Source organism: Apodemus sylvaticus, chromosome 1 (genome assembly GCF_947179515.1).
Source record: "Apodemus sylvaticus chromosome 1, mApoSyl1.1, whole genome shotgun sequence".
Taxonomy (NCBI): domain Eukaryota; kingdom Metazoa; phylum Chordata; class Mammalia; order Rodentia; family Muridae; genus Apodemus; species Apodemus sylvaticus.
Window position 1 is genome coordinate 129,476,603 of NC_067472.1, and position 70,618 is coordinate 129,547,220.

The 70,618-nt window shown below is 46.0% G+C and overlaps 3 protein-coding genes across 7 annotated transcripts in view; 2 read left to right on the forward strand and 1 right to left on the reverse strand.

Moving 5' to 3' along the window:
* Positions 1-1,353: 1,353 nt before the first annotated feature.
* Positions 1,354-27,955, forward strand: Det1 (DET1 partner of COP1 E3 ubiquitin ligase). Of its 5 annotated transcripts, XR_007973876.1 has the most exons (7): positions 1,370-1,485; positions 1,765-1,909; positions 4,220-5,312; positions 13,308-13,495; positions 18,614-18,805; positions 21,807-22,288; positions 27,749-27,954. XR_007973876.1 is itself a non-coding variant. In XM_052160386.1 (6 exons), exons 1-6 carry the CDS (start codon positions 1,467-1,469, stop codon positions 27,810-27,812), a joined length of 1,701 nt encoding a protein of 566 aa, XP_052016346.1. In that variant the 5' UTR covers positions 1,370-1,466; the 3' UTR covers positions 27,813-27,955. The 5 variants fall into 5 exon arrangements, 4 of the variants coding, with proteins under 4 accessions (XP_052016352.1, XP_052016346.1, XP_052016339.1 ...); XM_052160386.1 differs by lacking the exon at positions 21,807-22,288 and having other exon boundaries at positions 27,749-27,955; XM_052160379.1 differs by lacking the exon at positions 27,749-27,954 and having other exon boundaries at positions 21,807-22,389.
* A 28,962-nt stretch (positions 27,956-56,917) lies between these two features.
* On the reverse strand, positions 56,918-66,408 carry Mrps11 (mitochondrial ribosomal protein S11). Its single transcript, XM_052160397.1, has 6 exons — positions 66,137-66,408; positions 65,902-66,009; positions 60,707-60,805; positions 58,942-59,071; positions 57,857-57,922; positions 56,918-57,262 (listed from the first exon to the last, which is right to left on the reverse strand). The coding sequence occupies exons 1-6, from the start codon at positions 66,199-66,201 to the stop codon at positions 57,155-57,157; spliced, it is 576 nt and encodes a 191-aa protein (XP_052016357.1). The 5' UTR covers positions 66,202-66,408; the 3' UTR covers positions 56,918-57,154.
* Positions 66,409-66,519: 111 nt separating this feature from the next.
* The window catches only part of Mrpl46 (mitochondrial ribosomal protein L46), a 7,720-nt gene continuing 3,621 nt past the window's right edge, over positions 66,520-70,618 (forward strand). Inside the window, exons 1-3 of the mRNA XM_052160404.1 lie at positions 66,520-66,777; positions 67,990-68,176; positions 68,967-69,140. Of these exons, the coding sequence (XP_052016364.1) occupies positions 66,556-66,777; positions 67,990-68,176; positions 68,967-69,140 (583 nt within the window). The 5' untranslated portion in view covers positions 66,520-66,555. The remainder of the gene's footprint in view (positions 66,778-67,989; positions 68,177-68,966; positions 69,141-70,618) is intronic.

Below are 70,618 nucleotides of genomic sequence, written 5' to 3' on the forward strand. Positions count from 1 at the left end.
AGTATTTGGGGAAAATATTTAATACTTTGGATAACCTTAAGAGGTGGGCACAGTCATTTCCCAAAAAAGGACATGGAGTCTCTTGAGCCAGTACCTGAGAATACCGAGCTTGGAAATGTTGGACTGGGCCAGTCCATATCCCTAAGTCACTGTATTTCATTGAGCCTCACTTTCTCCCTTTCCCTGGCAAAAGTCAGCAAATACCCCTTCCTCATGCTGTTGTCTGCAGAGATATTCGTTCTCTGAGTCTTCTGGGTATCAGAGAGTTGGGGGAGAGAGCAAGGCTCAGCCCAGCCACTAATTCTATATCCTATGCCTCAGAAGAGCTGGGGATATAGCTCAGGGATGGAATAGTTAGTGAGCTTCTTCTTCTTCTTCTTCTTCTTCTTCTTCTTCTTCTTCTTCTTCTTCTTCTTCTTCTTCTTCTTCTTCTTCTTCTTCTTCTTTTGGATTTGGCTTTTTCGAGGCAGGGTTTCTCTGTATGGCCCTGGCTGTCCTGGAACTCACTCTGTAGACCAGGCTGGCCTCGAACTCCGAAATCTGCCTGCCTCTGCCTCCCAGAGTGCTGGGATTACAGGCGTGCTCCACCACTGCCCTGCACTGAGCTTCTATAAGATGCCAAACCTAGCTATGGGCTGGGGTTGGGGGGGAGGGCTGGAACAGAAAATAAGACAAAATCCCCGTTCTACGTTTATAATCTACCAAAGGGAAGAGAGACAAACAAAGCAATTCACAGCAACAGAAACAGATTAGACAGTGGCGGTGGCTAACCAGAAGCCTTAGGAGAAGACATTTTGGGTTTGGTTTCCTGCCAAAACATCAAAAATAAACCACACATACAAACACAAGAGCTTGGCCATGCGCGCGTGCGTGCGCACACACACACACACACACAACACACACAAAAGAGATGACATATATGTAAGGACCTGAATGATCCAAAAGAGGCTGCTGTGGGACAATTTGGGGTTAGACAGCCTAGGAGAAGCCACAGGCTCACAGGGAAGAAATAATTTGTAAAGAAAAAAAAAACTGAATGAAGTAACGTGCCAGTGAAAGGCCAGTAATGTTATTGGATTCATTTAGTACAGAAGCGTTTATTGAATCCACATGTGCAACCAATATCATGGAGAATTTAGTGACATGGTGCATATATAATTCATCTTCCTCCATTACGCAAGAAGCAGGTAACAACTTAATCCTTATTTGTGTAGTTATGAATGTGCCCAGGGTTTATTCAGCCTCTGTGGCCTCGATCCCTCCTCCCGACGCCAGGGTGCGCTGCGCCGCTCTTCAGCGGGATCGTGTCTCGCTCTTCCGAACTTCCCTTCTCGCTGCGCAGCACTTCCGGTGGCGGGCGGAAGCAGGGGCTGGTGGCTGCGGACGCCGGGGTCCCGAGGCATGGCGGGGGCGGGGCCGGGGGAGGTGTGCACCGAGCAGGCTAGGGCGACCCTTGCCCTGGCCCCATGAGCCAGGACTCGACAGGTGAGGACTTGCCCTTTTCGGCCGGTGAGAGCTCCGCGGCGGGCTCCTCCCCGCACGATACCCGGAGCCCCGGCGCCAGGCTTTGCCCCGGGAGGCCCCGCCCTGGGCTTTTCTTTCCGGGGGCGACCATGGGCATGTGTGTCTGCCTCTTGGCATCCTTTTCTTGTTTTGGAAGCAATCGCCAAGAGTGAGGGGACATGTGCACTTGCTCTAACGAGGAATAAAACTTGCTTTCACACATCTAGTGACCCGGTTTAGCCAGGCTTTCTTTCGTTGCAGACTGCACCAAAGCGTCTACCATGTGCCAGCCCCAGGGCGAGAGGAGTATTACCGCGGTGACTGAAGTAGACCTGGTTACTTCAGTAGAGAGAATACTGTTCAACGAGGAGACTCAAACATTAAACACAACCATGCAAGCGAACGTGTAAATAAAAATTGTGCCAGATTACTAGAGAACAAGAAAAAGTTGAATCCTTTAGGTAGGGTGGTCAAAAAGACTTCCCAAAACTTGACACTAAAGTTGGAACGAGAGAACTTAAGGCATGGACCAGAGAGAATGTATTACAGAAAAGGAAATTTCCCCTGTGCTGTAGGCCCACTGTTTAAGAAGGAAGCTTGCTACACATCAAGCACTGTGATGGGCGTACAGAAGATAAGTGTATAGTTGACCCAGAGAGATCACCATAAATACACACATTAGTAAAATACAGAGTTGCAAAGGAGTGACTACTGTGTTGGGATATATGTCTCACGAAGTGAAGGAAAGTCTTCAAAGACAGGATGATGAAGTTGATATCGGAGATAGTTCTCAAAGGTGAAGAATTTAGTTTCTTCAGAAGACCAGAGAGTATATATATAGTTCAGTGTGTGATCTGTCACGGTCACTCAGCTCTTTTTTCCTAGGGCTAAAGTACTGTAGGCAATATGCAAATGAGCGGGTGTGGCAGTGTTCCAGGGTAAAGGTTCTTTCCAAAAAGCAACCAGAGGTAATAGTTTAGAGCCCTGACTCCCTCAGGTCTGGCTCTGCAAGCCTTTTAGATCTTTATCCAGTGGATGTAGCTTAGCTTGTACAAGGATAAGCTTGAAACAAAAGGATTGCAAAACAAGACCCTTACTATGTGTTCTAAGGGTTTTGTTTGTTTTGTGGTCCTGGGGAATCTAAAGCAGGCTGCTTGTTATGAAAGCCTTTGCCAGAACACTACTACCTCTCCCTCCCCCACCTCCAAGCTTTTGATTTCTCTCTCTCTCTCTCTCTCTCTCTCTCTCTCTCTCTCTATCTCTGTCTCTCTATCTCTCTGTGATTATTGATGTACAAACTTTCTTTGTTAGCCATTTGTACTTTATCAGGATTTGTGGCTATTTGTTGAGTTCCAAGAATTCATTAAATATGTTAAGTATTAACTCCTTACCAGATATTTGGCCAACAAATGCTTCTATTCACTCTGTAGGTTGCCCTTTCTTGGGGGGTAGGGGGGTAGGAGGTGGGTAGGGGTGTTGAGACATGGTCTAACTATGTAGCTCTGACTGTCCTGGAACTCACTATGTAGACTAGGCTGGCCCCAAACTCACAGAGATCCACCTGCCTGATGTTGATCAAGGCTTTATTGGATACCAAATGGTGTTTGTCCATGTATGTGACCCTTTGGTTAGATATCTGAGAAAAGCCCTCATAATCTACTTGTCTCTGGCACTGATTTATAGATACCTAGACGTATGCTTCACTGATCTCCTAGAGGTTTCTGATCCAGGCGTGTTGACAAGATTAGTTGTGGCGAGTGAAGGCTTATTTTGAGACTCAATTCTCCATTGGCTTGTCTATGCAAGTGTTAGAGGTTGGGTTATCATTATTATTATTGTTATTATTATTATTTTATTTTTTATTGTGGCATTGTAATAGGTTCTGGAATCAGGAAGTATGAGCTCTATCTGTGTTATTGTCCATATCGTCTTAGCTACATTTTACTCTTTGAGATTTCATGTTGCTTTTAGTGTGAAATTTTTATGTTTTCAAAAAAAAAAATGCCATTGGGGTTTCGACAGAGATTGCTTGAATTTACAGATTGCTTTAACATATCAACCCAGTAAATGTACATGTGCACATTCAATGTTTACTTTTTTAAAAAAGCAAAAACAAATATATTGGGGAAAGTAGCAAAGTTGACTCTTTGCCTAGCATGCGCAAGGTCCCAGCTTCAATATCCAGCACCCTGTAAGTCGGGTGTGGGTGTATAAGTCTGTAATCCCAACACTGGGAAGTTGGGGCAGGAGGATCAAAGCTGAAGGTTATCCATGGCTACGAAGCAAATTCAAAGCCTGCCTGAGCCCCTATCTCACAAGTAAAGACAAGGTTTTAACCTGCATTCTAGCCTGACCTTGAACTTAAAGTGTTGTTTCCTCCAGAGTGCTGGTGCTGGTGGTGGCGGCGGCGGTAGCAGCGGCGGCGGCGTTACTGTGCGCCCCTATACCCTGGGAATGGGATTTTTGTGCTGTTCATGTTTGATGTACTTGCTGTCTTATTCTTTGAAAATTTCTGCTAGTTTATACTTGGGAGGTATTCTTTGTGTCTTGTATCCTTCCTTTCAGACCTTCAAATTCAAAATGTCAGGATCACTATGCAACTATAATTTCAGAGAAATCTGGGTCACTGTTGTCCTGAAAGATCTCAGGCTCATTTAGAGGTATTAATATGTTTTGTTCTGTTTTCTTGAGTTCTACTTTTTTTTTTCCCATGTAGAGATGTTATAATGGATCATCATGTTTCCACAATTAAACCTCGAAGAATCCAAAATCAAAATGTTATCCACCGCTTAGAACGTCGCCGCATCAGTTCAGGCAAGGCGGGGACTCACTGGCACCAGGTCCGAGTGCTCCACCAGAACGTCTTCCCCAACTTCACGGTGGTCAACGTTGAAAAGCCTCCTTGTTTCTTGCGTAAATTCTCCCCTGATGGGCGCTACTTTATTGCATTTTCATCTGACCAGACATCTCTTGAAATCTATGAGTACCAGGGCTGTCAGGCAGCAGAGGACCTCTTGCAGGGGTACGAAGGGGAGATCTTGTCCAATGGCAATGACCAGAGGTCAGTCAGCATCCGAGGCCGGCTGTTTGAGCGATTTTTTGTCCTGCTGCACATTACCAATGTAGCGGCCAATGGTGAGCACTTGAACCGGGAGTGTAGCCTCTTCACAGACGACTGCCGCTGTGTCATCGTGGGCTCTGCTGCCTACCTCCCAGACGAACCTCACCCTCCTTTCTATGAGGTGTATCGGAACAGTGAATCAGTGACCCCCAATCCACGGTCCCCTCTTGAGGACTATTCCCTCCACATCATTGACCTTCACACTGGCCGACTGTGTGACACACGCACATTCAAGTGTGACAAAGTGGTCTTGTCACACAATCAAGGGCTATACTTATACAAAAACATCCTGGCCATATTGTCTGTGCAGCAGCAGACCATCCATGTCTTCCAGGTGACTCCTGAAGGCACATTTATTGACGTTCGGACCATTGGCCGCTTCTGCTATGAGGATGACTTGCTCACTGTGTCTGCTGTTTTCCCTGAGGTGCAGCGGGACAGCCAGACGGGCATGGCCAATCCTTTCAGGGACCCTTTTATCAACTCCTTGAAGCACCGGTTGCTGGTTTATCTCTGGAGGAGGGCGGAGCAGGACGGTAGCGCCATGGCGAAGAGGCGCTTCTTCCAGTACTTTGACCAGCTGCGGCAGCTACGCATGTGGAAGATGCAGCTGCTGGACGAGAACCACCTATTCATCAAGTACACCAGCGAAGATGTAGTGACGCTGCGGGTCACAGACCCGTCTCAGGTACGGGGGGAGGTCTCCTGCCTGTGTCCTGTGTGTATCAGGAATACACACCTTAATGTAGTGTCGGTTTTTGCTATGCTTGGGTTCAGATTTAAAGCCGATTCCTTTGTGTCTGGCATCACATATTGAAATTGGCAAATGGAGGGTCAGTGTCAAGGCCCTGCCAGGTGGACAGCCAAGTCTGTGGTTATCTGTTATTCCTCAGGACATTCTCAGTATCTGTCACATAGGAGCTCAAATGCTATAAGGTCAGGGTTTGGACCACACATACATAATCCTACCTAAACTTTATAAGACATTGAACCAAATGGGTTCTGGCAGCGAGAATGAGCACTCCACGCAAAAATGGAAGTCCTTAGGGCTCAGTAGTAGAGAGCTTATTCAGGATGAGGCTCAGCGCCCCGGCACTGAAAACAAAGATCTCCAAATCTGCCACTGCAGCTGGTGTCCTTCCATAATGTTGGCAATCCCAGCCACCTGGAGACAGGTGGAGCTTGGGCTCGAGGGCAGTGAGCTCCAGACCTGTCCATGTTATGAGACCTTGAAAAGATAAGTGGTGACAGAGGAACAGACAGACAGACAGATGCCTTCTGGAAATCCAGGGAGTCTGGATATCTGTCTTTGAAAAGATCTCCACTTCAGTGTGCTCTGAGTAAGAGGCCTAACTCAGTGCTTTGGCCTCCTTGCCTCAAGCCAATCCTCCTGTTTTGGAAACAGAACAGTGAGGCAGATAGTAAACTAGGAAGTCAGCCGACTCTACCTCTAAGGGATACTATACATTGTTAGGGGTTGGCTCAGTGGTTAAAGCATCTTCCTTGCAAGCAAGAGGGGAGTTTGGATTCCCAGAACCATGGTATGCCAGATGGGTGGGGCAGACTGCTTGTAATTCCAGAGTTCCTAAGGTGGAGACAATCCCAAAATCAAGCTGGCTCATCCGCAAGCTCTGGGTTCAGCAGAAAGACATTTACCTTAATGTCTTAATGACTAAGCCAGACTAAGAAAATTAGTAACATCAATCAACGTTGGACCTTTATGTGCCCAGGTTTGACCCATAAAGTACACACACACACATACCACATATGCATGAGGTACATAATAGATAGATAGATAGATAGATAGATAGATAAAGAGATAGTATAAAGGACATCATTTCTAAGCCCTCACCTAACCAGTGGTAAAATATCTTCCAACAGTGACCCCTCTGTAGCCGCCAGCAGCTACATGTAAACTGGGTTACCTGTTGAGAGAATTTTGGGGTCATAGGGAAGAGCGGCGAAAAGAAAGTACGGCTAAGTCAATGTTCACTGATCGAAGCCGTAAACTTTAATGGCGCCGGACCTTTTAACAGTTTGGGCAAACCCTCCCCCCAGACTCCAGGCTGAGTTCCGGTGGAAGTTGTCTAGCTTCTCTTGGAGGTCTTCGTCTTGACTGCTCCGGCAGCTGGGTGGGTCACCTGTTTAATTCAGGAATCCCTATACACGGAGGAACAATGAGCTTGACCTTTACTACGTGCACTCCACCCTAGGTGGAGCAGGATCCTGGCTAACTGGGAGAAGTTAACCTTGACCAAAGTCAAACTCTGACCAAGTGCAAGACTGCCCCAATATGGCTCTGTACATGTCCTCCCTTTTTTTATTAATTTGAACACGAGGAGGTAGAAAACAAGTGGATAAATATCCTTCATAAGAAGGCGGGCCTTAACCAGGAGGGGAAGCATTGACCGTAATTCCTCTTAAATATTGTATAACGTCTTTTTCAGAGGAGGGGTAATAGGCTCCCTTATTATTTTAAGGACAGCCTCTCGACGTTAACCCCTATGCAATTAGGTGTACTTCCTGGGGACTCAGAAGCAGAAATTCACCTCCCCATGCAGTGCTTTGCCTCGCACGTCTCGCTGGTACCCATGTTTGTTCATAAACAAACACACATAGATCTGAGTTCTATGTGGCTCCCTCTTTGGAGATCCACTTGTGTAAGTTTTGAAGCCAGGGGGGTCTGCAAGTGTCTTTAACAGACATGTAATCTCTCCATCCAGGTGAGCCTGGGTGGAGACAGCCAGTCTGCTTAACAGACAAGGTCAAGAGTTAAAGGTGGAATAGGATTAACTTGTCCCAGAAGTATCCAATTCAGTTGTAAATTAACAACTTTAAGGACACAAAGCTTGGCCTCTGAGGTGGGAGAGGTAGCCTTGTGAATCAAGAATTAAGCTGTTACTTCTCAGGAAAAGTGGAGACTATATGTTAAATTAACACAGCTGGCTGAAGATTGTTAGCCATCTTCAAAATTGGAATCTTCAATATTGGAATTATTTCTAGACCAGTCTATGGTTGAGTCAGCTGAGCACAATAAGGAGAAGAGTCATTTTAACTCTTCTAATTAATTTTTTCCTAAGCTAGCATAACAGTCTCCATGTTCTGTCCCACAAAGTCTAAAAGCTTGAAGCTAGGCAATTTATCTAACCTGGGACATTTAACAATTGAGGTAAGTCAAGAACATATATCCAATATAGCTCTTATGTTACCATGGTCTGGGCATTCAGCAAGCACACTGTCAGCATATCTTCTGTCGCATTCTGTGGAAAAAACAGAGGACATGCCTTCTCCCCCAATATTAAATCAGGATCATGGCATATGTTAGTAAGTGAATTCCTTCATTTCACCTAGACATCAATATGTCTAATTACAAGATGTCATATACATTTAGCAAGGAGTTTCTTGGCATCCAATTTTAAAATTTTAAAATTTTCTTAAAAACATGTAAGCATAATTTAAATTATATGCACAGGGACACAATTTCCTCTCTCTTCTTTCTTCCAAGAAGATATTGTTTTATTAATTTAAGTTGGAACACAAAGTATAAACCATAACATAGGCAATAACTATGTAATTATATAAAATATAGTTGCTTTTTCTGTTAGAGCAGTTGCAACTAGACAGCCTAAAAATGAATCATTAGTCACATGTACATATTTTTTAATCTTCTAAATTAGAAATATGAATATCATTTATCTGTAATAACTAAGTCCTCTAGGATTAACACCATTACGTGGTAGAGGTAGAAATTGAGGACATCAAGAACAAATCTTTATAATTTGATGTGCACAAAATATAAAATTATTTCAAATACCTAAAGGACAGTCATTTAGAGAACATATCCTTTGTTCTTAGAAATTTGAATCACATTTGTATAAACTGTAGAAATTAAGAATTAGCAGTATTAAAAATGGACCAATTTTAAGCAATTATAGACCATGAGCTATGTATATCTACTATTATTAAAAGCTTGACCTTTAACATCTTAAAAATAGCTGCTATAGCACCCAATTCAGGTATCTGTGTTGAAGCAGGGAGAAACTTAAAGGAATAAACATGTGATCTGATAGTACAAATTATCTTTTGGATAACAATTATTAATTTTGCCTAAAAATGCTTGCCATGTAATAGACCAACCATTAATAATAAATTTGATTGTTGCTTGAAGCAAGGAACAAATGTTTCCTACCTTGAAAACAGAGGTTTAAGACCTTTTGTGGCAAGCTTAAAATGAGGTAAATAAGATAAAGCCAATTAATATATCTTAACAACCTTTGAAAGCCATTTACCTAAAAATTCTAAAAGTCTATAGGAGCAAGGGCCTGTAACAAACATTCTATGAACATTGTACACTGAAAATTTTTAAGATCTTAACTTCTAGTATTGAAAGAGAGACAAACATTTTTTCTCACAGGACGTAAGGCTGTTAGCCATTCCTTGAGGCAAAAACTTTCTAATGAAATTGTTTTGCTTTGTTTCTTTAAAGTTAGAAGCAAATGCTTTTATAATTATCAGAATGTAAAGCAAAAAACCAACCCTTTAAATTTACAATAATTTTGCAGGGAGTAGACAGGCCAAATGTTAATGCCTTTATAGCCTCCTTGACCTTTCATAGACTTGAATTGCATTTTAACCCACACCAGGATAAGTCAAGAATTTTTTTTTTTTTTTAAGCCAAACACTCCCTAGGTGGGGCCTGTAAGGCAGAAACAATTTCTCAAGCTTCCTCACTAGCTTCCCCTGAGGCAGCTCTAAGCTTTGCATTAACTCAAATGTAAAAATTCTGCCCTAGGATCCACCCTGAGTCCTTGGCAAGAACATTGTATGAGATTACTGGAAAGTAAATATCTTCTAATCTGAGCCTTTTATCTAAGATCAGACCCAAACCTACAAGGACAATTTAAGGATTAAACAAAAGAAACCTGTAATTCCATGGTCAAAGGAACCTACTTGATATCAAATACATTTCCACTGAGATCTCCTTTTTAATCTTGGAGACAGCTGTATCACTCTTAAAATTATCTTAATTACAAAATGTTAACAATTACGAGCCTGCAAACTGAAAACTGTAGCCAATGACACACTGATTTTTATTGTAACTCAATGTTTTCTTGCAATATTAGAGCACAATTGCAATTTTGGAAGCAAATCCCAATTTTAAACAATCTATTTTCTTTAAAATTAATGGCAAACACATATTTACAGCACAAGGTTTGTATGCCAGTTCTTATGTTCAAGTGTATAACAGTGTAACTTATTAAAGAGACAATATTTTAGATCTTAATCTTCATTAAGTCTAATCTCCAGGCCAAGATTCACATGAAACACCATGCCAATTTAGGAGCGTCCCAAAGGCCTGTATTTCCTGGATTGCGTCATGCCATGTGGTGTTCAAAATGGCGACTACCCTAAACTACCAGCCTTAATCGTCATGCCACGTGTTCAAAATGGCGACTACCCTAAACTACCAGCCTTAACCATCATGCCACGTGTTCAAAATGGCGACTACCCTAAACTACCAGCCTTAACCTAACTTTTGTTAATAACATTATACCTTTTAAATCATGTGCAGTGACTTAAGCCAATACTCTATAGTCAAGACATGCAAAATATACCTTTAAATCCAATTATAAACAAGAACAAAGCATGAGTGGCGTTAGGCCACGTGTAGTTAGTTAAGATAGCTCTAACACTGAATCACCAGTTTTAAACTAACCTTTTCTTAATAACACTATACCTTTTACATAATAACCAATTAATTTATAACTCTTTAGTCAAGAAATGTAAAGCCTTATATCATTAAAACCAATTAAAAACAAGTATAAAGCGACTACATGAATTTCACAAGCCAAACCAAAGTCTTCCCAAATCTTGAGGTTTCTGGGCTTTAAGAGCGGCTTTTTCCCCAGCCATGTTTCTGTCTTGGGTGAGTGAGCTACGCTGCTGCAGCGTGGCTTTGAATCAATCCCCACACAAACTGTGGCTAGCTCAAGAGGTTACCAGCAGATGTAATCTTTACCAATTTTTTCTTTTTAACATGAAACAGTCATTCACACAAAGACACAGAGAGGACATAAACATACACATAGACAGTCGGTGCACCGGGACAAACACGGAAAGATACACAGAAAGTTAAGCGTGCTTGTTAAGCAATTGCATCCATTTTCCTCTTTAAACAGCTCTTAGAAGCTATGGACATATGCCTATTTTTAAAAACCCCTTTCTTTTCGCCGAAATCAGCTCTTACGAGCTTTGGGCAAATGCCTACCAAATTCCTTCCCCATATTTCCCTATCTTATCAACCCAAGCAGTCCTGCGCTGGGTCCACGCAGTATGCTTGAAAAACTGTATCCATTCCTGCACTCACAACCATAGACACGAATTCACTAGCGCTAGTTTTGCCTTCTATGTTGCTTACCGTGCAGATACCATTAATTTTCACCTTTTTTCTGCGAAGCTTCGCTGGATAGGGCTACCTCAAGAAATTCTCTCGTGCCAGGTCGCCCCACGTTGGGCGCCACTATGTAGCCGCCAGCAGCTACATGTAAACTGGGTTACCTGTTGAGAGAATTTTGGGGTCATAGGGAAGAGCGGCGAAAAGAAAGTACGGCTAAGTCAATGTTCACTGATCGAAGCCGTAAACTTTAATGGCGCCGGACCTTTTAACAGTTTGGGCAAACCCTCCCCCCAGACTCCAGGCTGAGTTCCGGTGGAAGTTGTCTAGCTTCTCTTGGAGGTCTTCGTCTTGACTGCTCCGGCAGCTGGGTGGGTCACCTGTTTAATTCAGGAATCCCTATACACGGAGGAACAATGAGCTTGACCTTTACTACGTGCACTCCACCCTAGGTGGAGCAGGATCCTGGCTAACTGGGAGAAGTTAACCTTGACCAAAGTCAAACTCTGACCAAGTGCAAGACTGCCCCAATATGGCTCTGTACACCCCTCCAAAAAAAAAAATATCAAAGCTTGTGTATTTATCTAAAAAGGGGACAGTGATCAGATTCGAGTTTATTTTTGAAATTCTCTTTCTCCCTTGTTAATGATGGGTGGTCACTGAGCCACTGCAGGTGAACATTTAGTTTATCTTATGCGTCATGGAAGATAGGTGGTCGAGTCCTTGACTTCTTTCCCCTCCTGTCCTTAATTTCCCAGTCTGCTGTAGAGGGAAAGCTGGTAAATGTTTGTGTAATTTTATATTCACATAATTATAAAAGATCCTGCTAAAACCCTGATATGATCAAAGTGGTGTCCTGGTCTATAGATGGGACATGAGTCACTCTCTTATTTAGGTTTCAGCTATAATTACCTTTCTATTTTGGAAGGAATAAGTTGTCTGTTATCACTGCACTGAGATTATCCTTTTTTTCTTTTGCTAAAAGGTGACCTAGTTTTTCCTGGTAGTTCTAGTCAGTTACAGCTAGATATGCTGCTGGGGCTGTGCCCCCTGCTTGGAGTTTGAAACTCGAAACCTAGTCTCTGCACCCCAGTTGTCCTCTCCTCTCCCCTTCCAGTTTAATTTGATAAGTTCCAATAAGGTCAATGAGTAAAACCTGCATCCATAGACAAAGCCTCGGTAATATTATGGGCATTATTCTCAGGTTGTCTCCAGCCTCTTTAATTTGCAGCCGAATTTAATTTCCAGGTGACTGCAAAGTCATGTAAGAGGAGCTCTGGGGAGGACTAATTACTATGAGACAGGTGGGCCACACGGCTGCAGAGATGGGTAGCAGATTAAAACTCAATTAGAGGAAGGGGAAATGCGAATCCGTGTGTCCTGGACATCTTAGACTCCTGCTGGAAGTTTGCAGATTTAGTTCACTCTGTAGCATTCACTGTGACAGAAAACTCAAGGTACCCTGGAGCTTCCTGTTAGGCACGGAAGAACACTCAAGGTGTCAAGGGAAAGGCCCAGTCACCCGGGGCTCCATTCAGGAAAAGTGGTGACTGCCACCTATGGCATTTGAATGCTTTTCAGCCCCCCCTGCCACCCTAATTGGCAGAAATCTCAAATGTATCTTACAAAAGCTGTTGGTTGAAAGAACATTTGTGGAGAAAGAAATGGAAAATGCCTGTCTGATTTTTCATTTGTTCATCTGCAGCATCCTGCGTGGATACAACTTGCCCAGGCAGTCTTAGCACACAATGTACTTAGGGCGTCTCTGCATGCTAGAAATATTAAGAGGGAAAAATAAATGCCCCTAAATTGAACTTTCAACTGTACACATAGAAGAGAAAATCATTTACCAACAGGCAGCCCTGGGCTGCAAATCACTTTCCCAGCAGGAAAGAAAATTAAATCTGGCATTTTTAAAACTTTTTTAAAAAAAAAAAATCTTAGGGTAGATTGGGGAACAAGTAGCGAATAAACACTTGGAAGGAAAAATATTGAATTTGCACAGTTTGAAATGAAAGATTGAAAGCCTTTTTATGTATACATGCTGGCCAGCTCAGTAATCCCAGCAGCGCAGCAGCACGGGAAACCTGGTGGCATCAAGGTTCTCAATGCCGGAACCAAAGCTGCTTCCTCCATTCCCAGAACTCGTGGAGCCGTGCTCCCCAGCTCGTGCTCCCTAGCTTGTGCCCAGGCAGAGGTTCCTGAGTGGGTTGTCGGGTGGCGTTAACTTCAGGTGAAGTGGAAAGTTGCCTAGGTATGGCCACCCCATTGGCTGCCTCTCTTCTGCAGGCCTCCTTCTTTGTGGTGTACAACATGGTGACCACAGAGGTGATTGCTGTGTTTGAGAACACGTCGGATGAGCTTCTGGAGCTCTTTGAGAACTTCTGCGACCTCTTCCGCAATGCCACCCTGCACAGTGAAGTCCAGTTCCCTTGCTCGGCTTCTAGCAACAACTTTGCAAGGCAGATTCAGCGCCGGTAAGCTGTGCCGCCCGGCCTCGCAGGCTTAACTTTAAAATGGTTGCTGTTAGGCTGCTAGCCACTTGTTACAGAACACTTTGGATTCTGTTTGCCCACCTGGCCTTGGTAGGTGGCCTGCCTATTGCAACCAGCTCCTCTGTCATCCTGATGTTTTCCCATCTCTGAGAACCTGTGTAATTGTTGGTACATCTTCTGGGTCCTTCTTAGACCACATGTGAGCTGCAGAAAGACAGAAACTACATCTGTTTATTGCCATATTCTCAGTGGTGTACTGCCGAGTCCTTAAATATTTCAGGAATGAGTGATGGATCATTTTAACACTTCTGGTTAATATGGCCTGTTGAACACATCCACCCATCTCTGCTCCATTAGAAAACCCCTCTTACAGTAAAGCGACAGCTAAAGGGGTGGCCCTTAGAGCAGAAGAGCAGACAAGCCAGAACTATAGACACGGGTTTGGAAGTAGGGATCCATGGTATCTAAGAACCTTCTTAGTATATTAGCATGAAAGGAATAGTTCCTTTGGGCTAAAAGCCCCTGGTAAATCTGATGTAGTCAGGCAAGGGTTCCTCAGCTTTCACACCTAAATTGTTGTAACCGTAATGAGGTATGGAAAATATCTGGCTTTGGTCCCCAAATAGGCCAGGCCACATTGAGCGGATGAATCAGAGCAAGCATTACTGCTTCTGGGAAAGATGAGCAAACAGGTAAACTTCCTGCTGTGGCTCCGTGCCGGGACCCTTGCAGGGACGCTGTGGTTAGACAGATTCTGACCCTCGTTCCCTCTGCCTTCTCCCTGACACACCTGCCTGCTGCCTGAGTAGTGTTGTTCTCTTCTTCAGTTCGAAAGCAGGGTCTCCCTGAGTAGCCTAGGCTGGCCTGGTACCCGCGGCGCTTCACCTTCCCAGTCGTCCTAGTGCACAGGTCTGGGACTCCCCTCCCTTTTTGATGGCAGTGCTGGGACTTGAGCCTAAGAGTCTTCTATCAAAAGTAACTTTTAAGTTAACCATTTCATTAGCAAGTTTTCTTTCTGTTGCTTTGATAAACACCATGACAACAGCAGCCTGGGAGCAATGGATTTGTCCCAGCTTCTACTTCCTTGTCACCATCCACCACTGAGGAAAGTCAGGACAGAAATTCAGGGCAGGAACCTGGAGGCAGGACCTTGGCAGAGACCAGAGAGGAATGCTGCTTACTGTCTTGTTCTTGGCTCATTCCTAGCTAGCTCTTTGGCACAGTCCAGGGTCATCTGCTCACAGTGGGCTGGGCACCCCTGCAACTGTCTATCATCTGTGAAGATAGTTCTCCACAGACGCGGCCACAGACATCCTTCAGGTGTGGTTCCCTCTTCCAGGCCAGCTAGTACAGTGGTGCCCTCAGTCAGAGCATCGCAGAGGCGCTCCATGTGGTCAGGAAGCTTCATTTCTGGTCACTGTTGGGTCCACACCAAGGCTGGCGTGTTACTAGCTGAGAGGAGCTACAAGCTCATTTAAGGAGCTGGAAAGGTTTTTCATGCCACTTAAGACTGAAAAGTTATAAATGTCCTTGCACATCTTACCCACTGCCACTCCCTTGAGTAGATTTTGTAAACTACACAATCATAGTTTACTTTTTGAAAATATAATGTACATGTAAATTGAAATTATTTTTTTGTTTCTTGTGAATACATGGCTTTTAATGCAAAATTGTGTGGTTAAATGTACTCTAATAATTTTTATGTAAAAACACAAAAAAGTAAATAAATATGTAGCTTATGGGGTTAGCATAAAATGTACACACAAAGAAAATGGACTCTTAAGACCCGAATCATTTAAGAAGAGCCTTTATCCTAAAAGAGACTCCCACTCCACCCCCCCTCCACCCCCCAAAAAAAGACTAGGAAAGGAAGAGGCAGAATTGTAGTCACTAAGACTAGTAGAGATGTAAGGACAAGGGAAGGCCTAGAATGCCGGTGCTCTAGGAGACCTGCAATGTCTTAGACTTAGCTGAAGAACTTTCCAAGGGGAAAGAGGGAGTGAAGGCATAGGGAAACGGGACAGAAAGAGTTAAAAAAAAATTGAGAGCATTTGCCCTGGAGTTCTGTACCTGTTGTTCCTAAGAAAGAGAAATTGAGGACCAAAGACGTAGGAACAATGTGAGTACTTCCTAACCTAGATGGACGGAACTTTCTAGATTGGCAGGATCATCCATGACTATTGGAACCAACTGCTAAACTCTGAGGAAATTTTGCAAGCTGAGATTGTTAAGCACAGCCATTCCTAGCTGTAACTGCTCCCCATGACATCACTCGTGTTTCCGAGGCTGTGCTAGCCGGGTGGTGGATGCTGCACGGTGCAGTGCTATGGCTCACCTCCAGCTGGGTTTGATGGGGTGACGTTGGTGCCGTGAAATTGGCCACAGCAGGAAGCTTGACACCACAGAAATTGCTAAATGCTACAAATTATTATATCCCCACCCCCGTCAAGAAAAATCGCCCACTTTACCAGCATTCTGGTATTTAGCATAGTCAGTGAAGAAAGGCCCACATGGAGGCATGCCGGACAATTTTGAAACATTGGAGCTAAAGGTAAATTATAAAAACTTGGAACAAGAACCTACATTTCACATGCAAAAATGTTATTAGAATGCTGTCAGATTAGTCAGTGACAATGCTAAATGCTTAAAGATGGTAAGATCTTGCCTTCAAAATTTTGTGAAAAGGATGGTTTCAAGGGCTTGGGGGTGCAGTTCAGTGCATTCAGTGCTTGTCGGTACTCACAGGGTTCTGGACTCAACCCTGCCTCCCTGCAGAACCACCCAAAGCCAGTCAGCCTCTCCCTCTCTCTCCCTCTCTCCCTCCCTCCCTCTCTTTCTCCCTTTCTCTCTCCCCCTCTCCCTCACTTTCTCTCTCTCTCCCTCTCTCCCTCCCTCCCTCTCTCTCCTCTCCCTCTTTGCCTCCCTCTCTCCCTCCACCCTCTCTCTCTCCCTCTCTCCCTCTCTGTCTCTCCCTCCCTCTCTCTCCTCTTCCTCTCTCTCTCTCTCTCTCTCTCTCTCTCTCTCTCTCTCTCTCTCTCTCTCTCTCTCTCGATCTGGCCCTCCCTCCCTCTCCCTCTCTGCACTGAGGACTGATCCTGGGGCCTCTGGCTTGTTTGTCAAGTGCTGTGTGCCGCGGAGCCGTATCCCCAGCTATCTTTTTGTGCTTTTATTTTAAGGAGGTCTCACCAAGTTGCCCAGGTTAGTCTAGTCTTGTTCTTGAATTTTCAGTCCTGAAAATTCTGAGTGTCCCAAATCATTGGGATTACAGACCCATGTCACTAAGCCAGGTGGTTTTCCTTAATTTAAACCAGGAAGTAATTATGGCATGTTTGTGTGTGTTGATGGGACTGATCCTGGAGAGAATCCTTCCTAGTGTGTGAGAGGGCATGAGATCTGCCACCCAAGTAGAGAGATTCGAGTGCTGTGCAGGGACAGATGCTCTGTGGAGACCTTCAAAGGGCCTTTTGTGTTTGTCAGTGACAAACTAGGGGGACATGAGGTAGCATGGAAGAGAGTGAGAGGTGGGCTGGGCTGTGGAAGTTCGGATGAGCATGCTCCCACATTGAGAGCCTGTGGCTTTGTGGCCATAAGGTTGGAGTGAGCATTACTTTCACTTTTCTCCAGCCACAGGAAGTGAAGCAGACACAGGCATAGACTCAGGAGAGCTGAGCTTCACTGGAGGCCTGCTGAAAGCAGGATTCAAGGTTGTGGAGTGTGCAGGTCGTGGAGCTGTTTCAGGGTTGACTGTGACTTCTAAGATGCTTAGAAGAAAAAGCAGACTCAATGGGTGTGCGAGATGGAAGAAAACTGTTGGAGAGATAGGAGAGGATGGCTGGAAGGTAGGACAGGCACCTGGAGTGCAGTGCTTGCAGGGTGAGGGGAGGCTGTCGGAATGCAGGGCAGGGGCTGAGGGGAAGCCAGGCTAGGCCATGCTGTTAGAAGGATCTTTATTGAGAATTTTGGAGTCACCCAGAGTTAAGAGATGTTAGTTGGACAGAATGACACAGCTAAGAGCTAAGAGCTGCAGATTCCAGAGAGATGTCCTCTGTATTTCAGGCAGTGTGGCGCCGGGAGAATGAAGATTAGGTGGGTATTGCTGAAGAATAGGGACCGCTTCAGTGTACAGATCCTGTAGGTTGTCCTAGAGGTTTTGTGGTCTTCACATAGCCATGAGCCAGCTCCTATCGTGTTGCCATCAGTGGTGGCAGGGACAGAGAAACAACTCCCTGGTGTCACCTGTAAGTAGCCCTGAGGCCTTTCCTTATCGTTTGGAGACCTTTACTGCAGATCCATGGCATGGCTACAGAAAAAGGGTCTCAGGATGTGGCAGAACTGAAAGTTATTAAAAAGCATTTCGAACAGATTTAAGAACAAGGGTTAGTAGAGAGGCACTTGGGAAAAGGTGAGATATACCTTTGTGGATCTGGGACTCTAAATGATAGTTGTAATTAAATGTCTAAAGTAGTTCTATAAATTGGTTTGGGGCCGGGCGGTGGTGGCGCACGCCTGTAATCCCAGCACTCTGGGAGGCAGGGGCAGGCGGATTTCTGAGTTTGAGGCCAGCCTGGTCTACAGCGTGAGTTCCAGGACAGCCAGGGCTATACAGAGAAACCCTGTCTCGAAAAAAAAAAAAAAAAAAAAAACAAATCCAAAAATACCAAAAAAAAAAAAAATTGGTTTGGGGGGCTTCTGGTTCTGTCTAAGAGGGTTGCTAAGGAACCTTTTCTTCTCTGGCAGATGAGGTTTAGGGTGGTTCCCAAGATGCAGTAAATAGTGTAGCTGAGATGACTCCTAGATCACAAGAGCTGTAGGGAAAGTTAGGATTTTAATTGTTTTTAAAATAAAATTACTGTATGTGTATAGTGTGTATGTGAGTATGCATGCATGTGTCATGGCGCATGTAGGATGTCTGAGGACCACTTTTGGGAGTTAGTTATCTCCTCCCACTGTGGGACGGACCTGGTGACTGCACGTCGGCCAGGTTTCCGGGCTTGTGCGGCAGGCACCTTCACCTGGGAGCTCCTGGATTTTAGCTGTGTATGTGAGTTTTAAACTGAGGCAGCTGCTGAGAAAGCCTTCCTTACCGGTGCTTTGTTTTAGGTTCAAAGACACAATTATAAATGCCAAGTATGGAGGGCACACGGAGGCTGTGCGGCGGCTGCTAGGCCAGCTCCCCATCAGCGCCCAGTCCTACAGCGGGAGCCCCTACCTGGACTTGTCTCTCTTCAGCTATGATGACAAGTGGGTGTCAGTCATGGAGCGACCCAAGACTTGTGGAGACCACCCAATCAGGTACGTTATCACCAGACAGCTACAAACCGCGTGCAGTGAGAGGCACCGTGCTCCCTCTCTCCTCTTACGGCGTGGCTCAGTGACTGACTCTCTCCTGGACTTTTGCTGGGTGGAGAGAGCCACTGTCTGTGTGGTGTGGTGAGAGCTTAGATCACTTAGGTATTATTATTCTACCCCATGAATAAAACTTTTATTCAGAAAAATGCTGTCTGCTTTTAAAAGTGTCCAAAGAAGCCTGGCATGGTGTACACACCTTTAACCCCAGCACTTGGGAGGCAGAGACAGGTAGATCTCTGTCTCTCTCTTGAGTTTGAAACCAGCCTGTTCTACAGAGTGAGTTCCAGGACAACCAGGGTTACACCCAGAGATTCTGTATTGAAAACAACAAACAAAAAAAGCAAAAGCATCCAAGAAAAATAGACATGTAATTTACATTTTTAATATCCTAATGGCATTCTGTCACAGATTTTTATATCTAGTATATCTTACTGAAGTTATTTTATCCATGTTACTAAGTAGAAAAAGCAGAGATAATTTTTTCCTACTGGAATCTTTTTTGTTTTTTGTTTTTTGTTTTTTTTTATTTTAAAATTATTTATTTATTTTGTGTATATAAGTACACTGTAGCTGTCTTCAGATACACCAGAAGAGGGCATCGGATCCCATTACAGATGGTCATGAGCCACCATGTGGTTGCTGGGATTGAACTCAGGACCTCTGGGAGAGCAGTTGGTGCTCTTACCCGCTGAGCCATCTCTCCGGCACCTTTTTGCTTGTTTAAGATTATCTTATGAGCGTTTTGCTTGCATGTGTGTATGTACACTCTGCATACACACCTGGTACCCACGGAGGTCAGAAGAGAGCGCCAGGCCCTGGCTTGGAGTTATGGCTGGTTGTGAGCCACTGTACTGGGAGTTACAGGAGGTTGGGTGCTGGGAATTGAACCCAGGCTCTCTGCTAGAGCAACAAGTATCCTAACCACTGAGCTGTCTGTCTTTTCACTCTGCTGCTGGGTTCGAGGCCAGCCTGGGATATGAGACCCTACCTGAGAACAAACAAACATTTGTTAATGTCACCAACGTCTAATTAGTATTCCGTGTGTTGCTTGAGCACATTATTCACACAGTTCCTTTGACTCATGTGCTGAGCAAGGCTCATATGCGTGTGGCTGTGAACCTTAAGCCTTAGGTTTGCTTTCCTCTTTATTTTTCTGGCAATGAAGTCATTGTTCGTCACCAGCACATTCATCCTGTAGTCTTTCTCATACTGGGCTCTGTCCATTGCATGCTGGGAGTAGTATTTACGGTATTCCTCATCCCTCCTGCTTTCCTATAAATTGGTAGTTAGATTTAGAGTACAGTCATCTCACTTTAAATTATAAATCCATGTATGCTGGGAACTATGTGGATAGGTTAATGTGCTTTTTGTGCATAAAAGCACATAATGAGCCTCATTTGATACAGCCAAACGGATACATTTTTGTCCTTGCTGACAAAATTTCCTGCTTTTCTGGTTTGAAAAGATGAGAGAACCCAAGTAACAGGCCTGCAATGCCATAGCTATGACGGAAGAGGCTTCTCTTGTAATTCTTTTGTGTTTTTACTTAAAATGAGAACGGGGAGGGCATTGAAGACATCTGAGGAGGTGGCGCTGCCAGGCACTGTCGCTGTCTATGTCATTCTGGTTTTGCCAACAAGTGTATTTGTGCATGTTTTCACCTCCAGCATTAATCACAGGAGGCACCATAGTCTGGCTGCGTTAACTGTAGGGGTGTCTTCTATTTACAGAGTCTTCATACTGACGGTTCCATTGACGGATACCCTGTCATTTGTCCAGCCTCCTGCCCATCTCTCTTATGCATTTTATATTAGAGCAGCTCTGATAGTGTCAATCATTTAAATTAAGTTCCGAGGGTATGAATTCTTAGGGATGGGATTAGTTTATCAGAAAGTATGATGAACATCATTGAATTCGGGTAGCGCATTTTCCCGGTATGTGCAAGGCCCTAGATTTGAGCCTCAGCTCTGCAAAATAATAGTAATAAAAAGTGTGAGTGCCTTTATATTTGTTTTATCTGCTTTCTAGAAAGGCTCATCAGAGCTTTTTAGTTATTATCTTCCAGCCTGTTCATCGTCTGTAGTTTCCCAAAGGACAAGTCATTCAGAAACATCTTTTGCTTCGTGGTATCAGGTGGAGAATCCCAGGCTCACCCACTCCCCTGCCACGGAGCTGCATCCTAGCATGCCATTTTACTTCTGGATGTAGAAAATGGCAACTATGAGAGAGAAGGCATTTTATTTTTTAGTACTTTATTTATTGAGACACACTCGTGGAGCCCAGGCAAGCCTCAAACTTGCTGTATAGGCAAGGCTGACCTTGAGCTCCTGCGCCTCCTGTCTCTGCCTCCAGAGTGCTAGGACTACAGGCATGTGCACCATACCTAGTGTGAGAATTTGTTCTTAAAACTGCAAATCTTCAAATTAGCCCAGAATGGCACTACTGTGTAGTCACTGCTGGCCACTGCTGGCCACTGCTGGCCGTTGGGCACTTACTGTGAGATGAGGCCCAGCTGAGATGGGCATAGGTATACAGGTCAGGTTTCAAAGATTAGTGAAAGAAAAGATGTGTGTTAACTGCTTAACTTGCGCAAAGCTGGTTAACTTGGATATATTAAATGAGATTTAAAGGCACACAAAGTTATATATGCTGTTTAGCATTTCATTTCTATGCCCGCTTAGACATCTTTAGGCAGGAGCTTCTGGAAGTGGGAGGCTGTAATTTGGAGTCTGATGCAGGGCCATCGTGAGAACTGACCAGTGACTGAGGTCAGGAGTTCACTTTACAGTCCCTGATGAGATACGTGGCCTCATCAGAGGTTCTACTAAGCTGGCTTGCTGCAAGAGGCTGTTTCATTTATCTGTTGAGCCCTCCTGTCTTCGTCCCCTGCTGTCCAGATTCCAAGATGGCAGTGATAGCAACACCCTGTCCCTTTTCTGTTTAGGTTCTATGCCCGGGACTCTGGCTTGCTGAAGTTTGAGATCCAGGCGGGCTTGCTGGGCCGCCCCATCAACCACACAGTGCGACGTCTTGTGGCCTTCACCTTTCACCCCTTTGAGCCATTTGCCATTTCTGTGCAGAGGACTAATGCAGAGTATGTTGTCAACTTCCACATGCGACACTGCTGCACCTAGTCACCTCAGTACAACGTGCTGTCCAGGACAATAAAGCAAAAGCTGCTAGCTGCCTGCTTTCGTCGGTGTTCCAGACTGGTATACCTCACCTACAGCAGAGCCTGAGAGACTGGGCGGGGTGCAACCTGGTGGGACTCTGTTTCAAGTTCTCTCGCTTTCCCTTGTGGGAACACCTAGCATTAAAGCCATGTTATTTTGTTTACTTAGCATTTTATGTCTGTGGAGATAGAGGAACTTACACCCTCCCCCCTTGATGTCACTCTTCAGCATTATGGTGTGCAGCCTGCAGCAGGTAAATCATGTTTACTCTTGAGAATTATGTACCCTTTCGCTTCCCTCAGCAAGCAGGGCTATCTTTCTAAGAGAAAATAAAGCCTTGGTATTTTCTTAGGACACCGTCTCTTGCTTGGTGTTTCCCTCACACCCGTGCTTTTTCCATCCTTGGGTACAGAGGGACTAAGAGAACCGACAGGCCCTGGATGCAGCAGCTGCTCCTGTGCGCTAAGTGGCTAGTGCCCTTGTCAAAGGCAGTCATTTGTTGCCGTCCCCGGGGCTTTCTGCTGGCAATTGTGAGCGCGGAGAGGTGGGAGTAATCACACAGGCTCATGGGGAAGCACGCTCACAGCTGCTGCCCGTGCCACGCCGGTGGGAGAGCATGCGGCCCTGGGAGTCCTGGCAGAAACAAACACCATGGAGCACGTACTGTCCTTTGAGTAGCAGAAGCTGGAAGGCTCCAGGTGTCCCTAAACAGATCAAACTGGTTGTCCCCGGGTGGCTGAGCTCTTCCTAGCTCTCCTGTAGACCCCTGCTGGCACCAGACTGCACCCTTCTGTCACGTCCGTCCACCAGGCTCCTCCAGGGGGCCTGCACGCCTGTTTATATCTCATTTACATAATGTTTCCCCAGTCATAATGTAGTCAGCTTGTTTAGAAACATCTGTCTCAGAAGGTACCTCTGAAATGTTTTGTACCAAAGCAATCTAAAAGGAACCACGGATACAAGCAGCTGGGTCCCATATTCCTTCTGCTAGCCAGACTTCCGGGAAGCCTAAGAAATATGATAGGAAATGCTGAGCCCCACCCAAACCAGTTCCATCAAGTTCATCCTCCTAAGTAGTCTAAATTTTGGTTGGTTGGTTTTTTGTTTGTTTTGGTTTGGTTTGGTTTTTGGTTTATTGAGACAGGGTTTCTCTGTGTAGCCCTGACTGTCCTGGAACTCACTTTGTAGACCAGGCTGGCCTTGAACTCAGAAATCTGCCTGCCTCTGCCTCCCAAGAGCTGGGATTAAAGGCGTGCACCACCACTGCTCGCTGGGTGAGCTTTGTCTCTTAAATGATTCTGGTTCCTGTCAATGCCAGGATGAACCACCACACCCCCTGTATTACTTTTCTTGTCACTGTGAACAGATAACCTGACTGAAGCAATTTAAGACGAGAAGGGTTTGTTTTATTTAGTTCACAATAAAGTTGCCTAGTGAAGAAGCCTGCAAGGGACGTTCTGTATTCAGACTGTAAGAGCGCCATCTTGGACCAGGCATGTTTAGCCAGTGAGTTGGTTCTTCCTCATGGCTATTCCAGCATCCAACAGTCTTGCATCTGGTTTCTCTTCTGTCCTCTGTGGCCATTATCCTGTATTGAGTTGGGCAGTGGGGAGTGTGGAGAACGCTCTGCTTGGTCGTAGGTCCCTGCTCATAAGTGACAGACATCCCTTCCACACATACATCCTGCTGTACCTAGCCAAATGTACACACCTAAACAAGAAACTCCGAGAGCTGTCATGCCTGGCTAGCCATGTGCTGGCTTTTCTTGTTTCCAGAAGGAGAGAGACTGAGTTTGGATAGACAAGTGGTTATTGTGAAAGACTCCCGTATCCCTGGAAATCCTCACTCAAGTCTCGGGATAGGACGATGCCCAAAAAAATTCATGAGAGACCATTCTTGATACAAACACATGAGGTTTAATTCTTCAGTGCACTGGGGCCCGCACTCTTGTCCCGCGCAAGGGCAGAGGAGTTGGACTCCGAGCAGCTGCAGTTGGGCATTTTTAAAGAAAAAGACCATAAAGAAAAAGGGGAGGGGATGCTCAGACAGTGATCTATATCATAAGGAATGGGAGATCAGCGGCAATTCATGGCTCAGCGGAAGGTTATAGGTTATCTTGGGCAAACACAGTTACTTTAAGTGGGGATGGGGCACTAGTCCTTGAAGCCGGCGGGAGTGCTATCTTAAGGTTGACGGTTTTCTAAGTGCACTATGTCTAGGCTAATTGCTAGGGGGTTAAAAATTTTGAGTTGGGGTCTCTCATTTGCAGAGACCCGAGGTTCTTCATTAGCTCTCACTTCCCTTCAAGGTCCTCTTTTTCCTTATCCAGCCTAGTTGTTGTGGTGTAAAATGGACGCTCTCTTGACTTTTTTTTTTTAAATCCTATTCTGCTTCCTTTGTGATATATTAGAACAACTTCAACACCTTATCTGTGTTTGAATGGCTGAAACCCACGTTTGATCTTGAGTTCATGATCATAGCCTTGAAGTGGACTCTCAGCGCTGCAGAGTTAGCCTCATATATTTTCCTTGTCTTGTTTTCTACCCCTGGAGGCTGCCTTTCTTTTGCCCCTGGCTTCAAAATTCTTTCTCTGTTTCTCAGCTGGCCACCTTGCCCCTCCATGTCAAGATAGAAACCATCAGATGGGAATTTCCCTCCCTTTCCTTTACCATGTCCACCAGGAGACATGTCTGTACTTGCTCCTTTGCAGGTGCCTGGCACAGCCAGTAACATCCACACACAGTTCAAAGCAGAGAACAAATGCATGCATGCTTACTGCCCAGCTTGCTTTCTCTATTCTTAAACAGTCCACTGCCCCAAGCTTAAGGAATGGTACTGCCCACAGTGGGCAGGTCCTCTTGCATCAGTTAACACAATTACCATAATCCCCTTCACAGAGGCCAACCCGATCTAGACAGTCCCCTGAGAATCTCTTCCCAGGTGATTCTAGATTGTTTCAAGTTGATAATTAAAACTGGCCATTGCATCTGTGGTGCAATGATAAGATGACCTAACTGCTATAATCTTCAACCCCAATGGTATAGTCTCCACTCTGGGAAGGAAACTTGCCCACTGCTTCTTGCAGTGTATTTCAATAAGTTCTCTGACTTTTCACATCTTGGTAAATTCTTCTACTCCACATTACTGCACTGCCTTTTATATGCTGTTTTGCTGGACAGTAGTGTATGCAGAGAAACACCTGGTCTTGGTGTTTCTAGAGCAGCACCTTTCCAGTTCTGTTACCTTCCTGATTGCTCTTTGTTGACTCCCTTTCCTGACTTCTCTAAGCTCTGTCTTTAGAGGTTGGGCTGCTCTAGCACTGGATCTAGGATTCTTACCTCTTTCCCTGCCCCTGACCCCTGTTGTTTTGGTTATAGACTGAGACTGATGGTCTTCAAAGCTGTTAGCTCTAGCTACCCCCTCCTCCAGCACCTTTTGTGATCCTAATTCACATAGCCTGTGACTTACACAGAGTCTACATTTGGATATCTATTATGCTTTTCAAAACTAGCACATCCCTAATACCATTGATTGTTGTCCCTCTCTCTAACCTATTTTTCCTTTAAGATTTCCCATTCAGAACCACTTGGTAGATTGAGGCAAGTTGATAGTGAGTTTGTGGCCAGCCTGGGTTAAATGAGACCCTGTTTCAAAAAGCCCAACCAATCAAATTTGCCAAATGATTTCCCATATGGCTTCAAAGTCTATACCATACTTTGTCTATGCTGTTCTCTACCCCATAATCTTGCTTTGTTCGAGGGGGTTGCCATGAGCATTCTAAAGCAATTTTGGCAGCCCTGTATCTATTGTTACCTGTTAACCTATGGGTTACTTTAAAGACAGCTCGCACTTAATTCAGCTCAATGGCATAATGAGCTATGGGCTTCTGAGTTGTATTTCTCTATTGGCAGTGACAGTGAGGGAATGTATAAACCTACCCTCCCGTAATCCAAGGCTCTACATCTAAATTCAAAAGGATCAGCCTTAGAATAAAGTTGACCTGGTGTAAAACAAAGACCAGAAAGGAACTAGTTGTCCCGGAGGCCATCCTACCGCTGCATGTTCAGCTCTGTGAGGTAGAGTCCTTCTTGTTTAAAGCCCTTTGGATGCTTTTTGGTCTGGTTCTTGGAGTTGAAAGCAAATTAATGGGTGCAAAGAGAAAGGTCCTTGTGGAAAGGTTTGTCCTTCATTTTCATTTTCTCTCTCCTTGTTTTCCTTCCTTCCTTCCTTCCTTCCTTCCTTCCTTCCTTCCTTCCTTCCTTCCTTCAATCCTTCCTCCTTCCCTCCCTTCCTTCCCTTCCTTCCCTCCTTCCCTCCCCTCCTTTCCTTCCTTCAGTCCTCTCTCCCTCCCTTCCTTCCCTCCCTTCCTCCTCCCTTCCTTCCTTCTTTTCTTCCTTGCTATGTTCCTCAGGCTGGCCTTGATTCCTGACCTCGGGAGGTCTTCTTGCCTTGACTGATGTGGAGTGGATTACAGTTTCAGAGTGTACCAGAGTGTGTACAGGTCCATGTGCCCATCTTAGATTCATGGGATTTTTGCAAGCTGGAACTTAATGGATCTGGTTCTGGTTTCCATGAAACCAGCTGCCAGGTTCTAGTTCCCAGGGCTCTGTGACAGTTTCTGATATTCCCTCTGCTCCCCAGCAGCCTTGCTTGAATTTCTTTATGTGTTTCTGATAATTCTGGGGATTTAATGAAAATTGGAGTTAAAGCACTCAGCCGGCTGAGTACTTGCTGATATTAGGTTCTCAGTCGTGTGTATTGTGCCTGAAGGATTTAAGGTGGCTCTCAGTAAATTCTGGCATCTCCACTCAGTAAATGTCCAAAGAGTCTCAGGACTCTTTGGAGAATCAAGTTCTTTGAAACGCAAATATTTAAGAAAAAATGAGAGTGGACTTGAGGGAATTCCTTTCAGTTGTAAATCTTCCCTGAGCGTCCTCTTGGCAGGGCTGGCCTGTTGGCCTCAGTGCGAAGCTGCCATGGACCTCAGAGAGTGCTGCCGTTTAATTTAGCACTGCCTGTTTCATTTGTAGCCCCCTGCAAACAAGCCTAAGTGAGTGAAAACCTAAATTAGATAATTTTTAAAAGGATAGTAGCTTCATTATTTTCGAGTACACAGAGTGTCTTAAACTCGGCAATGAAGTGTTCTGCCGTAGCAGCCCGTCGGGACATTTCTTAATGAGTAGATTATAATTATTGCTAATCAGCATAATAGTTCCCCAGAACGCGTGCTTTGAAAGCAATTGAGCATATTAAGTGACTTGGATGTTCCAAGGGGCAATTTTGTTTACAACATTAATTTGCTGTCTACATATCTCTGATCGATGTAACCCTCTGTTGTTTCAAATAAAACACTTTAAAGGCTTTCTGCATCACACAACATTTGATTATGCGTGTAGGAAGCTGAGAGAGGCATTCTGGGACTGGAGGGGTGAATAGGGCCGAGATTCTTCATCCATGGTATCCTCATCTAACTGTGGGATCAGCTCTGGCTGGCACGAGTGCCTAGTACCAGCTTTGGCTCTATCACCTACTAGCAGGGCAACACTGAGCTTGGGTATCAGAACTTTACCAGGTCTCAGTTTCCCTTCTATAAAATGAAGGTGATTTCGCTCCTTTACAGACTTGATATATGCCCACAGTGAACATCAGTTAAAGCTCTGACCGAGGACTCACTAACTGCCTGTTGCCCTCTTGCTTCTCTTTACCCATTCAGGCCTGAGGGGGACTTTCTTGTTTCTTCAGCCCCTTCAAAGACTGCTCCCAGCTCTGGTGACTGACTTCAACTTGACCTTTCTCCAGTTTCAACTCCTGGCCACTGAATGAAAACTGGTAGCATCTCAAGTGGTGTCACAGCCTCTGTTTCCAGCATACCTATGTCTGAGGGGACCCGAGCGCCTCATCCCTCTGCTCCTTGCAGCTGTGAAGCTCATTGATTAAAGAGAGTTTGGTCTCCCCAACGTTTGCTTCTGTTGTGCTGTTGATTACCATTGTCAAGAGCCGGAAACTACACTAAGTACCTTCCATAGGAAAGGATGGAATCCATCCCTTCATTTCTGGTGTGTGTGTGTGTGTGTGTGTACTTTTTGTGTGTGTACTTGTTCCGATACATTTTTAAAATTTGGAGGTTGTCTTATGACTGGTTTCTTATGACTGGTTTCTTGTCAGGGTCATAACTGCCGTCATCACCCGTGCACATGCAGACTGGTTGTGTTTGTCCCTGATGACATCCCTTCTGTAATGTTCCCTGTTTCGATTTGTATTCCACAGAAGTGTTTTGTAAGGTATTGTCAAAAAGATCACAATCTGATTGGGTCGCCTACTGCAAGGCTGTTGTATGCGGCACAGACGCAGAGCCCTGGGGGCAGTGTTCAGATCAGTGGATTGCAGATTTGTCACCAAGCCATCGCCCTTTCCAGAGCAGCAAGTGTTCTTTACAAGTAACAGAGGAAGATATCACCAAGAAATGACATTTCACTGACATGATGAATTTGGTAGGAATAGCACCTGTCACATCAAGAGGTCATGTGAATGGAGGAGAGATTGTCTCTCCCCTTGAAATAAATGGAAGAAGTTTTAATAGGGCCAGAGCCTCGCATGACCGATGCTTATAAAGCACAGGGCTAATCGTTAAGGTGGGAATAGATTTGTCAGGAGCTCCCTGCTGGCTTTGAACAGGAGCTGATTAACTCTTGAGATAGGTGATCCAATACAGGAAAACATGAAAATGGATGTAAGCTGAATACGGAACACTGGAGAGATTGCATGTTCTTCAACATGCCTTGAACACCACCCACCACGAAACTTCAAACTTAAAGCTCAGGATATGTCTTGAATCTATACTGCGTGGCGCTCTGTATGTGTATAAACTCATGTCGCTATGTGAAAAGGCTGGGAATGCCCGCTCATGAGTCCAAACTCAGGCTCCTCAGGCTAGTCCTTGAAAGCTTTTGTTGCAGACTCAGAGGTTTGGAATCAGTCCTCAAGAGGAATGTATATATATTACACATAGCTACTACCTACACCTTGTTCTCCTGAGGTCAGGGATTGTATTTCTGTTGTCGTTCTGGATTTAAAAAAAAAAAAAAAGAAAGGTTTTGTGTGTGTGTGTGTGTGTTTGATAAAGTGTATCTGAGAAGTGATTTTCAAATTAGGGTAGGTTCCAGGTCAGATTGAAGTAGGAGGCATGTGAGGCTCCTGAGGGCAGCTAGAAAACAACAACAACAATAGCAACAAAACCTCAGTCAGCATCATTTTGGGGAGGAATGAAAAATGCACACATTGTGGTGGCACACTCCTTTAATCCCAGCACTTGGGAGGCAGAGGCAGGCAGATTTCTGAGTTTGAGGCCAGCCTAGTCTACAGAGTGAGTTCCAGGACAGCCAGGGCTACACAGAGAAACCCTGTTTCGAAAAACAAAACAAAACAAACAAACAGAAAACCAAAAATAAATAAATAAATAAATAAATAAATAAAGTACACATTTTCAAGTTAGATACTTAAAGAGTTTGAGAAAAATTCCTGATGGGGTCCTACAGGGGATGTAACAATTGGCAGTTAAACACGGTCTTTCCAAGCCTTGGAAGAACGAGAGACTGTTCCTGGTTATCACACTGGTGGTACGCATGGGGGTGGAGGGCAACTCGAGGTTTAGAAGATGGAGAAATGTGTTAGGAAAATATCGTTTCTGAATAGTGGCACATGGCTGTCATCCCCACGCCCAACATGGCAATGCCATGGACAGTATCGTGGCTGGCAGTCTGGGCTCTTCTCAGGCTGGTCTGGTAGACAGAGGATTGCTACTCAAAGTTGGCATTCCTCAGGAACCTTGTAAAGTGGGTTTCCATTTGCCAGACTAGCCATTACTTTCTTGTCTTCTCCAACTTCTGGAAAGGGCATCTAATCTCCTACCTCAAACAAGCCTTTGGTTGATTCCCAGGTTCTAACTAGCCCCCCTCCCACTACAACATAACCTTGCAGGAATCTTCTATCACTTTTGCTCTTTCCTTTGGTCCCCAGTGGTAGCCATGACACATTCTGAATTCACCAGAAGGAACATTTCTTCCCCCTCCCCCTCCCCCTCCCCTCTCCTCTGCCCACCCCCAGCAGTCTAGTTTGATGGCGTCACTGCGCCCTTGTGTACACCAGCTGTTTGGGAAGCCAGAGCTGGAGGATCCCACAGGTCTGAGGGCAGAGTAAGACACATAGTCTGATCCCATTTTGAAAACTAAATGGAAAGAAAAAGAAAAATACCGGTTTTCCTGGTGGGAGGATAGCTGGTGTCAGGATCGGAGAGAGCCAGGGCTGCAGACTAGACGGGACTAGCCAAGATGCCATTTGTAATTTTACAGGGAGGAAGGTCCTATGAAATCGCATTCCTGCAAAGGAAAATCTCTGAATGGCACAGCATACCAGAAAGTCATACAGAGTCAAATGATATATACCTTTATTGAAGGACTGATTTCATTAGTAACAACACTTAGATTTTTTATAAATTTATAATGAAAAATATGAACAATATAAAAGTAAACCTAAGTGAAAGCTATTATCAGCAAGCAGGGTGTTCACAAGGAAAAAGAAGCACACAGCAGCTGGTTAAAAAAATGCTTGCAGTCTTTATGTCTATCTAGTCTACTGTTAAGGTTAGAAACACTTGCCGATTCTGTACTGGCGAGGGCATAGACTGCCCTTGCCCATTGATGCTGGGAGAATAGGTTGATTCAGATTTCCTGTAAGACAAAGCAATGCTTTAATAAATTCACATAAGTTTTAGCCAGCCAAATCTTAACACACGTATCATGGCCAAATATTTGCATGTGTGAACAAGATGTATGCTCATTGCAATGTTTTCATTATAAAAAAGGCTGTAAGCTATTAAATGCACGCTGATAAAAGACAGGCTAAAGGGTACATCGTCCCTGAGACGAGGAGATCCGATGTAGCCGTGAGAGATAACAGGCGAAGCTGTGCAGACCAAAAGCTCTCCCAGGCAGAAGGAGGCGTTTAGGGTGGTGCAAGGGGTTTATGCAAAAAGATAAACAAACACACAAACAACTCAGCTCTCTGCCAGTGGTTCTCAACCTTCCAAATGCTGGGACCCTTTCATACAGTTCCTCATGGTGTGGTGACCATGCTGCTTCAGAACTATCATTTAGCTACTGTGATGGATGAGTCCTGATGCTAATATCCGATACGCAGGATACCTGATAGGACCCCCGTGGCGGTCATGATCCACATGTTGAGAATCTCTGCTTTAAACTTTTTACTGCTTTGAAGTCAATATAGATATAAATAGGTGTGTGCTTGTGGCACCAAGGGAAGATTTTGAGAGGGCAGAGGCTCTCAGCTGGAGGGTGGGCAGACATGTACTATTTTGCTTAACCCCTTTATCATTGTGATTAGCCTTATGATAAACTCGAATTTCTTGTCTTTTGCTTTGTTCGGTTTTGACTCTGAGACTGGATCTATTATATTTCTCAGGCTGGCCTTGAATTCACTATGTAGCCAAGGCTGGCCCTGGGCTGGAAGGGATCCTCCTCCCTTAGGCTCCTGAGCACTAAGGTTACAGACAAGCCCAGCTGTATACATCTTTCTCTCCCTCCCTCCTTCCTTCCCTCTGTCCCCTCCTTTCTTCTAAAGATTTAATTTTTCTCTTACCACTTTCTTTTTGACACAGGACCTGTAACTCACCATGCAGACCAGGCTGGCCTCAAACTGGCAGTGATCTTCCTGCCTCTGCCTCGTGAGTGCTAGAATTACATGAGCTATCATGCCTGGCTGAATATGTATTTCTTAAAAGGAACAACAAAGCCTTCTAGAACATCTAGGAAGTACCAAGAGCTGGAGGATGGGAAGGAGACCCTAAAGTGCTGGTTTCTGGACATGACATGTCTTTACATTTATGGATTCCCAGCAGTGGTGGTTACCTTCACAAGCTGAACGGGATCAAGACAGGTAGAATCCCAGGATAAATTGGATATATGATCTCCAGTCCCCGCCCCTTACTGAGAAGGTATGGACAGTTAGTAGGTTCCTAGGAGAGAGGGTCAGTCTTTATTTAGGATGTGGCCTCTGCGGCCTCTGGTAGGTTTCCCTGCTCTAGTTTCCCTTAAAGAGTTTGAGAAAAATTCCTGATGGGGTCCTACAGGGGATGTAACAATTGGCAGTTAAACACAGCCTTTTGTTTGTGACTCCCTATGTGATGGGTCACAAACAAAATGACCCCCTATGTGTGCATGTAGGGCATCACAGACTTAGTGGCTTATCAAACAAGATGAAGTTGGAATGGGGCAGGCTGTGAGAATGTGGGTGGGGTGGGGAAACTGAGCAAATACATATATAAAATTCTCAGATTATAGGGTTGGAATATAGCTTACTGGTGGAGCACTTAGCATTTGTGGGGCTCTGGGTTCAATACCCAGTTCTACCTAAATATTTAATTATAGTGAAGAACAAACCTTGTCATATCAACTATAAATGTGCACACAGTTCAGCAGCATTAAGTATATTGATTTTTTTTTTTGAGGCAGGGTCTGATGTATCCTGGGCTAGCCTAAAACCTACTCTGTAGCAGATGTTGAAACTTTGATCCTCCCGTCCTGACCTAGCTACCTAGCTGGGTTACAAGTATGCACTAGCGTACCTGGTCTGTGTGGTGCTGGTGCTGGAAGCCAGGGCTTTTCCATATGCTAGACATTCGCTCTGACAACTAGGCCACATCCTCAAGCCCCCCCTCCCACTCACATTATTCTATGTATACTTAATGTCAGTCTCCAGAACTTTTTTTTTCCAGTGCTGGGGATTGCTAAGCCTGTGTTCCACCACCAAACACAGCCTCCACAAACAGCCATCTTGTAGAACTGAGACTGTTTCCATTAAATAGTAACTGTCCATTGTCCTCTCGCTGAGTCACTGGTGATCATCGCCCTAATTCTGTCTGTGAATTCGCCTACCCTAACTCTCATATGAGTGGTTTGTCCTGACTGTGTCAGCACCACATGTCTAAAGTTTTGTTCATGTTGCAGCGTGTCCCTTTTAAGGTTGAACATGGTCCAGTATGCATTTATTCACCTACTTAGTCACTGGTAAACACTTGGCTTGTGACCTCTTGGCTGAATCACAGTGGTGCCTGCTATGAATTATGGAAATACAAACATCTCTTGAAAGCTGCTTTCCATTATTTTCGATATCTCTCCAGATATGGAACTTAATGGGTTTGCTCAGAAGTGGTTAACCCATGAATTCATCTGTGCTGGCCGTGTGGGCATCAGGGAGATACTCTGAATCAGGTGGACCAAGTATTCTGAAGCCTGAATTTTTTTTCACCATCTCCCTGGGGAAGGGGGGCTGGCAACTTCATTCTAGCCCCCCCTCCCCCAGAGCCTTTGTACAGAGGCAGGAGGAGGCTTAGCCTGTTTGTGAACCCAGCGCTACTCCGGCCTGCATTAATTCAGCACATTTCTGTGGCTCCCTGAAGAAAGAGAGGCTGTGGCAGCATTTAATTAGCAGCCAGGAACATGCTTTGCCAAGGACAGGACTTATTTCTCAGCCAGCTGTTACCAGTTGCTTCCTAGCAACATGCAGCCTGTACAGCAGATTGCTCTAAGGTACTGTCTGTCCATGGCTGTCCACCTGCCATCATGTCTGGGTGGGGGGTAGGGAGCCCTGGGTCTTGGGCTAATTTTCTAGAGGTGTTAGTGAGCTGAACCTGTTATTTCTGCCAGCTACAGTGTTAAACCTTTTTGCTCTTGAATGACCTACTCCCAGTGGGTCAGGTACCTTACTACCGGTCTCCTTCCACCTTCATGATTAAAGCAGACAGAAAGAACATTGCCGCTGTAAAACAGCCACAGCCACAGAAAGTCCACCCAGTGAGAGCAAGCCTGCTCAGAGGCTGAGGGTGCTTGCTGTTAACCTTGGTAACCTGAAACTGATCCACAGAACTCATTAGGTAGGGGGAGGGAACTGACTCCAAGTTATCCTCTGGTCTCCATACATCTGCCATAGCACACAAGTTTATATGCATACATATGTATATGAATGTACGCATACATACATATATATATACATGTGTATATATACATATATGAACATATACATACACAGACACAATAAATATATGTTAAGAAATCAAGGCCACTGGGATTTTAAAGTGTAGGTAAAATGAAGTACTTGGAGAAGAGAGACCATCACAGCCTCCAGTGGTGAGTCTAGCTTTCAGGAGGTAATGGGGGCTGTTCTAGGTCCCTGAAGCACACACCATCTGTGTGGGACTAACTGGGATGTCTCTTGGTGGATGGCCAGCTAGCTGCTTCTGGTTTGTAGAGCCTTGGGAAGAGGGCGTGGGGAGGCAGCAGCCATGACTCTGAGGCTGACGCTGCCTTTCCTCAGTGCCTCAGAGATGTAAGTCCAAGGCCAAGCTGAGGCTGCTTCCTTCTGGTGCTGGAGGCTTTGAGCTAAGACGCTGCTGGCTGCTCTATTTTGTTTGCCACGCGTGGTCTTTTTCCACCTTAATATCCTGCCTTTTCATGTTGCCACCAGGGGACCTCCCATCTAGCATGCCAACCACTTGGGGCCATCCAGACTGGGCTTGTGCTCTTCTGATCCAGTCCTGTGTGAGTATGTGACACTTGCTGTGCTTCTTGGCAGCCACCATCCTGGCGTGGCTCCTTCGGCAAAGGTCACCTCTCCCACTTGTCCCGCGCATAGTCACTGAGTTGTCTTTGAGTGTCTGATCCTGAGTCAGGAATAGGTCCAATAACGTATGCTCCTTGCACTCTATACATTTATGGGCCAGAATGGGAGCTAGAAAAATAGGCAGCAGGCACAAACTGTCTTCAGGAGATAGAAGACCTCTAATATATGATCCAAACTGAAGGAGATGGCATAGAAAATTCTGGAATGATGTTGCCTGAGCTGAATATTCTGCAAGATTAGGAAAATTCTCCTGATGTCAGAGGGGGAGTGGTAGGGGACAAGGACAAGAAGGATGGGGACAGAGAGAGGATGTGTAAGGGACAACAAACAGGTCAGTTGCCTAAAGCTATGCATACCTGTGGAAGTTGATAGGTGGGAGGGGTGGGGCAGGGGGGCAGGAACGGTGGGGGCCAGCCCAAGTGTGCAGAGCCTTGCTCGCTTGCTGAGGTTGGGTGCTTACTTTAATCTGGAAGCCATTTGTCAGATTTATGTTCACAAGATTACTGCAACTAATGACAGGAAATATTAAGAAGCCCATTAATATGCATGAATAATATTTTTAAAGGGTAAATATATTAGGTCTTTGGGGGAAATGAAGGTGTAAAACAAAAAGAAAAAGAAAAACAAATAACACCAGCTACAGAATGGAATGGATTTCTTAAAGGAGTGACAGTCAGGGAGCAGGAACTTAGTGGGGGATGGGCAGCTGTAAAGGAGTGAGGGGGGGGGAGGGCTTGTGGAAAATGGGAAACAGAGTGAGGGATGAGCTAGGCCACCTGGGAGGGGAAGGTGCCAGGTACAAGTGGTTGGTCATGTTCATGAGGCAGCAGGGTGGCATGGATCTGGAGGGACAGAGCTCTAGACTGGAGGTCCCTGAGAACTGACCCCGAGGAGGCAGTGAACGGGCTCACCCAGGGAAGTGCTTTGCTTAAGAAGTAATAGTGACGTCTAAGCTATTAGCCTCTGCCATTTTCATTGTACCCTGACTGATTTAGAATCACTCAGGAGAGCTGGAGAAATGGCTCAGTACTAAAGCGCACTGGCTGCTCTTGCAGAGGACCCAGATTCAATCCCCAGCACACCGTGGCTTACAATCATCTCTGACTCCAGTTCCAGGAGATCTGACTCCCTCTTCTGGCCTCTGTGGGTACCATATACAGGGTGCACAAACAGGCACACAAAATATCCACTCACACACATAAAAAAATTAGAATCGCTTGAGAAATTGAAGCACACCTCTGGAGTAGGTGTATTAAAGCATTTCCAGAGCAAATTAACTGAAGGAGGAAAATTCACCTTTGAATGTGGGTGGTCCCATTGTGTGTGTGTGTGGGGGGAGGGGGCTGGGTGGAATAAAAAGGAGATGAAGAAGAAAGCCAGCAGAGTGCCAGGGAAGCCCCCCTTCTCTGCTGGCCATGGAGATGAAAGGGTCCTACTCTTCATCTCCTCTCTGCCTTGATAGGCTGAGCTCTCAGAAACAGTGAGTCGGAATAAATCTCCTCTCTCCATCTGTTCCTAGCAGGTGTTTAAGGTGCAGTCACAACAAAGTGACACACTTTACTGGCAGTAACACAAAGCCAGTGGGCCGGGAACTATGAGCTGTCATTTTGAGGATGACCAAGTGGCGATTAGGAGATGTTTTTAGACCCTCAGCTTCTGGACTTGCCTATGGGTTGAAAGCCAGTGATCTGCCTCCCCAGTTTCCCTGGAGAACTATTCCCTGGTCTCATGCCTCCATCCTTGTGCCTCTGAGCTCCTATTCCTGTCTTTCAGGTGGGAACAATGTACTGGTCATGTTGACAAAAATTCAGGATTTGAATCTAGTTCTGCCAGATTCTGATGCCAGCTGTTTCCACAGACAGTTCTGTCTTTAGGTCCAGATTAGGCTAGTAAAGGTGGTCAAGACTTTGTGGAGACCTGAAGCCAAAGAGTTGGGTATCCAGAAGGTGCTTTTAGTTAGAGTCGGTTAATAATGCTGATGGGAAACACCATGACCAAAAGAAACTTGGGGAGGAAAGGGTTTGTTTGGCTTATAGATCCTGAGTCACAGAGCACTGAGGGAAGTCAAGGCAGGATCTCATGAACTTGGAGGCAGGGGCTGATGCAGAAGCCATGGATGGGTGCTGCTTACTCGCTTGCTCTCTGTGGCTTGCTCAGCCTGATTTCTTATAGAACCGAGAACCAGGGGTATCCTCACCCGCAAAGGGCTGGGCTCCCCCTTATAAATCACTAATTTAAGAAAATACCCTCGCAGCTGGGCAGTGATGGCACTTGCCTTTAGTCCCAGGGCTTGGGAGGCAGAGGCAGGAGGATCTCTGTAAGTCTGAGGCCAGCCTGGTCTATAAAATGAGTTCTAGGACAGACAGGGATACACAGAGAAACCCTGTTTTCAAAACCAAAACCAAACCAAACCACCACCACCACTACCAACAAGAACAACAAAGAAAATGCCCTTCATGTTTGTCTGCCTACAAGTTAATCTTATAGAGAAAATTTCTCAGTTGAGGCTCCTCCCTCTCAGATGACTCTAGCTTGTGTAAAGTTCACACGAAACCAGTCAGCTCAAGGATCAAACAATACATGTGCTGGCTAATTGTCTGCCAGCTTGACACACAGCTAGAGTTATTTGAAAGGAGCCAAAGCCCACTGAGAAAATGCCTCCATAAGATCTGGTAGTAAGGCATTTTCTTAATTAGTGGCTGATGGGGGAGGGCCCAGCCCATTGTGCCATCCCAGGACTGGTGGTTCTTGGTTTGATAAGAAAGCAGGTTGAGCAAGCCAGTAAGAGCACCTCCCACCCTCACGGCCTCTGCATCAGCTCCTGTCTCCCAGTTCCTGCCATGGTGGAGTTCCTGTCCTGGCTTTCTTCAATGATGGACCACGGTGTGGAAGCATAGGCCAAATAAACCCTTTCCTCCCCATCTTGCTTTTGGTCACAGTGCTTCACTGCTACTCAGTAATCCTAAGAATGCACACAGGAGGGAAAGTGTCTCAGTCAGGGTTTCTATTCCTGCACCAACATCAGGACCAAGAAGCAAGTTGGGGGAGAAAAGGGTTTATTGAGCTTATACTTCCACATTGCTGTTCATCACCAAAGGAAGTCAGGACTAGAACTCAAGCAGGTCAGGAAGCAGGAGCTGATGCAGAGGCCATGGAGGGATGTTTCTTACTGGCTTGCTTCCCCTGGCTTGCTCAGCTTGCTCTCTTATAGAACCCAAGAATACCAGCCCAAAGGTGGTACCACCCACAAGGGGCCCTCTCCCGTTGATCACAAATTAAGAAAATGTCTTGCAGCTGGATCTCATGGAGGCATTTCCTCAAGGGAGGTTCCTTTCTCTGTGATAACTCCAGCCTGTGTCAAGTTGACACACAAAACCAGCCAGTAGAGAGAGTAAGGAGGAGGGGAGAGGGAAGGGACCTGCGTCAGTTCTCCATTGCTGTGACAAAATACCCAAGCAACTGGACAGAGGCCAGCTTTATTTTAACTTAAGCCTCAGAGACTTCAGTCAGGATCATTGTTGTTGGGACTGTGGCATCGTAGTACTCTTCAAGGGAAAATCCCCCCCCCCCCCAGCCGCCAATAATTTGATTTCACCAACTGCACTCCACCTCTTAAAGGCTCTGCCAGCTTCTAGTAACACTTAGCTGGCACCAGTCTTTCCACTCAGGAGCCGTTAGGAATCATCTGCGGTCCAAACTCGCACCAGAAGCCAAGGGCTCATCTGACTCACCGAGGGAGGGAGGGAAGGCTGGAGAGTGGCTATGGTTTGGCTTCTGGAATCCTGGCTCCCTTCGCTCTATTGCATCGCCTCTTCACCCTCATTTCCTTTATAGCTGGATGATAATACTGACTTCCCGGGGTTGTGTTGTCTATGCGATCAGAGACCATGTATCTAGTCTGGTTGTAACACACCGTGGATAGCACTTGCTGGGTCAACAAGGTGGCTCAGGGAGTAAAGGCAATTGCCTCACACCCGTGTGTGAGGCCCAGAATCTACATAAAGGTAATTACAAAATAAAAGAAATAGATCCACAAAGTTGTCGTCTGACCTTCAAACATATGTGGTGGCCTGTTCTTCCCATCATCCACACAGTTACAAAAACAGTGATAATTAATAATAATAATAATAGACACTTGCCAAGCACTGGCCTTTACACTCCCCTCTAGAGAGCGTCCAGCCTCTTACTGAGTAAGGTGAGAGCAAGCGAGCATGTGAAGGGTTAACCTGGCCCCTTTGAGTCACTCCATCCAAGGCAAGAAAAGACTAGGGTTTTTCCATTTCTAGAGAGACCACGGGAGATGACAACCCTGCCTTCCCTTCCAGCTGCTTCCGATTGATGAAGTGAAAATAGGAAGCTACCACCTCTCCGTTCCCCCGCTGTGCAGGCAAGACAGGCCTGTCCCAGCCTGTGGACACCTTGCATGTGCATCTCAGAGTGTGTGAGCCCCAGAACAATAGGAAGCCTGGCTGAAGGAGGGAGTGCACAGGAGGAGCAGGGAAGGCTGGACCCTCCTTCCCCTGCCTGGGAATACAGAAGAGCTGCGGGGCTCTGCTCTGGGTGTCTGACAGCCAGGCAGAACTGGAAAGTGGGGGGGGGGGGGTGCAGAGGCCCCTTCAAGGACTTCGTTCATCCATGACCTTAGTGGTCTGACCTCCCCAGTTCTCACAACTTTTGAGCGACAATGTCATTTGTTAGTTTTATTTCCTGCCATTTGAACCGCTTCCTGGTTTGTGCCACAAAGACCAGATTCCCCAACAGGGCTGTGGCAGCTGAGGCTCTGTCAGTTGGCTCTCTGTCAGACTTCTGGAACCAGCTGTGTAGGGAGTGGGGGGCTGGTGCGGGGAGCTCCCTGGCTGTGGCAGTGGGCCTCTCATAGTGAGGCTATATTTTGGTAGCAAAGTAGTATTTTTTTTTGTTTTTTTGTTTTTTTGTTTTTTTAGCTCATAGTTGGAAACAGCGCACAAAAGTATTGAGACTCTAGGTTGGAGTAACAAGGTCGGCCAAAACAATTCTCATTGTACAGTGTGGGAAACTGACAAAGAGAACAAGGAAGTCAGAAAGAACTAAGGGAACACAGTGTGCAGGCCTTTAATTTGACAGCCTTTCTGGTACATTCTTAAGGCCCATTTGTTTTAGAACATCTGAAGCAGCTTCTTAAAGCTACTGTTAAGAAGATGGAACAGAAGCCCTTGTGGAGGTCACTGGGTCCAGTGCTTGTAGTTATAAGTCCCCAGGGGCTTATGGGGAAGCTGAGTAATAATTTCCTGCACACTTAAGGCAGATGCAGTGCTCTGGTGTGTGTGTGTGTTTGCTCTAACTTAATCTGTTCAGCTCTCGAGGTGCCTTGAGGAGTGATTTTTATCTCTGGATGAGGAACTACTGCAGAAAGAGTTTAAGTGAATCACTGGAGCCAGAATTCTAACTCAAGACGTTAGAGTCTGCCTTTAGCTACCCTCCTACCTGACAGGTGAGGGGCATGGGGGAAGGGCTTGGATGGGGGAGGCGGTAATGAAATCTGGGGTCATGCTACAGATACGAGGCTAGCCATATGGGAAAGATGCAGATCCCCACGTGAGCTACTGGTCCAAGGCAGGTGGAATGGGGTGAGCCGCTCTAACGACAAGGGCTGGCTTAGACACAGCTGTGGCTCTCGCTCTAGGAGGGTGAGGAGCAGATGGGCAGCCATGGAACTTAGCTGGGGCCAGCTGCTGTTTGCAGGAAAAGGCCCCGGTGGTGAGTACAGGGTGACTTGTGGGATTAGGTGTACCAGGGACCTCAGTGACTATTGGATAGTGATGTACTATGGGCCCTTCTGGGTGGCCTTTCCAGCAACTCCAAATCCTGGGTGCCTATTGTTTGCTAATCTCTGTCCCCATGACAGCAGAAGGCACCAGAGACATCCTTAAGACACTGAAATCTCCCATTGCTCAAGGGCCAAACTGTTCACCACGGAAATGTCTCCTTGTCTGAAGAGCTGAGAATGACAGCTTTCCCAGATTACCCAGAGTGCCTCTCCATCTCCTTCCTTCCAGGGAGGAGGGTGGAACACTAGGGCTGATTGCTATCCATCAACAGCTGGGACAATGGTCGCTCTTGGGGCCTCTCCCGTTGGCTCCCAACTCGATACAAAGTTGAGGATGATTTGAAAGCCTCATCCTGTCTCTGACTCCCAAGTGTTAGGATTACAGATATGCACCACACTGTCAGGCAACACAGAGAGTTGTTGTATCCCAGTGATGGATGGCCACTGGGTTAAGGTTCCAGAAACATTAAAAAGCCATCTGTCGTCTACCCTGCATCAAGCAGGTGGGGTTAACTGACAATCTTTCTCTTTTTAAAAGAGTTTATTTATTTTGTATGTATTAGTGTCCTGTATGAATGTGTGTGTACTACTGTCATGCAGTGTCCATGAAGGTCAGAAGAGAGCTTCAGGTCCCTTGGAACTGGAGTTACAGACACCTGTGAGCTGCCATTTGGGTGCTGGGAACCAAACGCAGTCCTCTTATAGGAGCAGCCAGTGCTTTTAACACCTGAGCAGGGGAAGGAAGTAGAGCCAGGAGTGATTTAGAACCAAAGGAACACATGGGCAGGCAGGCACTGGGTGGCCAGGAGGCCCAGACTCCCTCATGCTCTTCTCAAAATGGTGCTTCTGGACCCAGATGCTGTATATTTAAAGCCCACAGTGATTTTAAGCATATTTTCTTTGTGACACAAAAAGGATCCATTCAATAAATATCTATTAAGTGCTTATTTAAAAAAAAAAGATATCCTAAAGCTAACATTAAAGTTAGACTTTTAATGTCTAACTTTGTTATGTTTTGGAGACATTGCTGCGGTAGTTTTTTTGGAATCAGACCCTGGCTGGTATTTTGAGTCATAGATATCATGGTAGTCCTCTTGTTGGTAACCTGACTTTGCCATTATTGTTTTGGAATGTTCTAGAAACAGTCTTGAAAATGTTGTGGAGAGTGACATCTATAATGTTCTTCAACATAGCCTCGACATTTTCTGGAGCATGGCTGAATGTGGAGCCGGGTCAGGGCTGTCCTGGGAAAGCAGTCTGGTTGGGGCAGTTAGTATGGAGGCCCCACCAGACTTTTCTTCTATTCAGCAAGCCTTTAAGTACCTGCTTCTTGAGCGCCGTTCGCCTCTGTGCTCTTTCAGGCCCCACAAGTTTCTTCCTATATTGACTTAGCTGATGAACCTGAGCAAGCTCAAGGAAACTAATTTGTGCTGAAAGATCACTCAGGGAAGCAGGAACAGTTGAGGGCCGTGCCCAAACACGAGGGTGGAAGGAAACAGGGAGGCCAGTCTGCTCTTTACTCTGTTAAGGTGGTAGACTTGGCAAGACAATGGCGCAGCAGAGATGTGGGGTACTCACGTAGGGATGTATTCTGGAGGGAGGGCATGGCCTGAGGATAGCTCTGCTTCACAGACCGTTTCATGGAGAACCATTCTGACAGCTCTCAGCTCTAGCCCTGGGTCCACCCCATTCTGGATCTTACAGGGTAATTCAACATCAGTTCAAGCCCAGCCCCCTTCACAGTTCCCAGTGGTTCGCAGAACCATGTTGGCCCTTCGTTACCATTGTGCCAGGAGTTGCTAACCACATGGATTCTGTGCCCCTTCCCCTTGCCCTACAGGCTGTTTTCTCAGATGGAGGGTGGCACAGTCACCATCCTCATCTGTGTGTAATTGTGTGTGTGTGTGTGTGTGTGTGTGATAGTCAGGCTCTTCAAGACAGCACCAGTGTTTTGCTACCAGAATCAGTTCCTGTCAGACTCTGCTCTCCAGGTGGCATGGAGCCAGTTCACAGGTCTGTGACAGGAGAGACTTGCTTTCACTTAGGACAGCACTGTTTGCTGTGTCTCCCCTCCCCCACTCCAAGCGACTCTTTCCATCACTTGGTGGCACAGTGGGGAGCAGCCAGGGCTGTAGATGATGTCAGCTACATAAGAGTTGAGAGGAAGAAAGGAGTCAGAAAGTACTCCACTATCTCCTTTGCTTCCCATGGTGGTTGGAGAAACAGTATGGTTTTTTCCATAGTAGCTTTGCCAATTATAAGAGGCAATCATGGCTAGGGGCTTTGACAATCTTTTTCCCCTTGAGTCAAGGAGAAGTAATGGTCTGAAGGTCATCTTTCTCTACAGCCATCAGAATCCCTTCCTGATAGGTCAAACTGGAGCACATTGCAGCTGTAGGGACAACACTAGACCCTCTCAGAGTCTAGAAACACAGAATTTCCTGTTACAAATCCTTCGTGGCCTAAAAATAGCCAGAGTGGTTCGGGCTATGCCCATTGGAAGCATGTGAACTGGGCAAGACAGCTCTCTGGGACTGTCCCTGCAGCCAGAAGCCTTGTAGCAGATGAGCGTCAGGCCCTTCCCTGAGAGGGTCTGGGTGCACAGATCACTGGGCTGAGAGCTCTGCATGGGTGGCGTTGGGCAGAACTGAGCGTGGGCCCTACGACGCTGTCAGTGAGGGAGGTGTGATGACTGGTGATGACCAAGAATGTGGCTCGAGCCTTCGCACTGCCTCTTAGCTCCATCTTCTGCTCCTCAGACGTGAAATGGAGGAGGGGAGCCGGAGGAAGGGAAAGGCTCCATGCAGTCTGTGAGACTCAAGTTTGGTTTACTATTTGGGCAGATTTTTAGGTCTCTGAAAGAATTGCAACTGAACTTTTGAAAACAGGGTCTTACATATCCTGAGAGAATGGCCTTGAACTTCTGATCGTGCTTTTGCTTACTGTGTGCTGGGGTTACATCTGTCTGCTGCAGACACGCCCTGTTTTATACAGTACTGGAGGGAAAGGACATTATTTTTTTAAGATTTATTTATTTATTTATTTATTATTTATTAATTTAATTTATTTAATGTATATGAGTACACTGTTGTTATCTTCAGGCACACCAGAAGAGGGCATCAGATTCCATTACAGATGGTTGTGAGCCACCATGTGGTTGCTGGGAATTGAACTCAGGACCTCTGGAAGAACAGTCAGTGCTCTTAACTGCTGAGCCATCTCTCCAGCACGGGAAAAGGACAGCCTTTTCCTTTTAATTCACATGGTCGTGGGTAAAAAAAAAAAAAAAAAAAAAGAAAGAAAGAAAAGAAAAGAAAGAGAGAAAAAAAGAAAGAAAGAAAAGAAACCCTTCCAGGCCTCTTGTGTTCTTGTGTGTGTATATGTGTATGCCTTGTGTATATGTGTTTGTGCGTATATGTTTGTTTGTGTGTATGTATGTATGTATGTCTATGTACATGTGTGAATGTGTTTGTATGTATTTGTATGTGTGAGTCCATGTATGTATGTGTGTTTCTTTTTCTTTCTTCTTTTTTGGATTTTTTTTTTTTTTTTTTTTTTTTTGAGACAGGGTTTCTCTGTGTAGCCCTGGCTGTCCTGGAACTCACTCTGTAGACCAGGCTGACCTCGAACTCAGAAATCCACCTGCCTCTGCCTCCCAGAATGCTGAAATTACAGGTGTGCATCACCACCGCCCGGCTGTGTGTTTCTTATGTACGTGTATATATGTATTTTTGTGTGTGAGTCTGTGTATGTGTGTGTGACTGTACGTGTGTCTCTCTGTGTATATGAGATTGAAGATTGAACCTAGAACCTTGCACATGCTAGGCAAGTACCCTATCATGTGTGTCTCTCTGTGTGTATGAGACTGAGGATTGAACCTAGAACCTTGCACATGCTAGGAGAGCACCCTAGCACCTCTCACTGAGCTGCACTCCCTGTCTCAGTCCCACAAGGGACCTAGTCTTACAATCAAGAATCACCGCGGAGCCAGGGACCCTTCCTGAAATGGTGCTGTCAGGATCTAGAAAAGAAGACAAGACACAGAGTTGTCTTGAGGTGGTGATGGAGGCAAGTGCAGTCCTCATGTAGGTGCCCGGGCCTTCCACCTTGCTTCTGAAGGGTGCAGCCAGGCAAGGGGCGGAGCATGCTCAGACTGGCCATGTCTTCATCCGGTAAGGATATGGGCGAGGTTGTATTTTCTGCTATTTCACATCCTGGGAGCCTCAGGAGCCATGTGATGTCCCAGTTTTCTGCTTCATCTGAGTGAGCCGAGCTCTGATTCGAGGAGGTGTGAGGGCTCTAAATGGCTGCAAAGTACGTTTCAATCAGACAGAAAATAGGTGAGAAATGCATTTTCCTTAATGCCCCAATTATCCCAGTCCCAACAGGACATAAAAAAAATGTGCTTTTGCCTGCTCTCAGGGACGCTGTGCTCAGGATCCCTGCGTGTCCCCAGAATCTCTGCCTGTGCTTTGTGCCTAGAGACACGTGTCCTCTCTGAGGGCCCAGGATGTAGGTAAGGAGAAAGCACCCCAGCTCTCCAAGGAGGAGGCACTGGGGAGGACCGGCAGGCTCCTTTGTGATACTTCCTGCAGCAGCCTCTGAGCGGTCTCCCCCATCTATGCCCGTCTCCAGCCTGTCTGGAAAAGCACTGCACCCCACTCCTGCTCCCCAAGGTTACTCAGCTTTACCTGCACTTTCTCTCTGCCCCCACCAGGCTCCAGAAAGAGCTTTCTCAAATACCTTCCTCCCATGCTGTGACCCTGGCAACTGCTAAGAGCCCCTATTGCCTCCTGGCCACAGAGCGTCCCATAGACATTCCACTCTCTATTCCTTTCCCCACACACAGTCCTCCCAAGCCTGGTCCAGTTGTCTTCCACATGCCTCTCTATCCTCACCGACTTCCCCAGCTCTCTCTGTCTCTCTGTCTCTCTCTGTCTCTCTGTCTCTGTCTCTGTCTCTCTCTCTCTCCTGCCCCTCTGTATGTACCCTTGAGGCTTCTGGAACAAATGAGTGCATGCCAGAGGCCTCAAAACAAGGAGCTAGCAAGGCCTGGTAGCCCAGGTCTGTAATCCCAGCTACCCTGGAGGCTGAAGCAGGAGGCCCCAGAGTTCAAGGCCTGTTTAGGCTATAGGATAAGTTCAAGGCCAGCTGATATTGAGATCTGTCTCAAAATAAAAATCAAGGGTGGGGGATGGAGCAGGGGCATGCTGGGACTGGGGCTGTGACACAGAGGTAGGGCACTTGCACGTTTGAGGCCCTAAGTTTGTTTCCAACTCCAGAGGCCAGGAGCCTGACATCAGGCAGCAATAGGCAAAAACTGAGTTGTTCCTGGGTCTGTCTGTCCTCAGAGGCTCTGAAAAAGAATCTTGATTCCTGGCTTCCTGTGAGGTGTCTCTCTAGTCTTCTTCTGAGTCACACTACTCTGTTTTTTTAATCTATGGTCAAAGCTCCCTATGTTTTGTGGGGAACCGGGGGAAGGGGTTGCAGGTAGGACCCACATAGATGGTCCAGCACATTTCCCAGAATCCCCGCCCCCCCCCCCCCCAGCCTCAGAATCCTTAATTAAAATGCATCTACAAAGACTATTCTATGAAGCAGCATCTAAAGGGTCCTGCCTGGGATCTGGGGCCCGACCCTACCTCCCACTGTGCTGTTTGCCACGTTGTGATGGTTAAACCATCATTACTGACAAGAGTGGAGTTAGACTCTCCATGGAAATGTGTCTCTAGGTATGTCTATGAGGAGGTTTCCAGAAAAGTTTAAGTGCAGAGAGAGCCCATTCTAAGGGTGGGTGGAACCACTGATGACTGGTGTGTCCGACTAAAGAAAAAGAGGGTAAGTGTGCTGAGCACAGCATTCGTGTGTGTGTGTGTGTGTGTGTGTGTGTCTGTGTGTGTCTGTGTGTGTGTGTGTGTCTGTCTGTCTCCTGACTGTGGATGCAATGAGAACCATGCCCCTGCCACTGTGCCTCCCAGACTGTGTCTCTTTCCATGGCAAGCCCAAATAAGTTGTCTCTCGTCAAGCATTTTGGTTGCATCAATGAGAAAAGTGACTGTCATACCAATAGACTTCGCATTGCGCTTGCCCATGGCCTCACTGAAAGTCGCTGTTACCCACCACCCGCCGTCACAGCCTCTTATCAGGATTTTGAGTGCCAGTGTGCTCTGTTTTTGGATCCCCTTCTTATCAATACTATTGCCACGCGTACACTCACATCAGCCGCACACACTTATACTCACCTCCTGCCCTGTGAAATTACCATAGGCTTTGGAATTTCTCTCCCCTACTGGCCTCTTATCCGCTCAGGACAGTTACCAGGGCAGCGGAACTTTGCATTTGGTTATTGAGAGATGTTGAAGAAGGAGGGAGGGAAGAAAGTCTTTTGAGAAAGAAAAAGAAAAACGTCTTCTCGATTCATTTGGCTTTTTAATTTCATTTTAGTTTTTGGCTACATATTTTTAACAATCTGGCTTATTCCACAGGTGAGTAGATTTAGGGAAACAGGAAGATGGGCGATGGTTCTTATACAACACTTTCTAATTACAATCTCAGGGTAAATAGTTAATAATAATACTGATGATGATGATGACAACGATGACGACGACAACAATAAACAGCAACAACAACAACAACAATAAAATAGTATACCCAGGGCTAGATGGGTTAACATCTGCTTTCACTACAAGGTTCCTAGCCAGGGCTCCAGAGAGGAGGTGAAGGTCTCTCCAACCAATGCGCTCAGAGCTTGGAGGCAGAGCCAGGTTGGGATGATACCGGTTGAGGAGAAGTGAGTAAATCTGCCTCGGTCCCCTCATCAGTAACTAACAGGAAGGCAGCAGCTGAAGTTCCAAGTATGCAGTCATTTCTCCACAGTCACACAGTACAGGTGGGACTCTAACTCCCAAGCTCTTCCCATCCCCACATGGAGGAAGGGAGAGGAGGCCAAAGGAAACAGTAGTACCCGGAGCCCAGCGGAGACCTAATTGGGTTTCTAGGGCTTCCAGTTTGTCTTTGCAGCAATCTTAGGTTCTCCCCTAAGTAATTCTCCATAAATGACTTTAGGCTCTTGGGATCAGCACCAATCTTCTTCCCTCCTCCACAGTCCTGTGCTGGACCACCAATGTCTGACAGGGAGGGAGGAGGGAGTGTGGGCTCAACCTGAGTCTAGACAGCAGGTGTCTTCCCAGCCCAGGTCCCCGGTGACACAGTGCTGCCCCTCAGTTGACATTTCTTTTTAGTTCAAGGGGATTACACAAATCCTCGGTGGCTAAGCTGCCACAGGGCACTATGGAAACAGCACCTGCTTGGCTACCCCTCCTTCCAGCCAGGCAATAAAGACACTGAGGTGACTTTCTGGCAAGACTGGTTATGCTAATTTGAGAGCAAGTGCACAATTCGATTTGAACCTGGCTTGGCAGAGGGGAGAAATCAGATTAATTAGCAGAACAAACTTCAGAGCCAAAGCCAGCATCTTTTACAGGATGGGAGGGGGCAGTGTTACAGGTTCATGTGTATCAAATTATATTCATGAAATGTTCTGTATACACTGCAGCAGACAATTTATTTACATACTGCCCAACTGTAGCTCATATATATACATATATATGTATATGTATATATATATATGTATATGTCTATTTATCTGTACATTGATTACATATGGTAAAACCAGGTCTTTTCTATTTTTTATTGGTTAATTGCAGCATACCTGAATCTAAAGGTGAGGAAGGGAAAAAGCTACGTCTTCCGCTCACTGCCTCCCTACTCCTGAGCCAACACACATACAAACAAGTACTGCTCCACATCCTCTTCTTTTCCTACCGACATTTGCAGCTCTACCACACACATCATTCCACCACCCACCTCTTCCTCCATTTGTCACTTACCCACACAGCTTGGCTTGTTTCCTGGGTAACATACCCCGTGTTATTCTGCAATTTCTTTCACTAGCACTCTCAATGATGGACATATCAGTCCCCCGTCTTTGCCTGACGCACAGGCCTTAAAGATGTCTTTATCTAGTGGGCATGCATGGAGGATACCCAAGGCTACCACACTGTCCCAGTACAGTAGCACCAGCTGCCTATAGCTATCTATATTTAAATGTATTCGGGCCAATGAAAACTTAAAATGTAGTTCTTTAACCACACTTGCCATGTTTAGGAACCATGCGGGGCTACCTGCTTTTGTGCTGGCAGAGCATATACCGAGTGTTGCCATCTGGCAGAGTTCTAGGGGAAAGAGCTGCCTACAGGATGGAGTGTTCCTACAAGCAATTACAAAGCCAAATCACCCCCCCCCCCCCCGTAAGATACAGCGACAGACACAGCCAGTTCTCCCTCAGAAGCAGTTCTAGTTATCTGTGGTGCCTCAGTGAGAGCTGGGGGAGAAGGAACGCTCTTTTGTTTCAGGACAATTACAGGAAATCTTAGGGAGAACAAGGAACGGTCCCTGTGTACCGATTCCAAGGACACGTTGCTTCTATCGGTGGCCGTTCCTAGCTTACAATGGGTACACCTGCCCCTGGGGTCTCACGTGCCTGCCTGCCCTGCAAGCCTCCTCTTCTGCCACCCTGCTGAAGAGATCTGCTTCTTACCTTTAAGCATTGTATCCTTTCTGTGCACCCAAGCCCATACAACTTGGGAGAGGGACAGTGTTGGCCCTTCACAGATCCCGTGACAGTGCACATCTTTTACCAGACTTGGCATCTGGCCCAGATCTCCACTCGCTCTGCCCTTTGCTGTATCTCTCTTCCTTTGGTATATCATGACCGTCCAGACTGTTAGGGTCCCCGCCCCCCCCCCCCAGCAGCTAGCTGACACCATGGCAGCATTCTGTGATGTACTGGGTCCTGGTGGCTCTCCTGAGAGGCTAGCTGCTTCCCTGTCTCTCAGCACTCTATACTGCCGCCCCCTTGCTGGCTCTCAGGCAGTGTTTATAGACCAGGCCAAATTCTGTACTCCCCCCCCCCCAGCAGTCTCAACCCCACCATGGAAACTAGCATGCAGATGGTGCTTCTGCTAGCAACCTTTGACACCTCAGTTGGGCTCATAAACCACCTTGAATCTCACAGGGAATAAAACGTCACAGGACAGCTCCCACAGCCCAGAGGAGGGGAGTTATCCACGGGGGTGGGGGGCGCAGGGCTACACCCCAGGAGAAAGGAATCATCCTGTGGGAACCAGACACCCCAAACAAATGGCAGCTGATAGTGTTGTACAAGGATGTTTTCAGAATTGAGAAAATAATGCGTGGAACCACTCCTTGATGAGGCAGGTGTGCGTGTCTCTTGCTCCTTGCTCCAGTTCTTTCTCCACTAAAGTCTAAAGCCATAGGATCCGAGGTGAGGAGGCCACAACATCTGTCCCAACACTGGGAGTAACTGGGACCAGTGGGACCCAGGCACGCAGGAAATATGCCAGACCAGTGGCATGGGTTCCTTCTGGTCTGTGTGGGCTGGTGCCTTCAGCAAAACTTGAGTGCAAACTCCAGTCCCACAACACCCAGAGGAAGCTCCACTCCCAGGCACACAGGATCACAGGATCACAGCATTCCAGCACCCCAGGAGCTTGGTCACACCAGGATCTCAGGGTACCAGAGGCAGCCTGACTCCCAGGAGCTCAGACACACCCAGGATCTCAGTATCACAGGATCCCAGAATTACAGTATCATAGAGACAGCTTGACGCTGAGGAGTTAGGGCACAACCAGGATCATGGGAAGGACAGGATCCAGTCAGATATAGCGAGGGCAGGTAGCACTAAAGATAACCAGATGGCAGGAGGCAAGCATAAGAACATAAGCAACAGAATCCAAGGTTACTTGGCATCATCAGAACCCAATTCTTCCACCATAGCAAGTCCTGGATACCCCATCACACTGGAAAAGCAAGATTTGGGTTTAAAAATCACTTTTCATAATGATGATGAGGACTTTAAGAAGGACATAAATAATTCCCTTAAATAAATACAGGAGAACACAGGTAAACAGCTAGAAGCCCTTTAAGAGGAAACACAAAAATCCCTTAAAGAATTACAGGAAAACACAACCAAACAGAGGAAGAAAATGAACAAAACCATCCAGGATCTAAAAATGGAAGTAGAAACAATAAAGAAATCACAAAGTGAGATAACCCTGGAGATAGAAAACCTTGGAAAGAATTCAGGAGTCATAGATGCAAGCATCAACAACAGAATACAAGAGATAGAAGAAAGAATCTCAGGTGCTGAAGATACTATAGAAAACTTTGACTCAACAGTCAAAGAAAATACAAAATGTGTTAAGCTTGTAACCCAAAACATGCAGGAAATCCAGGACACAATGAGAAGACCAAACCTAAGGATAATAGGGATAGAAGAGAGTGAAGATTCCCAATTTAAAGGGCCAGTAAATATCCTCAACAAAATTATAGAAGAAAACTTCCCTAACCTAAAGAAAGAGATACCCATGAACATACAAGAAGCCTACAGAACTTCAAATAGATTGGACCAGAAAAGAAATTCCTCCCATCACATAATAGTCAAAACACTAAATGCACACAATGCACACAATGCACACACACACACACACACACACACACACACACACACACACACAAAGAAAGAATATTAAAAGCAGTAAGGGAAAAAAGGTCAAGTAACATGCAAAGGCAGGCCTATCAGAATTACACCAGACTTCTTACCAGAGATGATGAAAGCTAGAAGATACTGGGAAGATATCATACAGACCCTAAGAGAACACAGATGCCAGCTCAGGTTACTATACCCAGCAAAACTCTCAAGTACCGTAGATGGAGAATACAAGATATTTTATGACGAAACCAAATCTATACAATATCTTTCCACAAATTCAGTCCTACGTAATAAATGGAAAACGCTGACACAAGGAGGGAAACTATACTCTAGAAAAAGCAAGAAAGAAATCTTTCATCAAACCCACACAAACATAATTCTACCTCTAACAACAAAAGAAGTAATAATCACTTTTCTTTAATATCTCTTAATATGAAAATTAATATTACCAACATATCCTAATCAATTGAAATTCAAAAATATGAAGAATTAGAATGTGTTGACTGTCACCCAGTGGTCTCTCTAATTTGGTAATTGGAGAGATATATCCAATATTGTACAATCCATATGCACTTTCTGCTTGTTCGTACATGACAGTGTCTTGCTGTGTACCACACAATGGTCTTGAAATCATGCTCCTTTTATCTCAGTCTCCCTATAGGTAGGATTGTTTATTTGATGTTTTTACATTATACTATGGTTTTCAGAACAGCTTACATATTTTAAAATTATTTATACAGGCAAAAGAAATATAAATAATTAATTTGGGAGGTTGCTTGTAAGAGAACAACAAAGAGTGAGACTGATATTTATAATTATTGTATCAATTTTGAAGATGACCTTATTAGTTACTCTTTTTCTGAGATGAATGCTTTTTCAAAATCATCATAGCCAATGAACCAGAATCTTACCCTCACCTAATGTCTGTGCCACCCTCCAAGCAGAACCATTGTTCATTAAAACAGTTGATAAATAATTTCATGGATAAACCATCTTAATACACACACCATTTCTTAAATGAATGTAACCTGTTCACCGTGACTGAGTATGATGACAATCACTCAAGTCAAATAGCTTTGACCATAGCAGGAAATCTGTATAAAAATAATTGTGCCTACAATTCATTCCTTGGCGCAGCAGAACTGTCAACTCTTAGCTTAGCTACTATGGAAGTAAAAATCCTTTGGTGATGTGAGGGACACTGAAGTACAACCTTGTTACAATGAACTCCAATGTCTAAAAATTGTTTTTATTTTGGGTTTGTACCACAGCAAGAGCCAAGATTTTAAGCTCTACTAAAAACAAAGCAAGCAAGCAAGCAAACAAACAAGCAAACAAACAAAAAGACTTTATCTTTTCATGTTCATTCAATATCATGACCATAATTTTTATGACTGGTATAAAATATATGTTGTGTTGAATATAATTAAAAAATAGAGCCATAGTTTTCTTGGGTCATGTCTCATAACTGCTTTATTTAAACTCCAGTGACTTTTAGCTCAACTCTGTTTCAAACAAATTATGTATAATAATTTAAAGAGAATGGTTCCCAAAAGCTCATCTGTTTGAATACCTCGTCCTCATGGGGGAGGTGTGTGATGGGGGTGGGCTTGGGGGCTTCTCTCTGTTCTCTCTGCCTGCTGCTCTCAGATCAAGAGCGAGCACTCAGCAATTCCTGCAGCTCTGCCCAGTTAAACACTTTCGCTCAAAGCTGCCTTGCTCATAGCGTTTTGTCATAGCAATAGAAATGTAACTAAGACACCCTGTAATGAATTTACCTGCAACTGAGCCACTAAGACCTGACACTCAAGTTCTTTCCTGGCCACAGCTTTCTAAATTTGTACCTCTCTATCACATCAGTTGAGCTTGTCTATATCCTTGGTGTGACTATAAGGTTCCCCTACCCCACCTTCAGCTTTTCCTCTGATCCCTTGGTAAGCCTTGACCTCCATGCCTCCCTCTCCAGTCTGAATCCCATGACCCTCCCATGACAAAAGTTGTAACAATGAACTGACGACCTCTCACCCCTGCCTTGGCTGTGAATCAGTTTCCAAGTGCATCTGATCCTGACCCTAAGCCATCTGACCCTGAGTGTAGTGCCACTTCTTCCTTAAACCCTCCCTTCTATCTTCTTAAAGGCACCACTCCCATGAATATTGGTAACTTTTATTTCTCCTTCAAGAAACATCTTCATAGTTTAGCTACATGCCTGTCTAGCCCCCTCAGACGCATCCCCAGGAGAACACCATCCACACCAGACATCGGTGCTCCCTACCCCCAGCCCTGGCGACTGTGGAAGAACCCATCAGAGCTCAGTTTGGGAGAGTGGACAGGTTTTGCTTTTGGTAAAAGGAAATTGGGGTGTCCACTTGTGATGGTTAATCTCAGTTGTCAACGTGACACTCTTGGGAAGAGGGAACCTCAAATGAGAAATCTCCACCAATTCGACCTGTAGGAGCATTTTCTTGACTAGTAATTGTTGTAGGAGGGTCTGGACCTCTGTACAAAGTGGCATCCTTAGGCAGGGCAGCCCGGGCTGTGTAACAGAGCTAACTGAACATGAATGTGGGAGGAAGCCACTGGGAAGCCTTCTGGCTCCAGGTTCCAGCCTGCTTGAGTTCCTTCCCTGACTTCCCTCACGGATGGACTATAGCCTGTAAAGTCAATCCTTGTCTCTCCGGGTTGTTGTTGGTCATGGTGTTTATCACAGCAACAGAAAGCAAACCAGAACAGCACTATATCCCTCTGGGGTGATGGTATCCAACCCAGGTACCAAAGCAGCAACCCATCTTTCCAAAGTATGAAAAGAAAGAAAGAAAGAACAAAAGAAAGAAAGAAAGAAAGAAAGAAAGAAAGAAAGAAAGAAAGAAAGAAAGAAAGAAAGAAAGAAAGAAAGAAAATGGTGACATGCATTAGTAACCTACACTTTGGATGCTTCTAAGACAGGAACATCAGGAGTTCAGTGTCATGCTCAGTGAGAAGCAAGTTCAAAGCCAGGCTGGACTTTGTGAGATCCTGTCTCAAAAAAGGCAAAGCAAAGAATTTTTGGGGAGAGGGAAAGGCCTAGAGGGGGAAAGGGATACAGTTACTTATAGTTTGGTTCTCTGTCTGTCTGTCTGAAGTGGGCATGTCAGAGTCAGGTCGTGGGCAGGTGCAATCAGGATATGGTTTCTGGAAAGCCAGAGTGATATTCTACTAGCATCCGGGGACACACTGTTAAGCAGGTTTCCTTTGGCAGGGACTATAGTTTGGTGTGAGGCGATGGCCCTGGCTGAGAGAAACAAAAGCACATCCTCTGTACGGAGAGACAGCGTCCTTTTGTGTGCACAGGAGAGGAAAGGTGTCCCTTACATCACCAGTCCCAAGGCACTGGCTGTAGGAGTCAAACCACACGTGCTAGACATGCCATCATAGAGGGTATCCAAGGCCTGCTGGTAGGACGATGGCAACACCTCTTTCGCCTCTTTTCTTTGTGGGACAATTACGTTCATAGGCCACCGTTCCTCCGGGCAGAGACAGATGCACACAGGGCCTCTGGCAACAGCCCAGTGCCTGAGGAATCAAAAGTTGCCAAGATTGACCAGCTTTCAGTGAGGAAGCCTTTGTTTCTGCTAGGAGGTCGACATTAGCCTTGAGAAACCAAAAGATAATACAGGAAAGAGGATGCTGTCGGCTACTCACAGACTGGAGACGACTGTGCTGACGGTTTGCCACAATAGAGCCTGTTCCTTTCCTAGTGCAGCTTTGGGAACAATGCCCATACAGGGCTGCCTCCTGAGGCTAGGGATGTGCCGGGCATGTACTTCTACACAGTGGGCCTAGTCTAGTTGACAGAACCCTTTTGTGTTTTTGACACTGTGTCTCAGGTAGCCCAAGCTGGCTTTAAACTCACCGTGTATCTGACAATGATATTTCTCCCCCACCTCTTGTGCTTAGATGACAGACATGTGATACACCTCACCCACTTTGAGAAGTAGTGGGGCATGGTGGTTGTCACGTGTGGCTGTTGCTCGCTCTTTCACCATGGGCCCCTCCAGATCCATCCTGAGTTACCAAGGACCACACTACTGTTCTTCAGTTGTCTGTGGGGTTCAGCCGGGTTTACCATGGGCCCCTCCAGATCCATCCTGAGTTACCAAGGACCACACTACTGTCCTTCAGTTGTCTGTGGGGTTCAGCTGGGTTCACCACAGGACCCTCCAGATGCATCCTGAGTTACCAAGGACCACACTACTGTCCTTCAGTTGTCTGTGGGGTTCATCCGGGTTCACCATAGGACCCTCCAGATGCATCCTGAGTTACCAAGGACCACACTACTGTCCTTCAGTTGTCTGTGGGGTTCAGCCTGGAGCATCCCCGCCGCCCTCCCCCAGTGGAGCTACTGGGAGACTGCCTCCTCTTCCCCCTCCAGGCCATGACTTTGGAGATGCCAGTCTGTGACCATTTCTGGGTGGTACCTGCCTCCATGCCTCAGATCCTGTCCAGGCCGTAGATCCTTCACCTGACCTTGGGCTTCGGGTGGAAGTTGCTTCCAGTTCTCACTAGTTTTGATTGCCTGGCACCCTCCCCAGCCCCCACCCAACACACATTTCTTTTATTGACCCTGCCCAATCTTCTGTAGAGAATCTTCACGAAGCTTTTCCCCTGAACCTTTTAACTATTTCTGCTTGAGCCATGAGGTGCTTCAGGCCCTCTCTCCACATGAATAAAGGCTAAACCACAAAGGATGGTTTCAAAAGCTCATTTTTTACAGTTTATTTTCTTTGACAATGTTACTTTATTGTCATCAATAAAGAAACTGCCACCATTTTTACTTTCTCAGCACGTGTCTGTATGTGTGTGTGTGTGTGGCATGGTGACACTGTAATCCTAATACTCAGAAGGTTCAAGGCAGTTTGAGCATTGCTTGGACAGTTTTAGTGGCTTTCACACAAGAAGCCTCCGCGAGTGTCAGTCACTCAGGATACTTCTGAGGTCCTGCGCTAAGGATTAAAAGGCGTACGGGGAGACATTTCCCCATCGTTTCCTCCAAGTTGGTAATCTTGTCCTTTCTCCAGATTCAACACAGCCCCTCCCATCTACCCAAGGGTCCTCACTGCTCTGGTCCTCACTATACCATGCTTGGGAAGGCTCAGGGCTTCATCGGCTCTGTCTGGGAGGAGTGGTACTATGTTGTGGGCATTTCCGTCTAAGTATCTGCTGCTCTCAGCTGAGAGGCTTGGGAAGAAGGTCTCCCCTCCGGTGCTTCTCTCTAGAGTCCTGGCCTCCTCCAGTGGTGCGTGATTGGCTGAGGGGCAGCTTGAGGCTTCTGAGCTGTGTCCAGCTGCCTGCCCCATCTAGGTTCTACACCAGCAGTTCGTAGTGCTTCTGCCCCTCCACCATTCACCCTTCTTCTGGCAAACCCTGTTTTATACAACTCCACCAGCCTACAGCCTACTTTTGAGATACTTTTCTCTTAGATTTGGGAACTGTCAAAGTTCATGGGGTATGAGGGATGAACGCTCCCAGAAAATCTGAACTTGAAAGCTCCCTACACTGCTGGGCTAACTTCAAGCATGCCCACCACCTGTGAGATCTGACAGACTCCTGAGGGCGATGGCAAGAGGCTCTCGCCTCACCTGGGCTGACTGCTCAGTTGTTGGCTGTGACAAGATCTGGCCACCTCAGGTAAGAGGCTATAAAGGCAGAGTGAGAAGAAGGTGTGCAGAGGCCTGCAGCCCACCTTACACTGCAGCCCTTCTGTCCAGGGCACCCCTCTATTCACAATCTTTCAGAAGTCTGTAATACTGGGAATGAAAACTCACAGCTACTACAGAGAATAGTCCTTTATTTTCAGAGCAGGCTGGAGCTGGCCACAGTGGGCCTGCAGTTCCCACTCCCTCATGTCCAAGAGGCTAGCCTCGGCACTTCCAGCTTCAGTGCAAGGAGAGGACTGTTCCAAGGAGGGCTCGAGAACAGCCTGCTCCGGCAGCTTCCACAGTGGGCCTTCTGTAGGATCCACCCGAGTCAAGACCTTAGGTAAGGTCCAAGTGCAGGCTTCCTTCCCATCACAGCCTTCGAGCCTTCCGGGGTCGGCAGCCATTGTGTGGGACAGGGGTGTTGTCTGTGATTGAGATCACTTCCAAACCCCCCATGGTCAGTCCTTTGATGGCAGACTGGAAAGATCAGAAATAGGCAAATGACATGGTCTTCCAAATGATGGCCCAGCGTCTCCAGACAGAGCTCTGAGAAGGATGGAAGCTCACTGCCGATGTCTACGCTTCCAGCCCCGCTGCCTCTACCTTGTGCTTTACAGACTGAGAACAGGTTCTAGCCATGCACTCTGGTAGCTTTACAGGAGCGCTTCCTTCTGGGACACACATACTCACACCCCAACACCTTGTTCTTTTAAAGTCAGGGAGCTATCAATTTCTTAGGGGAAGCTATAGCCCCATTGGTCTCAGAATCCCTCTCAAGGTGCACTGCATTCACTAGTCTGTGCTGAGGATACGCTTGAAATGGTGCCTTAGAGACAACTTTTCCATTCCCAGGGGCTGGCACTCAAGAAGGTAATAAATTAATCCATGACCCAGGCTTGCTCTGTGGGGATTTTCAGCAACAACAGAAAGGAACTTTAAGCAATGCCATGGAAATTCACCAAGGGACATTTCTACTCTCCATACCTGGCTCTAAAGAACACACACACACACACACACACACACACACACACACACACACACACACTGTAGAGAGCCCCTGGTCTTACTTACCCAGCGTCCTGGTCCCATGCCTTTCACTACGACTCTGATGTGGGTCACTCCCTTTCCTGTGGCTTTCTGGAGAGAGGCAGGTAGTCAGTGCCCCTGACACAGTGCTGCAGCCCAGTCTCTGGCTACTGTCTCCAGGAGACACAGATAATGGCAAACAGGGAGGCAGAAGACACAGAAGGAAGCTAAGGACCCCAGTGAAGATGGACAAGGAATGGAGGTGACAGAACTGCACTGCCACCTAATGGACACTTGTAGATATTGCTGCTTTTCCCCCAAATGCTGAGGGGTCAAGGCTATCAAGGCTGGGCCCACTTATAAAGTGGCATTTAGTATCTTTACAGTTAAGCATGTGTCCAGATTGTAAATACAATTCACCATGGTCCTGGAAGATACTCAAAAGCTACCATGCGGAGGTCCCCCAAACACTGGCATGTGCTCTGTCTGGTGGGCGATTACATCATTCTGTACCTCAGTGATCATTACTCACAGCATCAAAGGTTTCCTTGTCTAGCTTTAAAGGTCACAGTGTTCCTTCAGGAAGTAACCTGCTTGTCAGAGTACACACATTTGTGGTCTCTGCTATAGCAGAAAACATGCAGCTCTGGTTCAAGGCCCATCTGGGTTCACATCAGCTGAACTGGCTGCTTGACTTTGACCAATGCCCCAGAATCTGGTTCTCTTGGAAAAGTGGATAATAACTGGCTCCTCTGAAGACGTGGTAATAGTGAAGTGTCTGAAATGGACTTGCTTAATTTGCTTCTAGAAAGATCTATGACACTTCACTTTGGGACCTGTGCTGTAAGACATGCGTCCCGAATAGAATACAATGCACTGGTCTTTAGTGGGAAAAGCACTGGTAACTAAACCTTCAGTACTCTGGTTATTTCTCTGAACATAAACGACATCTTTTTTTCTCCACTGAAGCTGAGAACGTTGGTAACCTTTCTACAAAAGCCTCTTAAAGCAGCTGCAGTGTCGGGGCATCTAACAGGGGTGGGCAAAGACCCCATTGCCTCTGAATCTGGTTTAATGAGACTTCCCCACCGTAAGCCACAGGGAAAGCAAGCCCCGTGGTCAGTACTCACTGCTGCTGCGGCTATGCCTGCCGTCTGCGCGGCGATGCCGGTGCCCTTCTTGGCATTGCGAAAGCCTTCTGTGCCACAGGAGGTGCGGGCCAGGGATGTGTTGGTGGCAGAGACTACCTGGATCTGTGTGCTGGGAGAAAGAGGTGTATAACTCTACCACTGCCCATGAAGGAAGGGAGCTTGCTAGAATCCTTAGGAGCCGCGGTGATAAAGAGGTCACCAGCTCCCTCTGCTATGCTAAAGGCAGATGGGCAAATCACACACTTAGGGGAGTGCCATAGCCAAGAGGGAGAGCATCATGTCACCTGGAGGACCTGTTCCACCTGAAGGAAGCCTTCCTGCGGCGGCATTTACCCTGGATGTCACATCGCTTGGTGTTTTATAAAAATCCACATGCTTTTCATTAGGCAATTGTTAAAATACAAAGTTTCGAGTTTCTTTCACTACAACAACAGAAAGAACAGCCTGTGAGGGATGAGCTTACTGCTTACAGTGCTCCCACATGGTGGAGAGAGAGCCAACTGGTGCTGACTGTTCCCTGACCTCCGCACACTGATGCTCCACTCCCAACAACTGAGTAAAAATGTAATACGGCATTTAAAAAACAGTATATGGAGCTCTGCTCCAACAATGACCAAGCCACCTCGAAATCCAGTGTCTCCTCTAAACCCGTTACATGTCCTCGTCAGTGGACTGTTTTGAAGCAAATTTAATACCTATCATTTCAGAGGTAATCATAAATCCCACAAAGTCATTTATCACTATAATATTATTACAGTAGATAGTTCAAATGCTTGTGACACTCTATTCTCTGACCAAAAATTATTTTAAGTAAATGAAACTTTTTTCAAATGTGCTTGAAAATGGTAAATTAAGACAGACTTTAAGAAAATCCTAAGGTATGTTTTCTGTCTCCCCTTTGGTTATCATCACCCCACTTTCTGCAGAGCTTTCTGGGTGTCCCTGGGAACGGGAAGGGAAGGGGAGCTGTCCAGGAGAGCTGCTGGGTCAGCCCTGAGCAGGGACCACCTGCTTATTAGTCCTGTGACGGCGTTCACTCCTCCCCTGGGGTCTCTTACATTTCGGGCACTGCACAGAAACATTCTCATGCAGGGTGTACTGGAGAAGCACAGACACAACAGAAAGAGAGCTCAGAAGCCATGTCTGCATCCGCTCAAGAGAAGGGAGATGCCGCTGTAGGCTCTGGAGCTCCTGTGTGCTCACTCCAGGACACGATTATCATCTCCAGTGCTGTGCTGCATCTGTGTGGCAGGCAGGCTGTGACCATAGCCTGAGAAGCTGTCACCAGCACCCTATGCTTCTGCAGCTGGGATCCCAACTGCACCCATGGTGTCTTGTGCTAGCACACCACAGCACACAGTAGTCTTTCCTTCACTGCCACAGTTAGCCCTGCTAGGGAAGGGGCAGTGCACAGGGCCTAAGGAACGAAGGCTAAATAAGGGGCTTAGATATGCTGGCTACTCTACAAATAAATCATGTATCTGAACATTGCTTCTCTCACCATTTGCTTCTAATGCAGTCCTTCTGAGTCTTGCATAGGAGTCCCAAGGAAGGCAAAAACCCTTATAATCACACTGTACTATATCTATTTTATATTTTCATGAAACTTAAGTAAGCTTATAAAGAAAGAAGCTGGTTTCCCCAAACAAGATGAAGCTAGCATCTGATACCCCAACTTCTACTCCAAGAAGGCCTGAGGCAGAAGCAGTTCATAGGGGACTCACGCGGGAACCCCTTTCCTTACTTGTTGTAGGTTGCTTTAATGTGTGCAATTGGGACTTCCTCAAATTTCATCCCTGCCCACCGCAGAGAGCTTTCCTGTCCTGGAGCTGGAGGGTAAATGCTGCAATCAGAAGAAACATTTTCTTTAATTTCCCGATTGTTAGTTCCTTAAATCAAAAGAAATACATACATGCTTAAATATAAAATAAAATCGGTTGAGCATGGTGATATACAACTGTTAGCCAAGCAAGGTGGGTGCAGGGTGGAAAGCTGAAATCAAGGCTAGCCAGGGATACACACAGCTTAGGACATACTGTAAGACTGCCCAGCCTCTGTTCTCTGCCACCAAATGAGGCCCCAAACCCCCCTAACAGCCCTTCCCCCAACACACACACTAAATCAAAAAGCACGGACAGACCCCTGGCTCTGAAGAAGGCTCTCTGCACCTGTTACTGTTCAAATCTGCTGGGCACCCTAGTGTTTCAGCGTTGGGAACATGGGCCTTGACAGTGTGCTGGGTTACTGGGTTCCCCTGAGGCTGGAGTCTTCATGCTCAGGTGGAGAACTCAAGTCCAAACAGAAAGAGGGCTAGCACGCACGGAAGCCAGGCCTTAGACCCAGGAGATTGGCCTCGGGGGTCTGTGCTCGTGTACACATGCACACCAAGTACACACGCACACCAAGTGTATACACGCACACCGCTGTCATCCAGCATTTCAGATGGGAGCCCTGCAGCTGTTTCGCTGTTTCATTATGCCTACACACCTAAAGCAGACTCAGACTTGTACCCACACACCCACACTCCATTTCTACTATGCTGAAAACACGCTACCATTCAAGCACCCCCTCCCCGCCCCATCTGCTTCTGTAGGGATATTTTCAAAAGCTCAGCACAGTGCATTGTTTCCCGTGGCACAGTCTTAGTGTGATGCACAGCCTCCATGGGCGGCTGGCCTGTCAGCTTCTGTCTTAAGAAGGAAAGTGTCCCAGTCCTGTAGGTGACGTTCCTGTCTCGGTGACCATCATTTCTCCACGGAGTTTTCCCACCTCTGCTCCGCAAATACAGGTCTAGGTCTGAGTAAAACCAGTACAATGCCCTTTACATAGTGAGGTTTAAACCAGGGGCCCAAGCCACCTAATCTAGGGCATGGCCAAGATCCAGACTTAACTTCCCAGGTTCAGCTGGGCATGGTAGTGCATGCCTGTAACCCCAGCCAGGAGAGCAACCATGAACTTAAGACATGATGACAGAGTTCCTGGCCATCCTGGGCTACATGGCAAGAGCCAATCATAAAACAAACCAAGATTCTCCCAGGTTGAAGGTATACTGAGCTCTTCTGAGGAAGGCTCTGAGGAAGAGACAGAGCTTTCTGGGACTAGTCTTTCTTCCTACTCTAGTGGCAGGGGTGTGGCAAGGCAGTTCATTTGCTAATGGACTGTTTTATTTTGTTTGTTTGTCTACATAGTGGTTGGAACTCACTATGTAGACAAGGCTATCCCCCAATACAGGGACCTACCTGCCTCTGCTGCACTGGGACCAAAGGCGTGTGCCACTTAATTATAAAATCTTTAAAAATGTGAATACAAGCAACTAAGGAACACTGAAAATGGGAGATCCAATACCAAGTGGTCAATCCTGAGGTAATATACATTACAAGTAACATTATACAGGCTGATCAGGTTATATTTATGTAGTTAGGAATATACCTCCTCCAACAATTAAAAAAAAAAGGCTACAAATTTGAGGAGAAACGGGGATATAAGTATTACAAAGAGAAAATGGAAGAGGGGGATGATATACTTATATTTAATTTCAAAAAATTTATTTAAAATGCAAATAAACTGCAAAAACCATAGCTGGCTCAATGTTATCTGGCACTCTTCTAAATAACTACTGATTATTTCAGCCAGATCGCCAAAAAAGCTGGACTTTTGTTTCTAAACCTTGTCTCCTTTAATCAGCTTGTCCTCCCTTGGCTATACACTTCTCGGGGTCCCAGGCAGCCATGATCATTACCGGCAAAGTGTTCCTGCCCCGCCCCCCTTGCTATCTTCAGGGCAGCACTCTGAGGAGCCCATCAGATCGCTGCCACTCCACATACCTCAGGTACTGCTTCTCTCCTCATGGGGACTAAATCCTAGTCTCAAATCCCCTGTCTCTCTTCACATTCTCCTGGCAAAATCCCAGCCCTTGTTAAATCCATCTCTCTAGACAGTTTGAGTCTGTGTAAACATGGCACAGTTGACTGGTCTCTACACCAGGGCTTTTTGACTGACATTTTGGCTGAAACACTTCTGGGGGCGGTTGTCCTGTGAACAGTGGGGTGCTTGGTAGCATCCCTGTCTTTACTTCACTGGTTTCTATTTCCTAACTTATGGCCGCTAGAACTTTTTAGACACTGCTAAGTCCTTTGTGGGAGTGGGAGGAGGGGCAAAAATCTGTCCCGACTAAGACCCAGTGCTTCATTTTAATGAATTTCCAGCATCGAGTAGGCTCTCAAGATGCCTGACAATCATCCTCAGTTCAATTATCTTCCACTCTCCTGGATGCCTCTTCTACATTTCCTTCTGTCTCTGTAAACATCCGAGCCCTTCCTGTTTCCTCAGGGCCAGCTGATGGCCTCTGCAGAGAAATAGAATCAATCAGACTTTCGTACAGCTTCCGCCCCTGAACATCTGTGCCCACGGCCTTTGAGGACTCTCCCGTCCTGAAGCTCCAGCTGCATCATTAGCCTCACAAGGACGCTGCTCTGGCAATGTTCCCACTTCGCTATCAGTCTTTCTCTAGTTCCCAGAAGCAAAACATACGGTCATGTCATAAAGTCCAAACAACAAGAAAAAAATAACCCCCCATTTAAAACCCCAAGTTCCCAAGAGCTTCTCATTCTCCCTTCCAGTCTTCTTAAAGGAATGACAATACTTGTTTATTTTCTTTGAAACCAACTCACTCCAATGAGAAGTTATTTCTGACCTCTCTGTCAGAAAGGCTGTCGTGAAGGTCACCAACATACTGTTAAATCCAATGAGCAATCATGCTATCTGCCCGTCACCCCATCCTGCCCACAATGCCCAATACAGCTTAGTTCCCTACTTTGCTGCGCCACACTAAAAGGAAAATGTTGTCTGGCTTTCTTCCTGTCTTGGGGAGGACTTTTCTTTTGATGGTTCTTTCTCTCCCCAGATATCTGTCTATATGACATCTCTACTCCTACTCTGATGCTAAGTGTCTCAAAGTTTTTCTTTTATTATACATGATTACACAAGGCCTTTTGAAAGCAAGCGTAAAGCACCTTAATCTTAGCCACACAGATCTCAACTGTCACTTTAATATATAACAATTCCATATTTTCAGTTGTTTGGCGCCCAGTTTTGAGCCTTCACACCTCTCCTTTTCTCACATTTTATGTAGCTGGGGGTGGACGGATGCCTGTAATCCCTAAGCACCCAGGAGACTGAGGCAGGAGCATTGCCACACAGGCCAGGCCAGCCTAGGTTGCAGAGCAAGACTCTGTCTCAAAATAAAGTAAAACCAAAGTCCACTGGCTATACCAGTAAAGCTATCACCCTGTTCCGGACAGCATCATTTTTACCTATTTCTACTGCTTTCTAAGTGCTTTCAAGTCTTCTCAGCTTCCATTCTTGCTTCCTATGGCTTTACGTCAACACGGTGGCTACAGACCCTCTAAAGAGGAAGGCTGAGGCTGGGGTATGCTCCAGCAATCCAGGCATCCAGGAGGCCAAGGCAGGAGGACTATGAATCTGAGGGTAGCCTGGGCTACACAGCAAGGTCATCCTAAAAATGAATGAATGAATGAATGAATGAAATGGCATCAACTCTTCCCAGAACTGACAGGATATGGCCATGCTTGATTGCCTGCTTGCTGAGAGGGCCTTTAGTGTTGAGCAGAGATGTAACCCCAACAATCCCAGTCGTGTCTGGGATTGCCAAATGACTGACTGACTACAACAGTCTTGGTTCAAATTCCATCAGCAGCTCCTCAATGCCTGAGGTGGCAAAGTATAAAAGCTCCAGGAGACAGGAAGTCCTTCACCACTTGGACCCTTCTAGAGCAATGGTTCTCAGTGTTCTTAATCCTGAGACCCTTTAATACAGTTCCTCATGTTGTGGTGATCCCCAGCCATAAAATTGTTTTCGTGGCTACTTCACAACTCTAATTTTGCTACCGTTATGTAAATATGTGTTTTTCCAATGGTCTTAGGTGACCCCTCCAAAGAGATTGCAACTACAGGTTCCAAAACACCTTTCTAAAGGCAACAAATACCAATTCTCTCTGACAGCCTGCCTGTCCACAGATGTTACCCTTGCCTGTAACGATCACACTGATCTTGTCCAGCTGAGATCCTAGTCACTTCCACGCTCCACTGTACTTAGTATTGCCTGACTTCCTCAAGAGTGCCTTACTCTCTTAAATGTCCAGCCAATTCTTACCTCTATTATTCGGCTGAGCAGGTTATGATGAAAACATTTGCCTATGTGTTGTCTTTGCAAGACTATGTACTATTTCTGGGGGAGAAATAACCTACATTTCCAGTACTTATCATGGTACTCAACAGACAGTAGGTTTTTGTAGCTTTTAAACAGATGTGAAGGTAAGTGAATGTATATAGAGCCAGCATATGAAGGCTTTTTTGTTTTTGTTTTTTTTGAGACAGGGTTTCTCTGTGTAGCTTTGGCTGTCCTGGAACTCATTCTGAAGACCAGGCTGGCCTCAAACTCAGAAATCAGCCTGCCTCTGCCTCCCAAGTGCTGGGATTAAAGGCGTGCACCACCACTGCCCGGCATGAAGTATTAATACTAGTATGAAGCTGCAGGATGCCAGTTCCCAGGACTAGGCACAAACTAAGAAAGGTCCAATCTACGATGTGTAGTTAGTGTAATCCTTCAAGACATTCTGTGTTGGAGGCAGAGGAAGTTGCAGGTTGGACCTAAAGTCTATCTCACAAAGAAAAGAAAGCTGGTATTTATATACATTGAATACTTAGCTAACAGTTGCTAACTGAACAGCCATGTAATGCCACAGCTCATTCCTCTATCTTCACCAACAACCCCTGTAAGCATTATCTCCACTTTTAGAGCGCTAATTTGTACAATGGCAAATGACAACCAGGAATTAACTTTTTCTATGATTCTGGACGGTGATCGGCAGAAGTCACAGGATGCGACTTTCCAGTGGGCTGGATCCACTTAACCCTCACCTGAAGCGACTAGGAGCCGCTTCCTTTTCAGTGTTCTGCCTGGCAGCTGAGTCTTCTAACCTCGGGGCTCCGGTGTGGATGTTCTTAACTGGGGCAATGGCCACACGCCTGCAAAAAAGGAGAGTCCGGTGAGGGACTGGATTAACGGTGTTTTGGGGGTTCAAGTGGCACACAGGACTGGAAGGCAGGCGAGCAGGCTCGAAATCGGCAGTGGGCTCGAAAGCGCAATGCTTACCTGGTCATCCCAGGTCCAGTCCAGGACCGCAGGAGCCACGACCCAGAGTTTCTTACAACCTGCATGACTGAATTGACCCTCGTCCCTCCCGTCCACGGCGCCCTGGTGTAGCTGGAGCCCGCACCATGTGCATCTGTGGGGGTGCTCACATAAGGGAAATCACTTGATTGCTCTTCAGTAGTCCTGTAAGTATTTTTCTTTAAATTTAAATGCTCTATAAAACTTTTTCTTTTTTTGGTATGGGAATCTTTCCCCTTTCTAGTGGTCTAACACTAGGATTTCACCTGCCTCTCCCAAAAGGGAATGGTTCGTTCTATTTGGTAAACCTGCCCCTTCGCTGGCTCGCGTTGCCTCATGGGAACCTGGGATTGGCTGAGGGCTCTGCCGGGCGCCGCGGTACCTTGTGGGAAGACAGAAAGATGGCGGCGCCCATAGGTCGGGCACTTTTAGGGGTGGCTAGAGGTTGGCGGCAGCTTGACAGGTTCTGGGCATGTAGCTTTCGTGGTCTGTCCCTTGAGGCTGTGCCATCAAGCAACCGGTCTCCATGGCGCTTGTCGGGTGCCTTGTGTTTGCAGCGGCCACCGCTGATCACCAAGCCACTCACCCCATTGCAGGAAGAGATGGCGGGTCTATTACAGCAGGTAAGGCAAGCACGGGCTTCGCAGTGTGTTGGAGGGAAGCCGCAGTACTGTGGTGACTGGTACTTTGTGTGACTTTGAGGAAATCATTTCACTTCTCGATCTTTAGTGAAAACTACAAGATGAAGTTACTGTACTGAGTTGGGTTAGTGTATAGAAGGTGTTCAAAGAGTCTAATTGGCTTGTTTTCGCTTGAACATTCAGTGTGGATAGGTTCCTTCTTGTTCATTCAATACCGTAGGCATCCAGTGGTGAACAAGAATCACGCTCTGTAACTAGGAGCTCTCAGACTACAGGGAAGTCTTTGTGATGTTAGGAAGAAAGTCGTGGAGACAGTGAGCACATCCTTAATATGCACGTGGTAAAGTTCACTTTGCTTTACCTCAGGCAGCAATTTCTGTGAAAGACAAGTGAGGAAACAGGCAAAAACCCCAAATGTAGTTGCTGCCAAGCTGTTAAGTCTCAGTAGATAGTGGTGGAAGGTCTTACATATCCCTAGACTCCAAAAGGCTTTTGTCTTGGGGAATACTAATGGAAACTCCCTTTAGTACTTTTTTGCTCAATTTATTAACTCGCTTGACCATTTTTAAGTAGTCCTTTTAAAAACCATATAGGTATCTGTAGCTAATATTGTGCATCTGTATGTAAGGTGATAGGCAGTTGTGGCTATGACAGGTGCATAGCCCTGGTTCTCAGAGAGTTTCCAGTATTGGAATTAGGGGTACAGTCAGTAGTAACCAGTCATGTGGCTAATTACAGACTTTGGTAAGGGCTATTAAGGAAAACACCGTACTAGAATAGTTTTACATAGAACCACATAGGTTTTGAGTTTCGTGAGGACTGTCCAGGAATGTCTTTCTGAGAAAGTAGAATTTAAGTTGAAATCAGAAGGATGAATAGAGATCTTGAAGAAATGGCATGAGGAGAGAGTCTGGAAGGGATGTTGTAAAGTCTTTAAGGCAGGAGAGGTCTTGAATAGATGCTGGTCAGAGACTAATAGACCTAGGGTGTGGGAAGTGGGTCCACAATGCCCTCTGTTCTTCCTGATAGTTTGATCTCTAACTGCCTGCTTACAGTCCAGTGGGCTTTTTTTTTTTTTTAATCTGTATAGTGTTTGATTATATTTCTGAGTGTATTAAGAGTTGTAGCTTTGAGTCTGTCAAGGGCATGGTAGCTTTGTTTTTTCCTTCTTTCTTTTCCTTTTACATTTCCCAGGTAGAGGTAGAGAGAAGTCTGTATTCAGACCACGAGCTCCGTGCTCTGGATGAAGCTCAGCGACTGGCAAAAAAGAAAGCTGACCTTTATGACGAAGAACAAGACCAGGGCATTATGCTCGCACAGGACTTAGAAGATATGTGGGAGCAGGCATTCCTACAGTTCAAACCTGGAGCTCGAGAAACAGGTTTGTGACCTCCTGGGTCGACTACAAGGGAGGGAGAGAAGGGTATTCTCACTTCCAAATGAAGGACAGTTGCCTGGCTTCTGCTTTGCATTTTAATAGCAAGAAGTTTCAAGTAACAAAACAGCTTTCAGGAAATTAGCACCCGCCCCCCCTTCCCCCACCATTCCTCATATCTCCCTAACACGGTTTTTTTAAAAAAGGCTTATGCTATTTCCAGTGGGAGTGAAGAGTTTTCTGTTAAAACTTGAGGTTGTCTCTGGATTAGAGAGTGGGAGGAATTAAGCTTTTCTCCTCTATTCCTGTTTTATTAGAAGTCTCTCTGAAAGCAGGGTTGAGTGCTATTGTCCTTGTTTCGAGGGGGATGACTAAAGAACAGGGATGATAGGTGTTAGTTAGATTGGTGATAGCGTTAAGTCCAGTGGAGCAGGGGTTTTTTGTTTTTGTGTTTTAACTGTGTGCATGCATTGCTGAGGTCTGAGCTTGAGCCTTTTGCTTGCAAGGGAAATGCGCTGCCTCTGAGCTAGATTCCAGCTCTTATGTTTGAATTTTTACAGGCATTGCTTCTTATCTAAAGGTTTCAAGTATACTTTGCTTTTGAGAGGACTTTATTTCTGGTTCTGATTCTTAGCTTTCATTTTGCGTCAGGGTTATACTTTGGCATTAAGTTCTTAGAGGACAGGGTTTCCAGTAGTCCTAATGGAAAACTCTAAAACTCAAAATCCTAGGGTTTAGTAGGTCACAGTCCTTTATTTTTTATTTTTCTCTCTTCTCTGGTCATCCCTTTTTGTAGAAGCTGATAAAAAAAATGACAGAACCTCGTTGCATCGAAAGCTAGACAGAAACCTTGTCCTCTTAGTCAAAGAGAAACTTGGAGACCAAGATTTTTGGATGCTTCCTCAAGTGGAGTGGCAGCCTGGGGAAACCCTTCGAGGGACAGCTGAGCGAATCCTGGCCACACTCTCAGGTGACTTCTTTACCTTCAGAATCCCTCCAGATTCATGTCAGGTTGACTGAGATTGGACATAGGACAGAGAGTAGGAAGTTTAATGGATACTGATAAAATTCAGGCAAGAGGCTGGGTGTGAAGCACACTTCTGTGATTCTAGCACTAGGGAGGCAGAGGTGTCAGGGGTGTGTCTCTGAGAGTTCACTACTAGCCTGGTCTATATAATGAGCTCAAGGGCAGCCAGACCTACATAGTAAGACCCTGTCTCAAAAAGCCAAAAAGCAACCAAACAAAAATTATGACAACGATTTTCCTTAGAATGAGTGAGTGTTTTTATCTTACTATATTGAGATTTTGGTACGATGAACATAATTCTTAGCCCTGCCTTCCTCTCTTCATTCTTTTTCCTTTCCTCCTTTTCTCTCTTCTCTTCTCTTCTCTTCTCTCCTCTCCTCTCCTCTCCTCTCCTCTCCTCTCCCCTCCCCTCCCCTCCCCTCCCCTCCCCTCCCCTCCCCTCCCCTCCCCTCCCCTCCCCTCCCCTTCTTTTCATGGCCAGGGTGGCCGTGGACTTGCTGTGGATGTACCTAAGGATGACCTTGACCTTCTGATCCCCCTGCCCGAGTGTTGGGATTATATGCTTGAGCCACAGTCCTATGCAGAACTGAGGACTGGGCCCAGAGCCTCGAGTAGGTTAGGCGAACACTGTACCAGCTGAGGTACAGCCCCCGCACCAAGGGGAGGGGCCTTAGTTGGCAAGTTCACACCTGTGCTGGGAGGAGAACTTCTAGTTCATTGTTCTAGTTCTAGTTCATCACTTAGCTACAGTCGCATTAATCAGAATTCTTACATTCAAGAAATTTAAGTTTTGCTTTTCAGTACTAGAGATGGAGCTAACGGCCTTGTAATTGGTAGGCAAGCACACTACCACTGACCTATATTCCTAGCACTGCTGCTTGGTACCATAGGTTATCCATCGACTCAACTAGAATCGCCGACATTACCCCTGATGTCATTCTGACGAGTGCATCTTTGGGCATTACTGGTGTGTTCTAAATCATCCGGTCTTATTTTCACAGCTTTAGCTGTGATGCCCTTCACTTCTCACTAGACTATAGTATCATTAATGTGAGGGGCCAGATAGTTCTTTGTGAGAGACTCGTCCGTGTAACGGTGTTTAGCAACTTCATCCCCTACTCACAAGTTGCTAGTAGCAGTATTTTGTTTCCTACCCTATCACCAGTGTGACAGCCAAGAAATGTCTCTCCATATTGCCACAGAGCAAAATTAGTATGGTTGAGAAACACTATACTGAAAATGCAAAAGACAGTTCCACCTCAATTTTGTTTTATATCCCCAGTGCTGCTGGCATATGGTTTCTGCATAAAAATCCCTTGTCACTTCTTTGCGTAGAATTTTTAACTGTTGTCCATAGACACACGAGTACCCACTCATAGCCTACAGTTTTTATCCTGCTCGCAATCTCAGCAGCTCTTAGT

Excerpts from the sequence above, each read along its gene's own strand:
- Mrps11 (XM_052160397.1), bottom strand. The coding sequence starts at position 66,201 with ATGCAGGTTGTAAGAAACTCTGGGTCGTGGCTCCTGCGGTCCTGGACT. Across the intron at positions 66,010-66,136 it reads ACTGGACCTGGGATGACCAG|GCGTGTGGCCATTGCCCCAG; the intron begins GTAAGCATTGCG and ends CCTTTTTTGCAG. Across the intron at positions 57,263-57,856 it reads GCATGGGACCAGGACGCTGG|TCTGCCATCAAAGGACTGAC; the intron begins GTAAGTAAGACC and ends TGATCTTTCCAG.
- Det1 (XM_052160379.1), top strand. Across the intron at positions 1,910-4,219 it reads ACAACCATGCAAGCGAACGT|AGATGTTATAATGGATCATC; the intron begins GTAAATAAAAAT and ends TTTCCCATGTAG. Across the intron at positions 5,313-13,307 it reads GGGTCACAGACCCGTCTCAG|GCCTCCTTCTTTGTGGTGTA; the intron begins GTACGGGGGGAG and ends TCTCTTCTGCAG.